General features: G+C 47.8%; 1 long non-coding RNA gene across 3 annotated transcripts; it reads right to left on the bottom strand.

Annotated features, from left to right (window-relative positions):
* Nucleotides 1-30,784: 30,784 nt before the first annotated feature.
* Nucleotides 30,785-62,385, bottom strand: LOC109029165 (uncharacterized). Of its 3 annotated transcripts, none has more exons than XR_010133791.1 (7): nt 61,522-62,385; nt 39,099-39,181; nt 38,485-38,604; nt 33,844-33,896; nt 32,391-32,460; nt 31,394-31,640; nt 30,785-31,140 (listed from the first exon to the last, which is right to left on the bottom strand). It is a non-coding gene; the product is annotated as an uncharacterized lncRNA (long non-coding RNA). The 3 variants fall into 3 exon arrangements; XR_008679694.2 differs by having other exon boundaries at nt 31,394-31,698; nt 61,522-61,709; XR_010133790.1 differs by having other exon boundaries at nt 31,394-31,649; nt 61,522-61,709.
* Between the last annotated feature and the right edge of the window lie 9,704 nt (nt 62,386-72,089).

The raw sequence follows: 72,089 nt of genomic DNA, 5'->3' as shown, positions 1-72,089 counted from the left end.
CTGCCCCACTTAACCCTCACCATCACTGTGGACAGAGTGGAGGCTATAAAAGTACAAATCACCGGAGTGGCTGGGACTATAGGCACGTGCCACCACGCCCGGCTAATTTTCTGTGTTTTTAGTAGAGACAAGGTTTCACCATGTTAGCCAGGATGATCTCGATCTCCTGACCTTGTGATCTGACTGCCTCAGCCTCTCAAAGTCCTGGGATAATAGGCGTGAGCACCGCGTCCGGCCAAGGCAGGAGAATCGCTTGAACCCGGGAGGCGGAGGTTGCAGTGAGCTGAGATCCCACCACTGCACTCCAGCCTGGGAGACAGAGCACGACTCTAATTCAAAAAAAAAAAGAAAGAAAGAAAGAAAAGAAAGAGAAAGAAAGAAAGAGAGAGAGAGAAAGAGAAAGAGAGAGAGAAAGAAAGAAAGAGAGAGAAAAGAAAGAAAGAAAGAAAGAAAGAAAGAAAGAAAGAAAGAAAGAAAGAAAGAAAGAAAAAGTGTTCACCTCTCTGCTCAAAACTTTGCTTCAGAGGAAAAGCCAAAGTTTTTAAACTGCCCCACCAGGCTCTACCATTTGCCCTCCACCCCGTCCTGGCAGCTCCGACCTCCTCACCCACCCCTCTCCTCCTCGCTTCTCTGATCCAGCCACCAGGACACCCTCCCTGCTCCTCAAATGCGCCAGACCTGCTCCCACCTTCCGGTTTTGGCCCCGGCTGGCCCCTCTTCCTGGAACATTCCCCAGATGTCATCTAGTTTAGCCCATCTCCTTCCAAGTCTTTGTTCAAATGTCCCATTCTCCCTTTGGCCATCCTATTAAAACTGAATTTCTCCTCCAGCCCAAGAAAACCTCCTCCTTGACATTCCGCTTTCTATTCCTTCATAGAACTCAACCCTTTCTAATACCCTACATCACTTACTGATTTTGTTCATTCTCTCTCTCTCCCAAATAGACAGTAAGCTCCATGAAAGCACGGATTTTTGCAATTTTTTCCCTTCACTGTTGTATCCCCAGTACTAGAAATAGTGCCAGGAACATAAAAGAGATTCAGTAAATATTTGAAAGAAGAAAGAGGGTGGATAGGAGGCTGGAGGGAAGGAAGGGGGAAAGGAGGAGAGAAAGAGAGCCCGGAAGGAGGGAATGGTTTGGGCAAAGGCAGGGCAGCCTGGGCAAGCATCACGGGGAAGGGAGTACTTGGAAGGACCCTGCCTGCTTGGAGCTTGGGGTGGCCCCAGGGCTGGCATTTGTGAGTGACTCCTTCACCAGTTGGTGCCCAGGCTGAAGGGGCACCAGGTTGGGGATCTCAGATGCAGCAGCCCCACCCCAGCCAACACCCCCACCCCCAAACCCATGGCAGGGAGCACCAGCTCCACCTTAGGCCCCAGCTGGGTGTTGGACGCCAGGGCTGAGGGCGGCCCTGCATGGGTAGGCCCCTGGTAACAGCCACAGTAATTACTGGTTGTATGCGATTAGGGGATAATTATGCTTAATAAGTCCAAAAGTAATTACCACGCAGGCTGCTTGCTGCTTTGGAAAACAGGGGCCCCCAGTGAGCGGGAGCCAGATAATTGAGAAGGGGGAGAGTGGGCATTATGGGCATCGGGGTGCTGGGCCATTTCTCTGGCAGATGCCCGAGTCCTCCCTGCCTCACCCCCACCAGGGGCTTGCTCACCTCCAGTGATGAGGAGCTCACTGTTGCGCAGGCAGCTCCTTGCATCATTGGAAGCCTGTGTATACAATTTTGCATACAATTTAGGCTATTGCTATTCCTGACAATAGCATAACCTCTTCACTTTCTTACTAACATCTTAGCATGTGAATAAATACAGACCTAAAGTATTATTCATAAAAGAAGCAAAGTGTATCCTCGTAGGTATCACCATGGATTGTCTTATTGACTCACCACAACACCGACGTAGTGTTTCTCATTAGTGCCACTGCACAGTGAAGAAACCGAGGCTCCTGGGGCCCAAGGTCACAACAGTGGAGGACAGCAGAGTCAAAACTCACATTGCAGTCTGCGTGATGCTGAAATCCATGTTCCTAACTCTTTAGCTATACTGTTACTCCTTGGGGGCCCCACAGAACCAATCCAATCCACTTTTCCAGAAACGAGTCCGTGTCTCCTTGAATCTTTCTTTCTTTAGACAGAAGCCAGTGGCTGGACACGTTGCACCCTGCCAAGGAGGCCTTGTGGTGCAATGAAAAGGGTGCCCTGATCCTGCTGCCAACTAACCTTATGGCCTTGGGCAAAGTCGCTTGACCCCTTTGGGCCTCCATCTTCCTGTCTGTGCAAAGGGGGCAGGGGCACCCCAGCTTTGCTCCCTCAGGCCAACCCTAAGACCCAAGCAGCCCCAGGCCCATGCTGGCCAAGGGCCCCCATGCTAGAGGCTGGGGGAAACTCAGGGACCTTTTCCAACCCTGGAATGGTTCCCTTTCTTTCTCACTGTGCTGCCCTTTAGAGTTACCTCAGGAAGAGGCCTGAGAAACAGCAGCGATCAACACTCTGATCTGGACATACAACCCTGCCCTTCCATGACCTCAAACATCTGCCTTCAACTTCGTTGTTAGAACTCAATTTCTACTCCACCAGAGTAGTGGAAGTTTGCAGGACTCCAAGAATATCACAATAAAATGTAAATGCTTTTCTAAAGTTTGCCATCATCACTTGGGTAGAGATCCATTTGTATGATTGTAATAAGCTACGATGGTTTATAGGATGACACTTTATATCAATTTTCTTACTTGATCTCTACCTCAACCCTGTTGAGGCATGTGTAGTGCTGTCTGTATTTTACACATTAGGCAACTGAGGCCCAGTAACTGGGAAAGAAAAAGAAAAAAACTTGTCCAAAGTCAGATGGCTAGCAAAAAGCAGAGCCAGGAGTTGAACCCAGGTCCAGTTCCAAATCCTGTGCTCATAACCACGACTGTATACTTCCATCTGGCCTAGAGCTACCTGCTGTAGCATCTGGGATATCAGATAAGAGAATGAGACAGGATGCAATGGTAGAATCCACCCTCCTCCCCAGTATTAGAGCCCAGGGGCCTCGTCACGGGCTAATGAAGCTCTCTGGCCCCATCTCGCCGGCATCTTTCTTGGCAGGATGCCCAATGCAACTGTTTCTCCACCAAGGAGGATTTTCCTGAGGATCCCAGGGGAAAAGAGAAGTGCCTGAAAGAACAAATACCACAACAGAAGCTTCTCATCTCTGCCTGGAGCAGTGCAACATGGAGACAGAGAACACGCGAACATAATTAAGACCATTCCAGCTCTGTAAACCACAAGACCTGCAGGCCAAAAGAAGGAATGGAGAGGGAATAGCCTCATTTAGCTCCTGTGGACTCCAGAGGACCACAAATGTGGATTCACTAGGAATATGCATCCTAAAGCCCCCAGAGTAGAAAAAAATTGCTACTGCCATAAAAATAATAGAACTGTCAACAGGCCATAAAATCTGCTCCATTAATAGGAAAAATATATCATGGAGTTTTCTTTCCTGCAAGAATATCAAAATTACAATTTTTTCAGAAAATCACAAAATAATATCACTGACAAACAATGATCCATGAGAGAGGTGGACCAGGGTTGGGTTACATAAATGCTCCCCAAGGTAGTGGGGTCCCAAATCACCCTCCTCAGGAGATTTTCGAACACATGGAAGGCAGGTGCCCACCCCAGGGGATTCTGATCCAACAGGTGAGATGCGAGACCTTGAAATCACAGAATTAAGTGGAAATCTCCCGTCCACTCCCACAGGCGATTCTGCAGCAGCCCTTCCAGCCAGTGCCAGGGTTGGAGACCACTGTCCAGGTGCCCAGCCATGTTTCAGCACCAGGGACAGGGCACACAAGTCATCTCTCAAAAGGATTCTACTTGGTCACTCTGCCTATGTGGGGAGCTTTTTTAAAAAAAAATGCCTTAGCTCTTTTACTTTTCTTATTCTTTTTCTTTTTTCTTTTTTTTTCTTCTTGTGGGTGGGAAACTGAGGACATCTCGCCTCCTCCCTCTCTCTGATTGGGAGAAAAGCATGTGCTCTGGGGTGAGCACTGCAGCCCAGCTCCCGAAAGGCATGAAAAGCCAACCAGGGAGGGAGCAGATGAGGAGGGACTGTCCCCTAGCAGCAACAACACAAAGACCTCCTGCCTTTATTTGATAATGAGGAAGAGGAGGGAGATGGAAAGATCTAGGTTTGGAAATCCTGTGTAATAATCTTGAGTCTCACCCTAACTGGCTGTGTGGCCTTGGGCAAGCCTTTTCTCCTCTTGGGGACTGCCCACACACTTCCTGGGCCCTGTGCCTGGGGAGGGTAAAGCTGGCATTTGACCCTACATCTTCCTGATGACTCAGATAATGCTTTCTCGTTCTACCTCACTCAACATGGTCTTCAAACAGTGAATAATCCCAAATCAGCAGTTCTCAAACTGTGATCCACTCAAAAAGTGAGAGTGTCCTCAGAGACAGGTGTTTTGTGCATAAAAGAAGAGACTGGGAGTACTATAGTAAAAATAAGTTTGAGGATTACTAAGGTAAACAGAGTCATACAGGTCTTTTGCTGTAGGACTTCTGGACCCTCTAATGTGCTATTGTGTTATTTTCAAGATGGCATCCAAGAAGTATTCAGTGTTTTTCAAACTTCCTTTCATGCAATGCTTCTAGGAATCACTAACACCTATAGAGCACTTATTAAGAGCCAGGCATTGTCCTAAGATCTTTCCATTTTAAGGCCATTAATCTTTACAACAACTTATGAAGCAGGTATTATTATTATTACCATTTGCAGAGAGGGAAACTGCAGCACAGAAGGACTTAAGCCCTTGCCCAAGGTCACATAACTATCATACTGCAGAGCATGGATTTAAACCCAGGCAGATGGGCTTCAGTCTGTGCTTTTAACAGTATCACGGAACCGCCTCTCCCAGCTTGAAGGCTTGGAGTTTATTAAGTCACAGTTTGGGAAATGCTATTGTATATGCATGCCTACTTAGCCTTGGAAATTTTTAACAATAGATTTTAAAACTTTTTCTTTGATTTTGGCTGATGTTTAGATACCCTGAGCAAATAGTGGCAGGCCCAGATGATGGCTGGGAGGCGGCGGGGGGGCCAGTGTGGTTTGTTTTATTTATTTGTTTGTTTATTTATTTATACTTCAGATTGGCTTTTCTGTATGTGAGGCAAAGAAGCTACATTTCTTTTTATTGACATGCAGTAATTTACATATTTCTGGGGTACATGTGATATTTTGATGCATTCATACAATATGCAGTGATCAGATCAGTGTAACTGGAATGCATTTCTAATGCCCTGGTTGGGGACAGGAGAAAGGAGGGAAGAGGGCATAGCTATAGGAAAGAGAGAAGAGAGGAGGTAAAAGAGAAGACAAGAGGGACAGAGAAGGAAGAATGAGGGCAAGAGAGGAAGAAGGAAAGGCCCAGAGGCTGAAAGAGAGGTGAGAGACTGGGCTAGGGAGAAGGAAAGTAGAGAAAGAGAGACAAGACAAGAGAACAGGAAAAGGGCCGAGGAAAGAGGCAAGTGAAGACCGCCCCAGCCTCAGCTTCAGTACTCTCGGGGCTTCTCTCCTGTCCCCTGTTCTCTGCTCTCCCAGACAAGAGCAGCTGCAAGGAGAGGAGGTGAGGTGTCCCCTGTCAGGGCAGTGGCTCTGCAGGCTCCTGGGGGGACAGGTTTGGGGGTTGGTCCTGCCTGGGAGCCCAGGACTGTGTCTTGAGAGTCCTTCCCATCGCCTACATCCCATTCTGGCCCCACCTCCTCTCCAGGCACTTTTCTGTGCTCTTTCCCCAGAACAAATCAGCACCTGTCACCAGCCACCAGGAGCCTCCGCTCTCTTGTTCTCCCCCTGGAACTTCAAAAAGGCTTAACACGGTTTCTCTGCAGCGGTTCCTCCCCTCTTAGGTGGCTCAGTCTGCTCCAGACTCAGCTGTGCCTCTCATCATCCAGTCTTTAAAAGTAAAAAAAAAAAGGTGAAACATGGATCCTGCTTCTCTTTGCACAGGGAACATCAGCACCAAATTGGAGCATTGTTGGTGACAGTCCATGCTCTGGGCCCAGCCCTGGGGCTTCCTTGAGGGCATCAGGGTGATGTCATGGCACTGGCATGAGCTTAGTGGACTCCAGCCCCATTCCGGTCAGCACCCCCATCCCAGCCTCAGAACCCTCATAGCCCAAGCCCTCACTCCTAGCACCTCTAGCAGGAAATTTGGAACCAGTGTTGCCATGGCAACCATGATACCAGCAATTGTTCTTCATTATGCTTGGGGACAGAATTATATGACCTGGAATCAAAACAAAATGCAAGGCATCTAACACAGTGGAGGGAGCCATGAAGCCAGGGAGCCTCCATCTGCTCTTAGCAAAGTTACTCTCAGGCAGATTGAACAAGTTACCTGTCCTTACTGGGACTCAGTCACTGCACCTGTCAAATGGTACAGCTGTGTGCATATGAGGAGGGTTGAATAAGATTATCCCCAAGCTCTCTGAATCTGTGGATGCCTTCAGGAACCCAGTAGCAAGGTGAATGTATGAAAAGCCCCTCAACACACACCCACAGTGCTTATAAGAGGGTAAAGAAACAGTCAGAAGGTCAAAAAGGTATCATTAAAAGTTCTGATGTTGGTCTAACTTAGGCCAGTTAGTCCAAAGGAAGGCAGCCTCCCTCAATGAGCTGGTCTCTCTTAGAAAAAAAAGTACCCTTCTTGGGGGTGACTGCCAGGATTCCTTGGTCCTCTTCCACTCGACCCACTGCCCAAAGCAGCCCTCCCTTTGACCCAATCATTCCCCTTCCAGAAATCTCCTGAATGCTCAGGACTGAAACAGAAAAAGCTTGAACACAAAGAAACACATAGCAGTCTTGCTTATAACAGTGAAACTTTGGAGTCCACCCAAATGTCCAGGTATAGGAGAATGGCTAAGGAAATTAGGGCACGTATCCCCAACCAGAATACTATGACAGCCAGTAAAAATTATACTTGCCAAAAGTTGTATTCTCCAAGGACAATGCTTCTGCTCTAATGTTAACTAGGAATAACAAGAAGCCACATGGTGCCTGCTGTGGTTTTTTTAAGGGCATAGGGGAAAAAATGCTGGGTTTGGGGTAAATTGTTTTCTTCTTTGAACTCTACTTCCCTACATTTCTACAGCTAGCATGTATTATTATATTCTAGAAAAATTAGTAAGCCATTTCTAAAGGGTAGGCCTTGCCAGGAAGGCAACAGGGCTTGGCTGTTCTTGGTTCAGATCAGGACTCTGACATTCTACAGCCATGGGCTTGAGGACTTCTGACTTCTCCAAGCTGTGGTTTCCTCACATGGAGATGACAATGACACCTATGCCAGAAGGCTGCTGTGAGGATGGAATGAAACAAGGCCCCTGGAGCCCCGAGTACATGGTAGAGATCTGGCAAATAGTAGGCGCCCAGAAAAAGTGGCTATTGTCTGGGTTCTTAGTGGCTGTCATCTCAGACTGGAGCTAGCTCGGCTCTGGCAGCCTTTCTGAATCTTGGCCACTGCCTCCCAGCCTGCAGAGTGTTGCCTCTCCTGTGCTCTCTCAGCCTTGTCTCCAGTCCCATCTGGAAAGCCTACCCACTCCCCTACCAGCCCAAGCCCATCCCCAGATACCAGCCTTCCTGGATCGTGCTCAAGGAATTGCCCACGAGGTTGTTCCAGAATTCCAAGTGGAACTGGGGCTCCCCTAGCTCCGGCACAGGCTGAACCACCTCCCAGCCCCTTCCAGCATCCTTAGGGTCTGCCCCACCACATTCAAGCCAAGGGTTCTCTGATCCCAATTGCTCAAAAAGAAATTCTCTAGCTCCAGGGGCTGTGCACTTTTCGAAGCCTGTGCTACATTTTCTGGACCCTCTGGGGAAGACACCGCTGTGACCTTAGGAGAGAAGCAGCCAGGGCTGAGTCAGCCTCTGCAGCGGAGCCTGGGGGACAGGAGTGTCTTTCGATGAATCAGCCCCACCATGCCTGGTGACAGACGTGCTTCACCTCTGATCATTCCACCATTTTGGCACCTAACAAGCAGGGAGAGGCGGAGCAGAGCAGGCAAGAGAACAATGAATATTTTGTGGGAGCCGGAGGCAACTGAGGACCTCTGCGGAGTGACAGGCAGACAGAAGCAGGCAGGACGGGGGGTAAGTAAGTTTCATAGCTGGGACTTGAGACATCAGCATGGCGGGAGGGACCCTAGAAGGACCCACTTCCTTCTCTGCCTTTTCTCTCTCATTTCTTTTCTTTTTATCTTCTGTTCTCCCCCTCCCTTGCTTTCTTCTCTTTTTCCTTTATTTTGTTTTTTTCCTTCCTCCATGCTTTCTTCTTTCCTTTCTCTACTCATTAATTCATTTCTATTTTCTAGTGCTTCTTTTATGTATTCAACTGATATTACTCCTGCTGAGTCCTGTGCTGGAGTCATTGGGACAAAAATGACACAACCCTGGTCCACACACACTGACCATTACAGACCTCACCACTCTAACAGTGTGGAGGCTCAGAGAACCCAGGATAGATCAATGCTCTGAGGGTGTCTGGGAAGGCTTCCTGGAGGCGGTGCCTGCCATGTAGAAGGAAGAGACCTTGGCCCAGCAAGCAAGGCAGCGTGAGCGTCCAGGCAGAGAACAGTGTGTGCAAAGCATGGCAGAGGAACTGGGCAGGAGTGGCCAGAGGTGAAAATGTAGCCAGATGGCAAAGGGCTGATATGCCGCTTGTTGACTTAACTCTGGACCAAGCACTTTGATAAGCATCTCCCTTTTACAGATAGGGAAACTGAGGCTTGGAGAGTAATGTAACTTGCCTAACATCACCCAGCCAGTAAGTTGCATAGCTGGGACTTGAATCCAGACCAAGGTGGCTCTAATAGCCATGATCTTGCCCCTTGACCACGATAAACCTCAGCTCAGGGGTTTGAAGAGGTGCAGACCACTGCCGACAGACAGGTGACCAGTGAAGCAGACTTCTGCAGTCTTCGGACACATGAGGCACTTCTCTGCTACCCACAGAGGCAAGGGGCACCTGTCCTATGGGTAATGCCACTGGGGAAATCTGTGGCATTGTGCTTGGCCTGTCTGGGAAATGAGCCTGAATGATTTGAAGGACAGCACCTCTCTCCCGAAATCCCTGTGTATTGTTCTGACTGGGCACCTCTAGGAGCCAACTGCTGGAGGTGGTGGGTGAACCACACAGCAGCCACTTGCTCCCAGCCCTGCCCTGGGTCTCTGAGAATCAGAGTTGCAGGCAGCGTGCCCCAGGAAGGAGCCTAGAGGCATTACCACCACAGGCCTGAGGGTGGCAGTGCTGAGTGACTTCACCCGCAGCCATCACCTCCTCATCTCTAAAGCACAAAGATTACCCCCAGCTCCTCGTGGCTGGTGTCTCCTCTTTGCTCGACAAAAGGTGGGGGCACCCTGGGGGAGAGGGCTTTGGAGGCAGAGCCTTGAGTCCAGGTCCCAGCTGTGTGACCTCACCTCTGGGAACCTCAGTTTCCTTGTGTGTAGGACCCTGATGATAACATCTCCCTCAATACCTAATGAAAGCAAATATTTATGACACCTACTTGAAATAACACAAATTGAGCACCAACTTATCAAGTTGCACTTATTCATTTATTCAGCAAGCAGGTATCAAGTATCTATATGTGCCAGGCACTCACATGGGGGTAGCAGAGGGACACCCCAGATACCAGAAGGAACAAGGTTCCTGATTTAATGGAGCACCCATGCCGGAAGGGGAATGGAGTGACAAAGAATAAAACTGAGTACTGTAAAGGCAAGTGACTGGGAAGCTACTTGAGGCAGGGTGGTGATGGAGGGCTTCTCTGAAGAGGTGATAGCAAGGAGCCAGTCAGGCAAAGACCACAGGAGGACATTCTGCAGAGGGAACAGCACGTACAAAGGCCCTGAGGCAGGAACAGGCTTGGCGTACATGAGCCTGGTGAGGTTGAAAGATGGCAGGATGGTGTGGGGAGAGTGGCAGGGGCTGAGGTTGGAATGGTGAGTCCGGCCAGCTCAGGACGGGTTCCCAGAAGGCCCAAGAAAGGAGTGTGACACATAGCAGGAGGTTAATGTTAGTAGCTGTGGGTATGATCTCCTGGTCCCACGCCCTCATTTTCTAGCTAGGGAAACTGAGTCTGGCCCATCAGACTTATCTTTTTCCTACAGGTGGGCTCCTTTCTGGCCTGTGCAACTGCCAGTCCCTCTGCTAATGGCCCAGATGCCGAGGGCCCCTGCGCCATCACAGCTCAGGTCTTCAGTTCTGAATGAGATAAGTGGAGCCCCAGCCTCCACTAGGCCTGGCACAACCACCTTTCCCAGCCACCTCCAGCCCTGCCAGTTTCACCTGCTTCAAAACTGTAAGATGGCTGGGTGTGGTGGCTCACACCTGTCATCTCAACACTTTAGGAGGCTGAGGCAGGAGGATCGCTTGAGGCCAGGAGTTTGAGACCAGCCTGGGCAACACAGCAGAAGCCTGTCTCTACAAAAAAAAATACAAAAATTAGCCAAGTGTGGTTGGTGCTCACCTGTAGTCCCAGCTACTTGGGAGGCTGAGATAGGAGGATCACTTGAGCCTGGGTGTTCAAGGCTGCAATGAGCTATGTTGGCACCACCACACTCCAGGCTGGGCAACATATTGAGACTCCATCTTAAACAACAACAACAAACTATAAGATGATTGCTATCAGGAGAATGACCACCTCTCTCAACACCTGCACCACCTGTAAGCTGTGCTCATGTGTGACCCCTCAGGCCCTCTCCAAGAATAGCTGGGACAACTAGGCCCTTTCTGTCAAATGCCTACAATGCTGTTACTCAGGGCTGTCCCCCAAGAACCACCGCATCCCCACGTTCAGCAGCCTCTCCTCTCTCTGTCTCTCGCTGTCTGTTCTCGCCCTCTTTCTCTTCTCACTCCTCGTCTCCATTCTCAATCTCTCCTCCATCTCTTCTATTTTACCTTCTTCCTTGTCTCCACCCCACTCCTCTTCCCTCTCTCTTCTCTAGATTGACTAATTCGTTTGTTGGATGGTTGACTGAATAATTGATTTCTCTCTCTCTCGGTTCCCAACAGATTTCCAGAATGCCTAAAACTCAAGGTCAACTATTGTATTAGTCTGTTTTCATGCTGCAGATAAAGACTACCCAAGACTGGGTAATTTATAAAGAAAAAGAGGTTTAATGGACTCACAGTTCCACGTGGCTTGAGAGGCCTCACAATCACTGTGGAAGGCAAAAGGCACATCTTACATGGTGGCAGGCAGGAGAGAAATGAGAGACAAGCAAAAGGGGCTTCCTCTTATAAGACCATCAGATCTCTTGAGACTTATTCACTACCATGAGAATGGTATAGGGGAAACTGCCCCCATAATTCAATTATCTCCCACCAGGTCCCTCCCACAACATGTGAGAATTATGGGAGCTACAATTCAAGATGAGATTTGAGTAGGAACACAGCCATAGCGACCATATCAACGATGATCCAGTCCAGGTTTTCGGGTGGCCAGGGTCAGCCCGGGAGCTGACGTCCACAACCCCAGAAGAGGAGAGGGCTGCCAGGAAACCAGCACTGGAAAGTCCACCAAGAGAGTTTCTTTCCACAGTGCTGTAGACAAACGTTGAGATGGGGGACAGTGAGCTCAAGGTGTGTCCCCCAGCAAGTGTCTGCAGGGCGGCACCCCACCCCCATGCTGCCCTCCACCCCCATGCTGCCCCCTTACAAGCAGAACCACCAGCTTCCAGGAGTGTCCAGGGGCAACCAGGCAAAGTCAGAATCATCTTGGGAGCTTATTGAAAATACAGATCCCCAGGCCCACCAAGAATTACTAAACTGCATTTTCCAGGGCTGGAGCCCCAGCAATTAGAATTTTAATAGACAGTGGGAACTGGGGAAGCCAAAGCGGGGTGAGGGCTGGAGAGAAGGGAGTTGGCTCCCTACTTTGTCCTTCACCAGATCACTATTGGGCATCTCCTATGTGCCAGGCAGTGTGCTCAGAGCTGGGTATACATGAATGAAGAAAAGAGACACAGTGCCCACCCCTGTGGAGCTCACTCTGCTGGGATCCTGGCCGGAACCATAATGCTCCCAGGCTCCACGTAATCCTGCTCTGTCCATTTCCCCTGCCTGCCACCTGCCCTCTTTCCCCACCCCCCAGCCCCTTGGCCCCTAATGCCAGCTGCACCAGCCTCACCTGCTTCCTTGAGTGTCCTGTGCCCTTCCTACTACCAGGCATTTTCCACACAGCTCTGTGCTTGAAACCCACCCCAACCCCACAGCTGCCCCATCTTTACCTCATTAAACTCACTCATCCACCAGAAGCATTAGGAGTGGAATGGAGAAAGGCTAGATTCTGAAGCCAGAGGGCCTGCGTTCAAACCCTCACCCTGCTGCTTATTAGCTGTATATTATTGGAAAATGTACTCAATCTTTTGGTGCCTCCGTTTCCCAATCTGTAAAATAACAAGAGTTCTTATCTCATAGGGGTAAGGATGAAATGAGTAAATATGTATGAGTGAAGCACTAGGAACAGCGCGTGGCCCTGCGGATAACAGAATATTGAAGAACTAATACCACACAGGTTACAGCCAGCTAACCAAGTTACCAGTGCTGCAGCTGCAGCCCAGCCCACCCAGCACCATTAGCACTCTGTAAGTGTTATCATCGGGATGCCCAAAACCCACTGGCCAGTCCCTGTTCCACATTCTCTCAGCAGCCCTTGCTTCTTTGGGGGTAGAGCTTAAAACTCTGTGTAATTGTTTCCATTCATGTAACTACTGGAGTCACATCTGTCTTCCCTTCTTCCCCATAAGGGCAGAAACCACATCTACTCTGTCCTCACCACTGCCACCCCCCTTCCCAGCACAATGCCTGACACTTCGTGGGAGGCCAAAAACTATTTGTTGAAAGAGCAAATAAATGAAGGAATCAAGTGTAACCCTCTTAGAGCCTGGCCATTTCGCCTCCTCCTTGAAGTCAACCTCAGCATGAGTCACATTCACAGAAACATTCATCTCATACCCAGAGATCATCAAAAGACCAGCTGAAGGCTTTTCTGCAGTCCTTGAGAGAATGCCAAAAGGTGGGGTTGCATTCATCGCTCAGGAAACAGCTCAAAATCCTTCCACTCTCGCTCTTGCCTGCTCCAGCCTCTCGGGAAAAGGGCCAGTCTGCTACTCCAAGAGAACACGCAGACTGAAGTGCTATCCACGCGGTGTTCAGATGGGGCTCTGGAGGCCACGCCATGTGATCCCTCAGTGAGGAAAGGATTCCCTGGCCAGCCATGGGGAATATGAACTCCTGAAGATGAACAAGAGCTCTCAGCCCCCTCCCCCAGGCCCACCCAGCTGTCCTGAGGTCCCCTTGGAAGAGACCAAAAGAGAAGAAGCAACAGGGGGCCAGAGACCCCCAGGCCCCCAACCACCATATACCACATAAACCAACTGATGAGGAAAGAAGGTCCTAATACGGGCACTTCCCCTTTCATTCTTGATAAACTCAGAGTCCAAACAGCCCTCACAGAATGACTGCAATGTCAGGGAACCGAAAAAGAAGAGCTTACTCTCTCCCTTCAATAAGTTTCTTCCCTTCTCTGAGCCTCAGTTTTCTCCATCTGTAAAAGGGCTGCTAAACTTCCTTCCAGCTGGAAACCAGGATGGCGGTCTTGGCAAACCTGGCACAGCAAGAAAAATTGGCCTAGGGCATAGGCAGGAGTTAGAGAGACAGCCAAGTCTTCCTTTGAGTCAGTCAGAAAGACAAGAAGCCTTATTTTTTTTTTTTTTTTTGAGATGGAGTCTTGCTCTGTTGCCCAGGCTGGAGTGCGGTGGCGCAATCTCGGCTCACTGCAACCTCTGCCTCCTGGGTTCAGGTGATTGCCTGCCTCAGCCTCCCGAGTAGCTGGGATTACAGGTGCGCACCACCACACCTGGCTAATTTTTGTATTTTTAGTAGAGACGGGGTTTTGCTACATTGGCCAGGCTGGTCTCAAACTCCTGACCTCTGGTGATCCACCCACCTTGGCCTCCCAAAGTGCTGGGATTACAGGTGTGAGCCACCACACCCGGCCAAGAAGGCTCTTACATGACCAAAAAGCTTAGGACAGATTTTATCAAAATGTTTGTATTATAGGAATGCCTCTAGATCGAGGTCTTAACCAGAAGTGATCTTCTCTCCCATGGCCCTCAGGGTAGTTTACCTTATCTCTCGAAGACACACCTGTAGGCTGTGTTGTATTAATTATATGTCTGATCTCCTTGAGAAAGCTGTAAAGATCCCTGTGGTCAGGAAATACACTCATTTTTGTGTCCCTGGTAATGGGAGGTACCGTATCCTATGTGCTAATGAACACTCATTAAATGTCTGCTGACTTGAGTTAAAAAAAAAAAAAAACACTTGCTGTGTGATGTTGAGCAAGTTTCTTAACCTCTCTGAGCTTCAGTTTTCTCATCTGTAAAACAAGAATTTAAAATGTACCTGCCTCTGGGGTCATTTGAAGGATTAGTAAAGTCACACACATAAGGAGCTTAGTTCTACATCTATCATAGATAAAGCTCTCAATAAATGTTAGTAATTAATAGTATTAATTGTGATTGTAATGAATGTGGTGATGGTGAAAATGATGGTTATGATGATGTGGTAATGTTGAACATGGAGATAATGATGGTGGCTGTGCAGATGGCAGTGGTAATCATGGCAGCGGTAATCATGGCAGCAAAGTTGGTAGTAATGGTGGTGATGGTGGTGGTGACAATGATGTTGATGGGGGTGGTGGAGATAGTGATGGTGGTAATGATGGTGGTGATAGTGGTGATGGTAGTGGTGATGTTGGTGGTGATGGTGATGGTGGTGGGGGTAGTGATGGTGGTAATGATTGTGGTGATGTTGGTGGTGATGGTGGTGGTGGGGTTAGTGATGGTGGTAATGATTGTGGTGATGGTGGTGATGGTAGTGGTGATGATGGTGTTGGTGGTAGTGATAGTGGTGGTTGTGGAGGTAGTGATGGTGGTAATGATTGTAGTGATGGTGGTGATGGTTCTGGTGATGTTGATGATGGTGGTGGTAGTGGTGGTGGTGGGGGTAGTGATGGTGGTAATGATTGTGGTGGTGGTGGCGGTGATGGTGGTGTTGGTGGGGTTAGTGATGGTGGTAATGATTGTGGTGATGGTGGTGATGATGGTGTTGGTGGTAGTGATAGTGGTGGTGGTGGAGGTAGTGATGGTGGTAATGATTGTTGTGATGTTGGTGATGGTGGGGGTAGTGATGGTGGTAATGATTGTGGTGATGGTGGTTCTGGAGATGATGGTGGTAGTGGTGGTGGTGGAGGTAGTGATTGTGGTAATGGTGGTAATGATTGTGGTGATGGTGGTGGTTACAGTGGTGATGATGGTGGTGGTTATAGTCATGATGGTAGTGATGGTGGTGATGACAGTGGTGGTGGTGATGATAGTGGTAGTGGTGATGGTGGCTATGGCCATGTGATGGTGGTAATGCTGGTAATGGTGTCAGTGATGAAGACAGTGATGTGATGTTGATAGCCTTGACTAGGTCAGCTCAGGTTAACCCAGAATCAGGTCCCACACTGGCTCCTTGGGTCCAGCCAATAGTTGGCCACGCAGGCACTTGGAACCCTGACAAGGCCTTCTGGCCTCAGTACTTCTGTTGAGGCGGAAGCAGAAAGCAGACACCCACACTCAATAAGAGGTTGGGATGTTTCACATGGCATGTTCCGCCAACAAAAGGTGAATGTAATAATTTTGAAAGGAATATTTGTGCACTGGAGCTGAGGAACAGCCATTTAATACGGTGCTCGGCAGGGGAGGAGAGGCACGTGGGCAATAATAAATATGTATCCATTACACCCAGGAGGGTGGCGGATGCTCGTGTGGATCAGAGGCTGGATGCTGTTTGTTTGGGAAGGGATTGCCTGCAGAAATAAACCACAAACCTTTATTGGGAACCTACTGTGTGCAGGTCTGCTTCTGTGAAGGGCACGGCTAAGCATGAAACCCAGCTGTAACCTCTGAAAAGCTAAACGCAGGGAAGGGAAGACGAAATACATAGAATAAAAACTCTGGCACCTGTCCATTCATTCAATAAATGCACACTAATTACCTAGTCTGTATCAGCCCTGTGGTAGGCACTGGGAATACTGAAATAAAAGAAAGCCTCCGTCCTCAGGGAGCTCCCAGCCTGGAGGGGAAGACAAATGAGTAAATAAATATGCACCTAAGAGTGGGCTGCATGCCACCTGGGTCCATCACCCGTCCAGGGCTCACAGTCTGCCAGGCATCGTCTCACTCATCTCATTATGTTAGTCTCATAACACATTATGTTAGCCTGTAAAGTTGGTGCCATTATGATAGCCACTTTACAGAGCAGCAAACTGAGACCCAGAGAGGTTAAGTAATTTGCTGCAGATCACTGAGCACCTAAGTGGAAGAGTCAGGATTTGAACCCAGCCCTGGGAGACTCTTAGGCACCCTGCTGGTTCATGAGAGGGAGGGTTCAACTCTGCCCAGAGAATCAGGGGGGAGGGTTCACAGAGGAGACCCCTGAGCTGGTCACAAAGGACAAGAAGGGGTGTGCTGGAGGCTGGGATGTGGAGGGTGGGCAAGGCTTGGGCAGAACAAGACTTTCTAAGAGGGGCAGCAGCAGAAGCAATGGTGTAGAGGTGAGAAAGCCTTTGGCACTCCCACGGGACAGTGAGAAGCCCAAAGTGGCTGCAGCTGAAAGGTGAACGAGGCATTGAAGCTGCTAAATTAGGAGTGGGAGCCAGGTGCAGACAACTGGACTGAGAAAGCTCAGCTCTGAGCTTCCACTAGACCGGCAGTGCATAAACCAAGTAGACTCTCTGCCCTCCAGCTCCCTGGCCCTGAAGAAAGCCAAATCCTTCCTGGGCCCCAGATTAGAACTCCACTTTCAGATAGGACTGGTGTGGTGAAAAGAACATGAGCTTTAGACATAGGCAGGCCTGGGTTAAAATTCCACCCCCGACCCATACTACCTGTGCAATTGGGACAATGTATCTAACCTCTCTGAGCCTCAGTGTTCTCATCTGTAAAACGGGCTCAATAATACATACCTTACTTTTGTGAGAATTAAACAGTGTAATGCTAGTAAAAGAGAAAAGGCTCACCTAAGGTCTGGCATCCAGTAGATGTTCGTTAAAAATAGGTCCCTTTTTCCTTTCTCCTGCCTTCCTTTCTGGTTTTCCCAGTTCCTATACAGCATGCAAATCATAATGCACATTACTCCTGGAACAAGCCTGAGAATCCTTTGTGGGTGCTGTCTTGGAATTCATAAAATACAATTCCCATATAGGGAGGATGCAAGTTTAATACACATAGTAAAGGAAGGTGCTCTTTGCATTCCCCAATGTTCTGCTTACTCTTAGATTAGAAGTAAGTCTAAAACACTAATCTATAGACAGATGAGGCCAGGTGCTTCTGTAAGGATGCAGGGAGCCCCCCTTCCTGTGGCTGGGGGACTGGGGATGGAAGGACACAGCACCCCTATCTGCCTCTTCCCTTCTGCCCAACTACCACTAGGATGCTTGAATGGAAATGCAAATTTAACCATATTCAATTCCTTTCTTCACCCCCAAACCTGGATTCCCCCAGCCCCATGTTCACCACTTCAGTCAATGGCTCATCTTCCCGTCCAGAAGTCTAGCGGTCATTGTCAACACCTCCTCACACCCCTGTCCTCCATCTACCACTAAGCCTTGCTTATGTCACTGCCTGATGATCTCAGGTCACTTTCATGACCCTAACTCAAGCCCTTGCCTTGTGTCACCTGGACAACCCCCACAGCCTCCCGATTGGTGTTCTCATTTCTGCTCCACCCCTTCTCCACACGCTGTTAATGTCACTTCCTCACCTTGTGGTTCCCACTGCTCTCAGAATAGAGGCACCACTGTCTTAAAGACAATCTTCCGTAACGGGCCAGAAAAGTCCTGAGGAGTCGGCCCCACCTTCCTGCGTATTCTCACGTCACACCCTTCTCCACTCAGTCACACTGCCTTCCTCTCCCTCTGCACACTCATCCTGCTCCTTCCCACCCCAGGGCCGTTGCACATACTGTTCCTTCTAAGTGGAAAGCTCTTCTTGGCCCTATTTGTCTATATAACATCTCAGTGGAAGGACGCTTTCTCTAGGAAGTCATCCATGACCTTCCAGACCAATTCTGAGCTTCCATGTAGCACCACATATGTCTCTGGGTAGCACTTATCAAGACCGTAATTGTACATTGATTGATGTGGTCATTTGATTAAAGCCAGTCTCCCTGAAACCCCCAGAGGGCAGGGAACATGGCTAGTTTCACTCCTTCTAGAACCAAGGGCCTGGTACATTGTAAGCACACAATGAATAGAATCAGATGAATGAATAAAGGAGGGAAGGAATGAACGAAGTGATGCTTCTGTACCCTCCTCCCCCGATCTTCAGTAAAACCTAGACTCATACAAAGGCAGACGGAGACACTAAAAGTGACCTTCCCATGTCACACAGCAAGTATAATTGAACTAGACCCAGAGCAATCCAGGCTTCCTTACTGGAATGGCTTTCCCAGACCTGCTGACTTGGGGTCTAAGTTCCACAGTGGGGAGGGGTGCAGGAAGGAGTGAGTTGGAGGAGCATCAAGGGCCAAAGGAGGGAAGAGTTTTATAGCTCCTGGTCTCTGTGCACCTGGGCTTTAATCCAGGCTGCAAAGCACCCTGGCGAGAAAAATGTGTTTTCTGCATGTTATGCTGGGCCCCGCCGACACCATATGCAAATGTATGCAAATTATGTGCAAACACAGTCTCTGGTTTAGATGAGAAAAACCAAAAGCCTGGTACCAGGGGAGCCATCTAAGACTAAATCAAGCTGGCAGGCTCTCCTGGCCCTCAAAGCTCTGACGCAGCCCTGCTGGCTACACAACTAAAATGGAGTGCAGGTGTAAGCAAGTGGGAACAACTCCCCCAGAGAATCCCCCACCTTCTGCCCTCCAGAAACACAGACCATCAACCCCAGGGGACTTGGCTGCTGTGAACTTTGGGCTATTTTTCCTGAAGTGGGCTTACTCCCCAGGCCATCCTCAGCACAGCTGTAAAAGGGTGTGCTCTGGGGGCCACTCTGCAGCCCCCACAGAAATGTCTCCATCAGTAGTGACTTTGTATGACCTCACTCTTTGGTCTGTGTCTGAATCGCCTGGGATGCACACTCAAAAACAGATTCCGTGGTCACCTTCAGAGGTGGAACTTGCAGGTCCGGGAAAGCCTTCCCCTTCTTGGCTGACGAACTCCTGTTCCTCCCTCCTGGAGATGCAGATCTAAATGCCCTGTGAAGCACATCCTCAGGCCCCCTCACTCTCGCCAAGTAGCATGGGCCTCCTGCCTTCCTTGGTGATCCCACAGCCCTGGATACCCCCAGTCAGAACGCTGGGCCTACTGGGGGCAGGAGTTTGTGTAAGGGTTTGTCTCTCCCACTGCACTGGAAAGGCTCGGAGGTACATGACCAATAGGAAGGGTTTTGTGAGTGAATGAATGAATCAGCAAACCAATGAATGAATGTGAGTGAAAGGGAAGCAAGGAGAGAATGCATGTAGCACCAATGATCTCTTCAGGAAAATTCCAGAGGGTCTGAGAGTGCTAGTAAGGCACAGACAGCATGGGCTGGGCAGATCTGGCCTCCTGTTCCCAGGTGCCTCAAGGGCCAGCCCTGCCTTGGCTGACATCTTCCCTAGCTCCTGTTCCCCCTGCCCCCCACCTCCCAGCATCAGCCTAATCGGCTGTCAGCACCGAAAAGAGCTGTTCCTTGAAACCTCACAGCCCATGATTAGATCTATGGCAGCTTCCTAAGCCGCTCAGTGGTTCCCATGGCAACCTGGCTGGTACCAGACTGGCAGCGGGCCACCTGGAGGAGATGGGGGGAGGAGGGGAGGAGGGGCAGACAGGTGTGGGGTGGCTGCCCGAGGCAGGGCTGAGGGGGAGGAGGAAGGGAGAGGCAAAGAGGATAGAGAAACTCAGAGAACCCTGGAGAGAGAAGAACAGGAGTTACAGGGACACTGACATGAGTGGGGGGCTGCAGGGGCTGGGAGAGATGGAGAGAGGTCAGATGGAGGAAATTCAAGGAGACTGGGAACTTGGGAGACGGGGAGAAGGTGGGAACTTGAAATGGGGCAATACGGGGATGATGGGAGTGGAGGGAGGGGTCTAGAGAGCCATGGGAAACTGGGCAAGAGGTAGGGCAGACCAAGACCAAGGGGGATGAGGGCAGAAGGCAGAGAGGGCCTGGTCAGGCTGCAACTGAAGCAGGAAGCCAGAGGCCTGCAAGTTGGGGAAACTAAGGCAGAAAATGGCCTCTGACCCTGCCCCACACGACACACAAATCAGGAAAGGAGGTGGACAGAATCACTGCCCAAGAAGCCTCCAACCTCAGCCCATCTCCAGGCTTGGTGCCTTGGCATCACCATGATAGAGCCTGGCAGAGGACTGTCTTTTTTGACACTCTAAAGGCCAAGGAGCCTCAACAAAAAGCCCCTACATGACTAAGGTGCCTCTGATCATGATGAGATTGGACTCCAGGAGGAAGCTCTGCCACCCCTCCCAAGCAAACAGTGACGCTGACAAAGAAACGAAATGGTACCTTCAATGTGCAGGGTCAGCCTACAGATGCCCGCCCCAGAGAACCGACTGTTGAGGCCTGGGAGATATGGTTTGGGGTTGCCTTGTCGGGAAAAGGCAGCCAATAAGAGGTGACAGACTGGAGATTAGGAATCCCAGCACTGCTTCAATTCACTGATGGCCTTGGACTCACTTGCAGTCACTCCTTTGTTTAAGTCAGATGAGGTACCTGGCAGGAGCTGTCCATGTGCAACTGCCAGGAGCCCAACTCAGAGTGGCTGAAGCCAAAGGGAAAAGAATTTGCTCACGAAATTGACAAGTCCAGCCATGGATCCAGGAGCTCCAAAAATGTCCTCAGGGACCCCTTGCCCCTTGACTTCCTTCTTGGTCATTTTATTCTCAGGCGAGCTTTCCCCCTGAGGAGGCATGCGGTCACCAGCAGCTCCAGGCTTATACCCCACCCCAGTAGAAGGAGCCACTTTGTTCCTAATGGTACCTGGAAAAGTCCTAGGACTGCTCATTGGGCAGGGTTGGGTCTCATACTCATCCCTGCAGAGTGACAGTGACAGTGAGCCCTCCTGCAACAAGTCACGTGCCAGGGACTTCTCTAGGAACATGTATGTCTTAACCCACTTAATCCTTAAAAAGGTCAGGACTACTGCTATTTACATTTCATGGATGAGGAGATTGAAGCACAGAAAGCTTATATAACTTGTCCATAGCTAATGAGTGGTGCAGCTAGAATTCCAACCCAACCCAGATGGTGTGGCTTCATGGTCCAGGCTCTCAAGTACACAAGGGTCACATGGAGGGCTTGTGAAAGCACAGAGTCCTGGGTCCCAGCTCCGAAGCTTCTGATTCTGGAGCTCAGGGGTGGGACCCAGGAATTCGATGCTATCTGCAGACCATGCTTTGAGTGGCACTGAACTACCCTCAGGTGCTTCTCATGAGCAGCTACTTGCTTCAGCTGCTTGCGCCAATCACAGTGACTCTGATTCGCCACACCTGGGTCCCATGGCCAACCAGGTATGGGGGAGGTGGGGAATCAATACCTAAGCCATATGGCCCAAAAATGAGGGCGGGTGGATGTAAAGGAAGAAAACGTGTTCTGTAATCAGAAGGGATGCTTGAGCAACTTGGCACCCTCACTGTGCTTTGATTTCCTTATCTATGATATGAGGATATTAATAGTACTTCCTCATAGGATTGTTGTGAAGATGAAATTACTTGATACTTGTGAAGCACTTACAGTTGTCCCTGGAACATAGTAAGTACCCAATAAAAATTGGATACTCACTTAATGTACATTAGCATGAACACACACATATACAAGAACACAAAGGCACCCAGCCACTCACTTGCAAACACACACGTGAGGACGCAAACATATGCAGGACACACACAACACAACTTTGGGCATGTGGTCATGTGCAAAATCTCAAACACATATAACGACCCACCTGTGAACACACAAATGGTTACACGCTCAAAAGCCTTGGAACACACAGTAAGCTGGTCCGAGTTTGTTCTCCCAGATCCTCTGAGTCCACTGCCACTCTCTGCTCCCCCGAATAAACTCTCTTTGATGAATATCAGGAGGAGGAGCAGGGCTGGAGCAGGGCAGCCTCCTGCCTAAGAGCCAGACCAGACGTTTAAATCAGACAGTTAGGTTTAGGATTGTTTCCACCAATTACTGGTTGACTTTCAGTGTGTTAACTTCTCTGAGCCTGTTTCCACCTTCAAAAAATGAGGATGATGAAGTACCCACTCCTTGTGGTTGTGAGAATTCATAGGGTAAATTCCTTTGTGCCTTGGAGCTATACAAAGTGCTCAGCGAGAGTTAGCTGTGCCTATTGTTTTATTATGACAATCATCTCTGGTTTCTGGAGTGGCCTTCAGATGTGGGCAGGAATCAATGTATGTTTAGAAAAATGGCCAGGATTGGGTCAACCCTCAAAGCTACCACAGAACCAGGTCCCCACCTACCACCGAAGCAGTGGAGGCCGTGGCAGCACTGAGTGACTGCCACCGTACCAGAGCTGCAGCGCGCACAGCGGGCCCAGGAGCTGTTGACAGCTTTCTGCAAGCACTCACCATCTCCCTCTGCAGCTACGAATGGCGGGGTGGTGTTTGTAAATTACAGCAATATGTAATTTTTATTCAGTGATTTGTGTAAACTTATAGGATCCATAGCGGGTGTGGGCAGACATGATTTGCATTGCCAAATGGCCTTCTCTGTGGGCAGGAAACAGGCAGCCTGGCTTGGTAGGTCTGCCTGAAGTCATCAATGACAGCTCCACATTCAAGGACAGTAGGTGTTAGGAACAAGGTGGCATGCAGGACAGCTCTCCAAAGCCCTCCTAAAGCCAGGCTCCAGCTCCTGCAGACCCCTCCTGCCACCCCTTTCTACCCTCCCTGGCACTTGAGCCAAGTGGTTAAGAACCCAGGCTTTGGAACCAAACAGACCAGGATTCAAATCCTAGCTCTACTACCTCCTCCCCTCATGGCCTTGGGTGAGTCACATCAGCTCCTGGGTCCTCAGCGCATCCTTGGGGAAGCAGAGCAAATAAAAGAGCCTGCCTCGGCTGGGTGCAGTGGCTCACACCTGTAATCCCAGCACTTTGGGAGGCCAAGGCAGGTGGATCATGAGGTCAGGAGATCGAGACCATCCTAGCCAACATGGTGAAACCCCATCTCTACTAAAAATACAAAAATTGGCTAGGTGTGGTGGCACACACCTGTAATCCCAGCTACTCCAGAGGCTGAGGCAGGAGAATGGCTTGAACCTGGGAGTTGGAGATTGCAATGAGCCGAGATCACGCCACTGCACTCCAGCCTGGCATCAGAGTGAGACTCTGTCTCAAAAAAAAAAAAAAAAAGAGCCTACCTCATAGGGTGATTGGAGAACAGAGAGATAAACATACACTGTATATGCACGGGCATATACAAGGGCTCAGGATACAGTAGCTAGGATCCTGACCAATCTTGGCTCCTCAGTGGGTACTGCCCTCTCTTTACCCCTTCTTCCCAGAAACAATCACCAAGTCTTGGCCCCAAGACACCATCACCCATTGGCACCTGCAAGCTTCACTTGGCATAGACCTCAGGAAACAACAGCAGCAGTGTATAAACTATGAGAGGTATGACTCACTTTTGTGTTTTTAAAACACTTTGAGCACTAAACTGAGATCCATGAAGACAGAGCATTTGTCCTATCTACTGTTGTACCTTAGCTTCTAGAACAATGCCTGGCACATAGTAGGCACTCAATAAATATTTGTTGATATATTTAACCACTCATTCATTCTATAAACATTACTGAGCATCTCCTATGATCCAGACGCTGTGAGCACAGAGAGAAATCAAGCATGGCAGTGGGAGGGAGGTGCCAGAGGCGAGGCTGAGATGAAAGGTGGAGACTTCTCCAGGAGGCCTGGCCCCCTCACTGCCCCAGGCTTGACTTTAACCCTGAAGAGCTACTTGGAATCTCTACTCAAAGGAAGAGGCATTTGAAAGTCACTGCCTCCCGCATTATGTAGTCATTCAAAAAGTTTTTGTTACCCAGCCCTAAACCCAACAAGGATGCCAGAGAGCCTAACTAGGTACTCTCTTCTTTGGGAACTTTTGGCTTTTGAGTGCAGCCCATTCAGATCATTCCATCTGCTCCCTGCACCTTAGAGTTAGCATAAACTGGGTTAATAAGTACCTAATCTAGGTGTTTTGCTTATGAGAGTAGCTGTGTCCCATCTGTTCCCCAACTCTCTCCAAAACTGGCATGATGGCACTGAGAGGTGACTTCTTGAAGTGCCCAGGCCCCACTTATTCAGCCTGCGTAAGTTCTAGTGAGCTTCCAGCAGGCACTTGGGCTGTTCATGTAAGTTAACCTCCTCTCCTTGGCAGCTGTCACGAAAGATAGTTTTCAGTCTAACATCTTGAGGCTGCCATTCAATGACCACGTACAATCAGGCTCCAACCTCACACGGATGAATGGGATGGACGGATGACTGGATAGGTAGGTGGACGGATAGACAAATAAACTGTTGACTCTATCTCTCCCTCTCCCCTCTCAATGGGTCTGCCCCTCTGGGCATGAAAACCTGCACAATCTGCCCCCACCCCTGAATGGATGGGCAGATGGGTAGATGCATCCATCTACCCATGGGTAGGGATGGGTGGGTGAGTGGATGGATAGATGGGTTGATGGGTCAGTGGATGAACTGTTGACTCCCAGATCTCTTCTTTCTTCTTGGTGAGCCTACCCCTTTGAGCATGAAAACGTATGCACCACTGTCTTGAGGGTTCCCTACAGGTTACTTATCCAGAACCCCAGAAGGGTAAGCCTCCAACATTTCCCCATTCTTGGGGAATGTCCAGTCCATAACAGCTAGTGAAATAAGTGATGTAACACAGAAAAACATTCATTCACTCATTCATTCTTTCTTTCTTTCAACAAACATGTATTGAGGACTTACTATGTGCCAGGCACTCTGTTAGGCATGGAGTGATAAACCAACCACTTAGTGGCTTCAGGAACCTGAACAGGATCAGCAGTAAAAACAAAACGCCTGCATTCCTCCACATTCTCATATACACAGGTTTGGATTTATACATTTATCCAAATGCCTAAACCCCCTTCCCCTTCTCCCATCCCTCTTAGAATTTCCCCCAACCCAACCCCAGGGATGGTATCTCCCTTAGGGTTGTTTATACTATCTCTAGGTGGTGTCACAGGGAAGTCTTCTTCCAGGCCTAAATTAAGCTTGTACACTCATTGCCTCCTATTACTATTATCCCATGTGCACTGGTGGATGTGCTGTGCTGAGCTGCTTTGCTCTTATGGTAATAACCCTAATACCAAGGGCATGCCAACCATAGTATGCTTCTCTAATCAAAACCTTGCAAACAATCAAACATTTACTTTCTTGTTTCATCCTACAGATGCCAAATTATATTCAACTGATCTATCTCTTTTTACTTTCTAACCAAGCCTTGTTTCTCTTGGCTTAGCTCTACTTATTTTGTTAAACACTGTAGAGAACTAAGTTCTCTTGGTACTGAACCAAGAGACGTTCCATAACCATCTGGTTCTGAACCAAGATGGAGTAGATGCATGTCTCCCTATTCCTCATGCTAAGTACAGCTAAAAATCTTGGACATTGTATCTAAAACAAGCAAAGTAGACTCTGAAAGGTGGAGAGAAGAAGGAAGACTGGCTAGGAACTTCTGAAGCTAAGGGATGACACAGTGGTGAGTTCCTTGAGTTCTCTGATTATTTCGTAGATCTCAGGCTGAATGCTGGAGAAGCCAGCAATCTGGAAATGCCACTGGGAGCAGATTTAAAAGCCCCAAGGAAATCTTGTTGTCCCTAGTCAAAGGACCAGAAAGAGCAAGAACCTAGTACATAGAAAACTTCTAAATGATTACCACTCCACCCTAGCCAAACATCAAAGGGAAGTAATGTGGCCCAATCTAAAACCCCTTCAGCAAAGGCCAAGTAGAGAGCCTAGGCCTCTACCCCCACCAAAGTGGTATCAGAGAAGACTCAATGGAGAGCCAGGACTTTCATACCTGCCAGGTAGTAGTACCCCCTCTCTCACCCCAGTCCTGGAGTCAGTGGAGGCCACATTAGGATTGTGGACTTCCACCCCTGCCCATTGGTAATGAGGCACCCCCTACCCTCCCTACTGGTGTGGTATTAGAGGAGACTGAGTGGAAACCATAACCTTTCCTACCATCTCATAGTCATGAAGCCTTCTCCAGCTCCACTCAGTGGAGACTATGTGGGGAGCAATCATGAGGTACCCCTTCCCTCCCAGCTGGGGCTGTGTCAGTGGAGATCTAGTGAAGAGCCTGAAATCCCACCTCTTCCCAACAGTAGCAAGCCATGTCTCTCACTTGGGGTGTCAAATGAGGATGAGCGGGAAACCTGAGCTCTCATTTGCCTGGCAGTAATGAGAAGTCATTTCCCTTCCCCCACGGGCATGGTGTCAGATTTAAACAAGATGTAGAATCTCATAACACCCAAAATATTCAAGATATAACTGAAAATCATTCATCATACCAAAAACCAGGAAGATCTCAATTTGAATGAGAAAAAACAATCAACAGATGCCAACACTGAGAAGACACAGATGTTGGAATTATCTGACAAATTTTAAAGCAGTCATCATTTAAAAAAAAATCATTGAACAAGCAATTCCAAAACATTTGAGACAAGTGAAAAAATAGAAAGTCTCAGGAAACAAAAGATATAAAGAAGAGCCAAATGGAAAATTTTAGAATTGAAAAATATAATAAACAATTTTTTAAAAATACAATGAATGGGCTCAGCAGCAAAATGGAGAATAAAGAAGAAACAAGCAACGAATTTGAAGGTAGAACAATAGAAATTACCTAATCTGAAGAAGAGAGAAGATAGACTGAAAACAAATGAGCCTCATGGACCTATGGGACTATACCAGAAGATCCAACATTCAAGTAATCAGAATCCTACAAAAGGAGAAAGAGGATGGAGCTGAAGAAGTATTCAAAGAAATAATGACTGAAAATTTCCCAAATTTGGCCAAAGACATAAACCTATAGATTAAAGAAGCCAAGTAAAACTCAAATAGGATAAACCTAAAGAAACCCACATTAAGACACATCACAATCAAACTTCAATAAGCTAAAAACAATGAAAAAATATTGACAGCAGTGAGAGAAACAACACCTTATCTATGGGGGGAAGAAATAGCTTGGGCAACAATGGTTTATCAGAAATCATGGAGGCCAGAAGAAAGCAGCACAAAACTTTTCAAGTATTTAAAAAAAAAAAATTGTCAACCCTTAATTCTGTATCTAGTGAGACTATCCTTCAGGAATCAAGAAAAAGTCAAGACAATATCAGACAAAGGAAAAATGAGAGACTTTGTCATCAGCAGACCTACCCTAAAAGAACGGCTAAAAGAAGTTCTTGAAATATTAATGGTAAAGAAATGAATCTTGGAACCTCAGAAAGGAAGAATAACAGAAAGAGCAGAAAAATGGAGAGATATATACATAATAGATTTACCTTCCCTTGTAGAGTTTTCTAAGATAAATATATATATATATATATATATATATTTGAGACAGGGTCTCGTTCTGTCACCCAGGCTAGAGTGCAGTGGCATGATCATGGCTCACTGCAGCCTCAACCTCCCAGGCTCAATCAATTCTCCTGGCTCAGCCTCCCAAGTAGCTAGGACTGCAGGTGCATGCAAACATGCTCAGCTAATTTTTATGTCTTTTGTTTTTGTTTTGTAGAGGTGGGGTTTTGCCATGCTGCCCAGGTTGGTCTAAGTTATATTTGATCATTGAAGCAAAAATAATAAATTGTTAGATGCAGTTCTCAAAATATGTAAAGAAAACAATTAAGACAATTATATTTTAAATGAGGAGGAAAGGGAACTTTAAAGGAGGTAAGGTTTCTATATTTCACTGAAACTGGTAAACTATTAACATCAGTAGACTGTGATAAGTTAGGTAAGTATAATGCAATACCTACTAAAACCACTTTAAAAGATCTATATACAAAGAGATACACTCAAATATACTCAAAATGAATCAAAATAGAATTATTTTAAAAATGCTCCAGTAAACCATAGGAAGGCAAGAAAAATAAAACAGAAATAAACACAGAAGGAACAAACAGCAAAAAGTATAATGACAGACTTAAGCCCTAACGTATTAATTACATTAAATGTAAATCATCTAAATACGTCAATTGAAAGACAGAGATTGGCAGAGTGGATTTTTAAAAACATGATCTAACTATATACTATCTATAAGAAACTTACTTCAAATATAATGATATGGATAAGATGAAAGAAAAGATTAGAAAATGATGTATCATGCAAACAACGATCAAAAGAAAGCAGGAATAGTTACAATAACATCAGAAAAAGCATAGGAGCTTTATTTGTAATAACCAAAAACTGGAAACCACCACAATATCTTTCAATAGGCAAATGATTAAACAAACTGTGGTACATCCATACCACCAAATACCACTCTGCAATAAAAAAGAACTAACTATTGGTACATGTAACAACTTGGATGAACCTCAAGGACATCATACTGAGTAGGGGAGAAACATCTCAAAAGGCCACACACTGTATTACTTCACCTATATAATATTCTCAAAATGATAAAATCATTGAGTCAGGGAACAGATTAGTGGTTGCCAAGGTTTAGGGACAGTAGGGAAGAGGGGCAGGGGTGGGTGTGACTATGTAATAAGGAGTCAGCTCTATTTGTTTACATATTTTTTTATTTGAGACAGAGTCTCACTCTGTCACCCAGGCTAGAGTGCAAAGGGGCCATCTCAGCTCACTGCAACCTCCACCTCCCAGGTTCAAGCAATTCTCCTGCCTCATCCTCCTGAGTAGCTGGGATTACAGGCATGCACTACCACACCCAGCTAATAATTTTAGAAGAGATGGGGTTTCACCATGTTGGTCAGGCTGGTCTCGAACCCCTGACCTCAAGTGTTTGATGTTTGATATCTGACACTAGCCACACCCACCACTCCCCCTTCCCCTTTTGTCCCACATCTAGGCAAGATAATAAAACCTGAGAGCTCCTTCCTTTGGCACTAACAGTAAATTCAAACCACAAAGGCCAGCCCATGCACCAGGAACCATTGAGGTCTACAAAAAACTCATCCCAATTCTTGAGGTCTATTTTTAAAACTCCATAACATCCTTGTGGTCAATCCATCTATAAAAACTGAAATCCAGTCCTCCTTTCCTAGTCTCTCAAGCCATTTTTTACCTGCTTGGGAGCTTTTCTGCTCTTTCTTAAGAGCCTCATTGTGTGAGTAATAAACCTTTAATACCCTTTTAGGGTGTGTGGTGGGTAGGGGAAGCTGCAGGGGATGGGTGGGTGACTGTGTGTGTGATCATTGATCTCTATAAGGATACAGCAGTGTCTGCTCAACACTGTGCCTGGCACATAGTAGGGGCTCAACCTCAGAGTAGAAAGTGAGATATAGACGGGGACAGAATATGAGAAGCTTTGCAGTAAAGGGTGCATACAGAGGGGTTGGACCCATGGGAAAGGGTCAGGGCTGAGGTTCCCCAGGCCCATGCCTGAAATCAGAGAAGGGTATGCAGTGCTTTATTGTCATTTAGCTCAGTTCAGGTCCATACTACAAATGCTCTCTCAAAGCTCTTCTGTGCCCAGTTCCGTGGGATAAAGATGGTCCCCTGCCCTTAGGCGCTCCCAGAACTAATGCCAAAGAAGTGGGAAGGGTCTTGGCTACTCTTAGAGATAAAAATGGGACTGAGGCTTCTCCAGGGCAGGGACTGAGTTCAGGTTATCTCCAGGTCCTCCTGCCCAGCACAATTGTAGCACACAGTAGATGCTCAATACAGATTTGAAGAATGAATGAACCCACTATTCTCTCCTTTGAGCCTCTCACTAAACCTCCCCTTAAAAAGCCAACACAGGGCCAGGCGCAGTCACTCATGCCTGTAATCCCAGCATTTTAGGAGGCTAAGGCGAGTGCATCACTTCAGGCCAGGAGTTCGAGACCAGCCTGGCCAACATGGTGAAACCCCGTCTCTACCAAAAATGCAAAAATATAATAATAATAATAAAATTAGGCAGGCGGCCGGGCATGGCGGCATGTGCCTGTAATCCTAGCTATTCGGGAGGCTAAGGCAGGAGAATCGCTTGAACCCAGGAGGCAGAGGTTGCAGTGAGCCAAAATCATGCCACTGTACTCCAGCCTCGGTGACAGAGTGAGACTCCATCTTTAAAAAAAAAAAAAAAAGCCAACATAGGAGTTGTTATTTCAGCTTCAGAGATGCCAGCGATGCCTCTCCAGAAGGAACGAAGACAAGGAGAAGAAGGGGGCTGGAAATGGATGGGAGTAGGGGTGGAGTTTCTCTGAAGTGGATCCTGTGGACCAGATCCTCAGGCAGGAGACCCAGGTCAGGCCCTGTGAGTCCAGAGTGAGCTGGTTTGTGCCCGAGTGAGCAAGCCAGGGAGGGCCAACGGCCTGGCTTCTGAGCCTACCAGGCTTTATCCAGCTTCCTGGTGTCTTTGTGCCTGTCCCATTTTGTCTCCCTAGATTCTCAGTAAATCTCTCAGTGTTTTTCTGCTGGGCCCAGGGGACTCAGAAAGAGCTAAAAACTCACACTGATCCTTTGTGGGGAGTGTTTGCAGCAGGAGGTGTATCAGGAGAACCCTAAGGGTCCGTGAGCTCGAGAGCCCCAAGCAGCTCGGTATTGCCAAAAGGACTGACCAGGGTTTGAATTGGCTTCCACTGCTTACCAGCTGTGGTTTGATCTTAGCAAGTTACTTCACTGCCGAGGGCCTCAGTTCATCTATCTGTAAAATGGGGATCATTGTAGCAACCCATATGGTGAATGACAGGATTCTCTTTGGGAAGAAAGTGATTTTTTTGTGTGTTTTCATTTTGGGGTGAGAATGAAATGGCACGATGAAAGGAGAGAACATAGCCCAGTTTCTGACAATGGCTGGCACCTCAGACATGCAGAATCTCCAGCAGAGGGGCAGGTAACTGGGAAAGAAAAAGACCCCAGGAATGATAATGAGGATGGCAATGATGATGAAGATGATGTTGGTGATGAAGGTGACAATGATGGGGATGATAGCAAGAGGACAGAAGAAAGCTTTACTAAATACCTACCTTATTGAAGGTTAGGCTCTGTTCTAGAAGTTTCTCGTGCAATATCTTACTGAATTCTCCTACCAGCCATCTTGTTAACCCATTTCACAAATGAGGTACCAGACCCAGAAGTTAAGTGACTTACCCAAGATCACATAGCTCAATTTCAGGTCTGTGCAACTGTGGGACATTAGTTCAATCTCAGTGAGTGGGAGACAGATGGAGCTGTTCTGGAAGCTGAGCCTGGGCCTCACCCAGGCAGAATTTTGCAGATCTATCATCCTCTGCAGCTTTCTGATCCTCTCTCTTGATTCATTCATTCAGCAATAAATGTCCACTGTGCCTGGCCTTGGGGCTGGGAACACTGGAGTGGCTCACATAGTTCCTTGCCTCTGGGGACACTCAGGTAGTCACAGGTGAGAAGGGAGAGAGTGCCAAGAAAACAATTAACTACAAAACAAAGCAATGAGAACCACCCTTAAGGCAATGGGAACACCAAGAGGGAGTGACATTCCACCAGGAGCAGGCTCAGAAGGCTTCACAGAAGAAGTGACTTTGGGGTGGGTTTCAAGGGATGGATAGGAGTTTGAGGACAAGGTGAAAATGGCGGAGGGAACTGTCTGAGCTAAGGCACGGGGAAAGGGAAGAAAATCTGGCCAGGGAGTGCTGTGGAGGGAGAGTCCAAAGTCGCTCTTGCTTGGGTATCAGCCAGAGTAGAGGGCCCATGGAGAGGTGGTAAGGGGGTGGATTACAAAAGGACCCACTGAATGCCAAGTTATGCAGTTTGGATGTTCCCAAGGGCAGTGGAGAGCCATGGAAAGGGGCTGAATTGGGGAGTGAGATGATCAGGTTTGTGTTTTCGAAGGCTGGCACTGGTGGCAGTGGTGCAGGGTATGGAATAGGCAGTGGTGGAAAAGAAGGAATTTGGAGAGGCAATAGGAATGGGTCTGGGCCCCCTTTCCCTGGGAGGAGGCCAGAGAAGGGGACTGACACCCCAGTGACGTCTATCTCAGACATCCTCTCCAATGCCCTTTCTCCTACTACTTGTCTTTCACTGGAGCAACTTGACACCCCGGAGTGGAGGGCGCAGACACTGGCTAAGCATCTGGGCCCTGAAGACAGACCCAGGTTCTGCCACTTACCAGCGGAGTGACCTTGGACATGCCACGGACCCTCTCTGAGCCTCAGTTTCCTCACCTGAGCAATGAGTCACTGCAAAATTGAATAAAATCACATATAAAAGGGATTAGCCCAGGGCTGGCATAAAATCGGTACTTGGCAAATGCTAATGATTATCCCCATTTGATAAATGAAGAAACAAAGGCCCCAGAAAGGGGCTGTGACAAAGCCGTGGAGGGCAGCTCCTCCTACTCCATGCCCTTCACCTTCATCATGTTTCTCCTGTAAATGGCCTCCTGGCCCCTCACTTTCCTGCTCTGCACAATGTATGAGGGACCCTCCTGGAGCCAGGGGTCAGGGCAGGGAAGTTGGCAGATACGTGGAGTATCAGAAGGGAGAAGCAATGGCAGCCGCAGGGGTTTTGTGAATTACTTCACTCCCCAGCCACACCCTCAAACTCCTCTCTCTCCCCTGCCGTCATCCGACCCCCCCGGCTATGAAACTCTCCTCTGGCTCCTTTCCCATGGAGCCATTCATGGGCATGAATGGCTTGTCCTCCTCCTCCTCCCCTGCCTTCCTACAGGGCAGATAAAATTCCCCTACCCAGGAGCAGAGTACCCATGAACAGGACTTCCTGGGGACCAGGATAAATAGTGAGCCCCCAAATTACCCTTGCTTGGGTATCAGGAGCTCTGGGTTCAAGTCCCAGCTCTGCCATTAACTCGCAGTAGAATCTGGATATTTTCCTTCTCAGGACCTCAGCTTCCCCATCTCAAACGGAGTGGGTCAGATTCGATGCTCTCTAAGGACCTCCCACCTCTGTCCTGCAGCTCCTTCTGCCTTCTGTTGGCTTCCTCCCTCCTCTCCTCTCCCGAGCCCTTTCCCGGTCCTCCCTGGTTTTCTCCTTCCAAGCCACAGCCTCAGACCTACCCACGGTTCCCACAAGCTTTGCTCAAGCTGCCTGGGGCTCCCAGGGTCCGAAGGACACAGATCCCACCCCAGCTGTGAGCATCCCCCGGCTGCTGTGGGCACAGTGCCTTCTGACACAGTGATGCCTGGGCCCTCCCACTCAGAGTCAGCGGGGCCCAAAGGAAAACCCCTCAGCTCTGTCTGAGCCAACTGCAGAGGTGGCCAGAGCTGGGTTTAAAAATATGAGAGCCCAAGTACCCTCAGTGCCAACTGCCCACACAGCCTGCAGGCTGTGCTGCCCACTTCCCAGATGTCATCATGGCCACCGTGGGTGGCACAAAGGGAATGTGGTGGGGGTGTGGTGAGCCCAGAGAGGCCCGGGGGTGGCTAGTGAGGGGGACGGACATTCCTCAGAGCCTAGACCACAGAACAGGGCTGTTTACACCATCTGGTCATACCCACTTCTTTGGTCTCTGGAAATAACCAAGCCAATTCTGTTCAGACTCACAGTGTCATAGGAAGTGGAGTCTAACGAGCCTGGAATCGAATCCTGAGTTGGCCACTTACTGGCTGTGTGACTTTGGGCAGGTCACTTGCCCTCTCTGAGCCTCAGCCCCTATCTGTAAAACAGAGATAAGAAAAGTACCTAATTCATAGGGCTCTTATGAGAATTTGATGAGACAATGCTGCAAAGAGGCTTAACACAGGGCCCAACCCGTAGTAAGGACTTGATCAGTGGTAGTTGTCTGGGCTATTACTGTTATCATGATGTGGTATGGCTGGTCTTTGCTAGAACTCCACCAAGGAGCAAAGGAGAGAGTAGGAAATGAGATGTCCTTGTTCCACTCTCTTGTCACATCCAGACCCCCCAAAGTCCAGGCACATCTGGCACCCATGAAGCTGACAATGGGGTTCCTTCTGTTTGTTAGATAAACAGGGATACTGGGGCCCAGAGAGGGACTGTGTCCTGCTCAAGCAAGCTGGCAGCAGGTAAGAGTCAGAAGCTAGAAATTTGTATGACCCTCTCCAAGGTGAGAAAAACATAGCACCCCTGGAACTGGGAGGGCCCCTAAAGATTTCCCCTCCTTTTTCCAGAAAGGGAAACTGAGGCCCAGAGAGGGAAAGGGATTTGTCCAAGTCATGAGAGAGCTAGGACCCAAGCCAGGATTCCCAGCTCCCTGACCAGGGCTCTCTCATTCCGTCCCGCCGCCTCACCCTGCTCACTCCTGCCCCGGCCCTGCCTGCAGTTCTCAGTCCCAGGGTGGGCAGCTGGGCAAGGCGGGAGCAGGAGCCTAGCCCTGCTCTGCTGGGGCTGGGGGCTGCTCTGCTCCCCCAATCCCACTGGAGCCTGCTGCATCCTTATGTAACCCGCTCCTGCTTTCATAACCCACTGCTGCTTCCTTCTGGAGTGGGAGCTCCGGGAGCAGATTGGAACGCAGGGAGACATGAGCTGCCTTCCTATGAAAATAGGGTCATTACCAGCACTTGGGCTCCAGTGCCAGCTAATGGCCTTCTCTCATGGCCTGGGGCCTGCCAGCCTCTCCCCAGGCCCAGGGAAAGAGGAGAGGCCCAGGTTGGACTGGCACCCCATGCCAGGGCAGGGCACAGAGGGAGATCATAATCTTGGGATGCGGATGGATTCTCTACTGCTCTGGCATCCAAGGCAGGGACCAGCTCCCAGACTCCAAAGACCCAGGCAAGTGTATCAGCCCTAAAGAGTTCCCTGGAGAGAGGCCTGCAGGCAGGCACGTTGGGGAGGCCATGGGCTCTCAGGGTTGAGTTGGAGTTGGAGCATCCTGGTCTCTGGCCAAGTAACTATAGACATGTCAGTTCACTTCTCTGTGTCTTCATTTCCTTATCTGGAGAATGGGACTAAATGAGGACCAACCTCATTGGTTGCTGGGAATATTAAATGAAATTCTGACTGGCAGGTGCCTGGCCTAAAATAATGGCTGAGTAGTCAGCATCCCCATTTAGCAGATGAAAAAACTGAGGCTCGGACAGGTGACGTGACTTTAGGAGAACACATCATCTAACAGCAGCAAAGCTATACATAAGACAGCAAACTCATCATGCGCTGGGCACATGCTACACAGACGTGGACTGAGCTTCTCCCCAAAACAGCCCTATGGGGAGGTGCTATTATTATCCCCATCTGACAGATGAAGAACTCATTTTAAAGGGGCTAAGTGACTTTCTTAAGGCACACACTTGGGAAGCGGCCGAGCCAGGATTTGAACCCAGGCATCTGGCTTCAGAGTCTGAGTTCTTTGCCACCCCTACAAAACAACCAGGACCAATAGACTGAGACTGCAGTAAGCAGGAGTTAAGCTAGACGCGAGTCAGGAAGTATGCCCCTTCGGCTTGCCACCATTCTTTAGAATCCCAGTCACCTTCCACCTTACCTCCCTTTGGCTGCCACTGTGCTGTGTGATCTTGGCTGGGCCACTTAACCTCTCTGGGCTCTTATCTCCGCATCTGAAACAAGGAGGCTGATCCCTAGGCTAACAATTACCAGGGTTATTGTGAGGACACATTAAGATAACGAGTTGTAAACTGCTTTTCAGCTGAGAAAGTATCACACAGCTGCGATGGCTCATCACTTCCCTGGCCTCCAACTCCCTCCAACTCAGCAGGAACCCGCTAATGGACACCAGGGGCCTCTCAGCACCTCTGGCTGTTCAAACAAACACCTCTCCCCTCACTGCCCCTCCCCTGGGCTGCCCTTTGGATACAGAGGCAAAGCTCCCAGTCTTCCCTCTAGTGCTGGGGCAGACCAGTCTGGACACTTGAGTCACAGCCTTCCTGCCTTCCCTCAACAGGGCATTCATTTTAGCTGAGCCCCTGCTGTGTGTTTCATGGGCACCCTCACACCTAATCCTCGTGATTACCTCCACGAAGCTGGGCTTCATCTCCCCCATTTTATAGATGAGAAGCTACAGCTCAGAGAGGTGAAGTCACTGGCCTGGAGTCACACAGCTGTCAACCCAGTAGAGCCAGAATTCAAAGTAGGTCTCCATGCCTTTAGTGGCCTCACTAACCCACTTCTCAGGAAATGGGTCTTGTGCCTATTTTGCAGAAGTGACTGATGCTCAGGAAGCTGAAGGCACTTTGTCCGAGAAGCCAGGAAGAGGAATGGCCAGGCTGGCAACTCAGAGCAGCTGCCTGCTACCAGGCCCGTGCTCCTCCCTGCAGTTGGATGTCTTGACCAGGATGCACAGATGAGACCTGTGACATCCATCCCCCCAGAGAAGCCAGGCAGGTGGACACCATCATTGTTGATGGAGAAGCTGAAGCCAGACAGACCTAGAAGTTTGCCCAAGTCCCAGGGCAAGGAGTGCCAGCGTGAGAACTGGACCAAGTCATGTCCCTCTCTGGACCTCAGTCTCCCCAGGTGTATGAGAAGTGCCAGACCCTGGCTTGGTCGAGTAGACCCATTAAGGCCCCTCCAACTCCAGGAGGTTGTGGCCTGGGCAGAAATCCCCAAGCCTGGCTGATCACCAGAATTCCCTGGGAACATGCTTAAACCCCCAATGCTGGGCTGCACCCCCCAGAATGTCTGATTTGGTGGAACTAGGGAGGGAGCTGAAAACCTGCATTGTTTTATCCAGCATGACCTCAGCTCACAGCCCCCAACCCCAAGCTTCTGTGATCAGCCAAGTCAAGATTCCCAATATAGGACAATTTTCCCAGTGCCAGATGGAAACCAGTCCCCTGTCTGCCTTCACAGAGTTCACAGCTGGGATGGGAGGTGGACTCAGGGGCCTGTGGGACTCTGGGGTAGGTCAGAGATGGCATCCAGGGGTCTCTGTTGCAGACCACTGCTCTGTTAGAATTCTAGATTTTGAATTGGGGTGAGACCTTGAGAAGTCTCAGCCTTCTTACTTGAGTAATTCTTCATTTGGCAGATGTTTATCAGCCCCCACTATGTGCCAGGCACTGTTTTCGGTGCCAGGGTGTAGCAGTAATACAATGCTTTTGCTCTCGTGCTGTTTCTGTAATGGCGCAGAAGACAGTCAATAAACAGCCAGAAGCAGCAGGGCCTTCCGCAGCTCCAAACAGCTTTCCCCAGGCATGATCTCTGCAAATCTGCCCTGAATCACAAGCTGGGAGCTTAGACCCCATTTTACAGATGAGTCACTGAGGCTCCAAATGCCATTTCCATACCATGTCTCCTCACACTGGGCAGGCGACACCACCGATGCTTCCCAAGCAACCCTGTGTGTCGGCTGCTGATTAGAACTTTCCTGTTGCCACGGCAACCCCCCTGGGGAGGCCTGCCCTACTTTGCGTCCCTGGCATAGGGCGGGCAGCCTCACCCCGCACCCCTGAGACAGAGAGATGGGATTTATCCCACTTGCTGCAAAACAGGTCCCACTGGAAGAAGAACCGGGCTCCCTCATTCAGATATTCAATCAATGTTTAGCAGCACCAACACTGTCCCAGAGACTGAGCCAGGCCCTGGGACAAGAGGAAAAATAAGCTGTGGTCCCTGCCCTTGCAAAGCACACTGATTCACAGGGGAAGCCGACAGATAGCCACGAGCCTGCCTGTGAGGCTGAGGACCACAGCAATGATGCCAGCAACTCAGGGCCAAGGCAGTTCTGAGCCCTTCCCAAGGATTCACTCATTTGCTTCTCCCATTAACTTTTGGGGTAGGTATCAACAGTATCCCCATATGACAGATGAGGAAACTAAGGCCTCAGAGAGGTTGAGAACCTTGCCCTAGGTCACACAGCTGAGAAGCAGGAGAGCCAGAACCTGGAAGACAGGGAGACTCTGAGCCACTCTGTAGGTGTTTGGTGAAGGGACCCTGACTCCATCAGGGTGGCCCAGGAGGGTTTCCCAGGGAAGGTATCTATCCTCCAAAGTGATCTCAGTAAGAGGAGAGGAGGGTAGAGATGGGAGCATGGTGGAGCGGGGACTCTGAGAGCTTCTGATCACTCAGTGTTGGGGTGAGTGGCCTAGTCCTCCACTCCGTGCCTGGTGAGACTCAGCTAGGCCTTGGGACACACGACTTGGGAAAAGAAAATACAATCCAGGTAGGCAGTGCTGGAGAGGGGCACCGCAGCTACAAGGCATGGGCCTCCTGAAAAGGCTGAAATGCCTCTGGAGGCTTCCAAGGGAGCAGTTTGGGACAGGTGTGCACACACTCCACTCCCTGCCCATCTTCCCACCCTTGGGCAACAACACCCTGTACCTACGCACCTGTGAGGAGGAGAGACTCGGAGTGCGGCCGGGCTTAGTCCTTGCAGTCCCCGCACAAAAATACTTTTATTTCCAGGTGAGTGTAACAGTTACGAGTGTGGACTGTGGCGCTGACTGCCTCTGAAAATGCAGAGAATAATCAGTCCTGTGTATATCATAGTGTTGTTGCAAGGGCTGGACGAACCAACACCTGCAAAGTTCACAGTACTTGGCACAGAGGGTGTGTAACTGTGAGCTGTAATTATCTTTGTAGCACGTGGATGCACATGGATCTGCATTTTTACACAGCTACATGTGTGCAGGTGTACAAGCCCATGCACACAGTGAGTGCACACCCATGAGAGCACCCCCGTATCTCGCCAGTATATGTGTAAAGCTACCTCCTTGAGTGGGCTTGAATGGACACTAGCTACCGGGGGGAGGGGGGGATTAGCAGGGAGGAGCCAGTAAACACAAGCACCCACAGGTGTCTGCAGGGAGGGAGAGCGCGGCATGCCCATCCCCAGCGAATAGGTGCCTGCCTGTGCGTGCACCTGGGCTTGTATATTGGCGGGGGTTGGGCGGCGAAGGGTTGGGGATGAGGATATGTGATTTGAGGTTGAAGCGTTACAGACCTGGGTTTAATTTATGTTGAGATGAGGAAGGATCTGGCTGTGTTTTTCTCCTTGAACCACTGTGATGTAAAGAAATCTCAGCTCTGCAAAACAAAGATCAATCAGCAGGGAAAAAAAAAGTGCTTGAGGCTTAAACTCCTACCACAGGCCCCCAGGGACTGTTAAAGCCACAGTTGAGGAAAGAGAAACATGATTAAGATTGAAGTCAGGAGTCCACAGAGGGGGAGTCACGCCAGCCAAGGGCTTTCCTGTTTTCCCAGAAAGGAGGCTTCCCGGAGGAAGCCATGACCCCTTGGAAAACACTCAAAAGCCTGTCTGGGCCCCAGCCTTCCCCAACCCATTGAGAAGATGAGTCTTCTTGGGAGAAAAACAAACCCTGCTTTCCCCACCATCACCTTGGATCTTACTTGGAGGGAAGGGACTAGAAAGAAAAGACTACTTGGGAGATTGCCCTGAAATAAGACCTCCCCTTTCTCCTTCCCAGGAGGATATCTGTGTCTCAAGCTATCGGCAGTTATACAAGACCACAAACCCAAGTAGCAAGGAGGAAAACAGACCCTGGAATGAGAAGCCCCCTCCTGCTCGTTTAGCACTTAAGAGTTTTCGAAGGCATCACCTGGTGAATCTGCGGCACACACAGCGAGACTCAGTTCCTTGCTTGAGATCACACAACCTTCCATCAGTAAATCTAAGACTCGACCCCTTGTCTGACTCCACTTCTGGTGTCATTTTCTTTACATCACAGCACTGCCCAAATGTAACTGTGGGGACCAGTATATGCCACCCGAAAATATGAAGGATTGTTGAGCTGAAAGCAATAAGAAGCAGCAGGCCAGGCACGATGGCTCAAACCTATAATCCCAGCACTTTGGGAGGCTGAGGCAGGAGGATCAACTGAGCCCAGGAGTTTGAGACCAGTCTGGGCAACATAGGGAGACCCTATCTCTATAAAAAAATAAAAATAAAAATAAAAATATTAATTAGCCAGGCATGCAAGACAAGCCTAAGCAAAAAGAGCAAAGCTGGAGGCATCTCATTACCTGACTTCAAGCTATACTACAAGGCTACAGTAACCAAAACAGCATGGTACCCATACAAGAACAGACATATAGACCAAAGGAACAGAATAGAGAACTCAGAAATAAGACCACACACCTACAACCATCTGATCTTTGACAAACCTGATAAAAACAAGCAATGGGGAAAAGATTCCCTATTTAATAAATGGTGCTGGCAGAACTGGCTAGCCCTATGTAAAAATTGAAACTGGACCCCTTAATTACACTATATACAAAAATTAACTCAAGATGGATTAAAGACTTAAATGTAAAACCCAAAACTATAAAAACCCTAGAAGTAAGTCTAGGCAATACCATTCAGGACATAGGCACAGGCAAAGATTTCATTATGAAAACACCAACAGCAATTGCAACAAAAGCAAAAATAGACAAATGGGAGCTAATTAAACTGAAGAGCTTCTGCACAGCAAAAGAAACCATCATCAGAGCGAACATACAGCCCACAGAATAGGAGAAAATTTTTGCCATCTATCCATCTGACAAAGGTCTAATATCCAGAGTCTACAAGGAATTTAAACAAGTTTACAGGAAAAAAATCAACCTCATTAAAAAGTGGGCAAAGGACATGAACAGACACTTCTCAAAAGAAGACATTCATGCAGCCAAGAAACATTTTTAAAAAGCTCAACATCACTGATCATTAGAGAATGCAAATCGAAACCAAAATGAGATACTGTCTCATGCCAGTCAGAATGGCTATTATTAAAAAGTCAAAAAACAACAGATGCTGGTGAGGTTGCAGAGAAAAAGGAGTATTTTTACACTGTTGGTGGGAGTGTAAATTAGTTCAACCATTGTGGAAGACAGTGTGGAGATTCCTGATAGACCTAAAGCCAAAATACCATTTGACCCAGCAATCCCACTACTGGGTATATACCCAAAGGAATATAAATCATTCTATTATAAAGATACATGCACGTGTACATTCACTGCAGCACTATTCACAATAGGAAAGACATGGAATCAACCTAAATGCCCATCAATGATAGACTGAATAAAGAAAATGTGGTACATATATGCCACGGAATACTATGCAGCCATAAAAAGGAATGAGATCATATCGTTTGCAGGGACATGGATGGAGTTGGTTGGAAGCCATTATCCTCAGCAAACTAATGCAGGGACAGAAAACCAAACACCACATGTTCTCACTTATATGTGGGAGCTGAACAATCAGGTCACATAGCCACAAGGAGGGAAACAACACATACCAGGGCCTGTCGGAGGGTGGAGTGTGGGGAGAGGGAGAACATCAGGAAGAATAGCTAATGGATGCTGGCCTTAATACCTAGGTGATGGGATGATCTGGGCAGCAAACCACCATGGCACACGTTTACCTATGTAACAAACCTGCACATCCTGCACATGTAATACCCCTTAACTTAAAAGTTAAAAACAAAAAAGGGAAAAAGAAATAAGCCAGGCATGATGGTACGCACCTGTGATTTGCAAGGCTGAGATGGGAGGTTTGCTTAAGCAAGGTGGAGGCTGCAGTGAGCTGTGATGATGCCACTGCACTCCAGCCTGAGCAACAGAGTGAGACCCTGTCTTAAAAAAAAAAAAAAAAGAAAAAGAAAAAAAAAAGCAGATACAGGAAAACTCTCGGCAAACTCTCAGCCCTCCCTCTATTGGCCTAAAAGCAGAACATAGATTTACAAAGACAAAAGGTATCCTGACCCCCTTCTACCAGGAAGGACAAAGGTTAACTATTGAAGACAACTATAGATGCCTATCACCTGGAGGTGATACCAGAGGGATGGGGACGAATGAGCTTTACTAACCTTGATCTGCCAGCTGTTACCTTCCCCCAAGTTGCTGCCCCTCGAGACTCAAAGTTCTTTTCCTGTGTCTTGTCACTTCTCCAGAAATTGACTGTTCTTTATTGAAGATATTCTATGAGCTGGAATTCAAACCAGCTCTCCGAGAACTACTCATCCCCTGGCTGTCTCCCATATGGATATGAAATATCCATGTTAATAAACTTTGGTTTGTTTTCTCTTGTTAAGCTGTCTTTTGTAACAGCAGTTCTTTCCAAGTACCTATAAGGGTTGAAGAAAAGCTTCTACAAAATATACCAACAGCGATGCTCATAATAAAATAGCACAGGGTCTGCTCTCAGGGAGTGTACTGGCACAAAACCGAACAGTCAGAAACAGGGGCTGGTTTGTGCGGTTCCTAGTCAAAGAGTCACAGAAAAGGAGGGCTCCCATGGCCTGGGTGGGCAAGAATGCTCCCAGAGGATGGGGAGCTTTTTCTGGGAGGCTTAGAGGATAAGTAGGGTTTGGATAAGTTGTGGGATACAGAGGCATTCTACGCAGGGAGACATTATGAGCAAAAGGGCAGAGACCAGAAGGAACTCGGCGTGCTGGGAGTGGGGTAGGGAGGTGGGCATGAGTAGACTGGATGGGAGATTGTCTGTTTGGCAGAAAAGGAGATAAATGAGGTTGGGTGGAACAGATTGCCTGGACCATAAACAGGAGGCCCAGGAGACACAACTGTGAGCTTCTTACCATGCTTAGGCCCAAGGTGGTGCAGGCCATTCAGCAGGTACTTAACATCTTTCTGGATGGATGGATGGATGGATGGATGGACAGACAGATCTCTAGTCATGTATGAATACATGAATAGAGTGAATGAATACATGAATACATGAATAGAATACATTAATAAATAGTACATGGTGGGAAAAATGAGTATTACAAAAGGGGATCTGTGCTGAGAACCGGGAGTCTGAAGTTCAGGTCCCTGCCCTGCCACTAACCAACCATCGGAGGGACACTTCTGGGCCTCAGTTTCCTCATCTGTAAAGCCCTGGTGATTCTCGAGAGTTCTTCACACTTCTTTGTAGACAGACGCCGGGGCTCAGGCAAGAAAGCCTACGCTAATAAGCAGCCCCAGGGGAAGCCAGCAGCAGGGGCCCTGCCCTTCTGGCTAAGAAAACTGCCACTGGGGAGAAGAGGAGGAGAGCCCAGGCCTAGTTCTGAACGTACCTGATGTCACTTCCCCTCCATGGTCCACAGTTCCAGCAGATTCACTCCAGCATTTTAGGATTCTGTGAGATTTGTCTGAGGGGCCTGATTTATAGGAGAGAGGAGGCCAGCCTTGCCCCTCCCTTACCCCACTTAGGATGGTAAAGCAACTTGGGAAAAGCATTTATTCTCACCTCCTGGAATTACCCTTCACTTTCCTGGCAGATAAATGGGGCAAAACAGAAGATGCAGTTACATTTAAATGGAGCGAGGCAGGTGGAAGTTTATAAGATTTGAATACACTTTTTGGCTGCTTTTGAATATTCATTTGCCCAAGGGAGAATTGGGCAGCCAGAATCTACGGGTCTAAAGGAGGTTATTTAAGGTTGGGGGGAAGGGTTGGCAGGAATCCCTGTTCATCAGACTCTCAGGAGCTAATTGCAATTCTTCACCAGCTAAAATGTCACAGGCTCAGAGTAAATTCTGGGAGTTGATACACCTCATGGTTACTGTTGCCATAGCAACTGCCTCCCTGTAACCATGTGTACCAGCAGATCACAGCTGACAAGACAAGCCCAAGGAGGTGAATGATGGGGAGCCAGCCCAGGACTCCAGCAGGCCCCCAAGAGTTCTAAAATATGTCTCAGAAAGCTAGAATACACTCTGGGCTTCCCAAACATCCTTGAGAATTCTGAAACAAGAGCCCAGAGTGCTGGAACAAGCTGGAATTCCAAAATCTGTCCTCAAATTCCAGAATACTTTCCCCAAGGTCCAGATCACACCCCAGAGATCCAAAGACTCCCCTCCATTCCTGTCAGTCTCTCCAGGCATGCACCTCCAAATCCTAAAGAGTAACCCTGGATAGCTAGAGCAGGCCCTTAAATTCTTCTCTCCCTCTTGAATTGATTCTTCCTGGGAACTGGCTTTCTGTCTGAACTACAAGGATTAAGGAGCATTCAGGGCTTGTGTTGGAGAAGACAGTCGGTGGGGGGACCTGCGGAGTGAGCAGATGAAGGCCTTGTCCTGATCCCTTGGAAACGCAGAGCATCACAGACGTGCCTCATCACATGCCAGGCTTCAGAGTCAAGGGTGGCTCCCCTGGCCCAGGCATCCCTGCTGCACTCCATGCTGTGTCTTATTCTCTGCAGTGGGGATGACTTGCCCCTGACTCATCCCTGCTCTCTGCCAAGGCTCCTGTGTGACCATTAGCACATCGATCCTGGGGCCATTGGGAGGGGGTGAAATTGGAGGACCTCCTGGCCCTCAGAGAAAGCTCCTCTTTACCCAAGCAGCCTAAGGTGGGATGTGGCTGAGTTGGGAAGCCTCACCCTCTCTGCCTGGGGCTGGGGGAGATTCCTGTATGCAAGTTGACCCTTCCCCAATCATCCCTGATGACACAGTCACTCAACAACTCCTGAACAAGGGCACCATCTCCCCAGATGGGTAGGAAACCTCAGCACTATCTTAGACTCTTCTCTCTTCTTTCCCCACCACATTAATTCGCTGCCCAGTTGGCTCCATTCTTTGTTTCTTTCTCGCCTGGATCCCATCCCTCCCACCATCCCCACTGCCTCGGTCCAGGCCTTGTTATTACTTAGCCTCCACTCCTGCCCTCTCCACCTCACTGGCCAAATGCAAGGCCCTGGTGACTTCACTGCTCTGCCCAAAGCATCAGTGCCTGCTCCCATGTGCTGCCCATCAGGTTCAACCATCTCACCAAGAATTCAAGGCCCGCGATATCTGGCTTTGTCCAAAACTCAATTTCTCCCAAATCCTGACGGTTGTGTGAAATAGCCCCAAATTCCTGCCCTCCCAAACCTTTGCTTCTTCTCTCTTCCTCCTCAAGGGCTCTTTGCACCATCTCTAAATCTCCAAACCAGTTTAGGGGCCACCTCCTCGGAGACTACTGAAGCCATTACTGACCTTGCCCTTCTCTGAAACCCCAGAACTTCTTGTCTGTGCCACTGTTTTTAGAGTTAGCTATGGGTTCTCAGAGCTGCAAGGAGTCTTAGAGGTAATTAAGTCCAGTGTTGTTGTTTTTTTCTTAATTTCTACTTTTATTTTAGATTCAAGGGGTACATGTGCAGGTTCATTATATGAGTATATTGTGTGACGCTGAGGTATGGGGTATGATTGATCCCGTCACCCAGATAGTGAGCATGGTTACCCAAAAGGTAGTTTCTCAATCCAGTGGTTTTCAAACTTGGCTTTGTGACACCCTGAGAAGTGTGGGGCCTTAAAGACTGTAGGAGGAGGGTGGTCCTGAGGGGTGGTCCAGTCAGCAGGGACACAGCCCTCTACACCTGCTCCAACTCAGAGCAGCCTCACCTTGATCTGTCTTAGACGGACCATTCATTCATTCATGCATGCATCCATTCATCAGCTGTTTACTGAGCACCTTCACTGTATCAGCTTCTATCAATAAGACAGTGAATAAAGAAACTAAACCTGTAGCCTCATGAAACTTGCAAGCTATTGGGGAAAACAGACAAGAAACATATTAACAAATAAAGACACAAGAAAATGTCAAAAAGTGGTAATTGCTGAGGACACAGTAAGATGGGAGTAAGATCCAGAATGCCGTGGAGTGCTCAGGGTATCATTAGATGGTCTGGCCGGGGAACACTCCCTAAAAAAGTAACATCAGAGCTGACCCCTGGATGGCAAGATGAGGGCCAGTGATGCACAGTGTGTTCTAGGGGAAGGATAATCATGACAAAGAAAAGACCAGTGCAGAAGCCCCAAGGCAGAAACAAGCCTGTCATCTTTAAAATCACAGAGGGCAGAGAGCAGTGGCAGAGCTGTCCAAGATGAGACTTTTGTAGCCAATTCCACTTGGAGAATTGGATTTTTCTGCCACAAAAAATAGATAGACAGATAGACATATAGACAGAACCCACTGACCTAGTCTAATCCTGCCACTTCACAGAGGAAAAACGAAGATCCAATGTGTCCAAGGATTGTCCAAGGTCCAACTAAGAGCTGGTGGCGAGCTGGGACCAGTGCCCAGGTCTCAGGATGCTGCCCCGGGCACCATCTGTCACTCCTTGTGAGTGGGTCACCCAGGGCAGGCCTCCCTGGCCTTTGACTTTCCCAGCCACTTGGCCAGCCCTGCTCTTGATGCCAACCGCACCCTACCCTGCACACAGGTGAGAAGTGTGAATGAGACAATGTCTCCCTGGCCAGCCGAGCTCCAGGGAGCAAGCAAGAGACAAATAAAAGGCTTTATTGGATTTGTTAAACATGCATCCTGTGGCCAAGGGCCTCCTGGCACCAGACGGCATCACAGAGGGAAAAAAGAAAAGCGGATGATGAAATTAAAAGGCATTTCATTTCCAGAGCCAAGGCTGACATGCACAAATCCAGAATGTGTCTCTCCCTGGCTTCTCACCCACCTGTCCTCCTGTGTCCCCAGCCTCTCTCTGATGCAGCCGCTCTGGCCGGGGTCACAGCTCACACCATGACACGGGGCCTCCCGCGCAGCCATCTTGAGGCATCTGACCCAGGAATCAAAGACCCAGAAGGGATTCTGGGGAAAGAGGGAAACGCGAGAAGTGCCTGAGAGGTCATGGAGTCCATCCCCCTGTCCCTGGCATGATCTGAACTTGCTAACCTCTTCCACATAAGAGCGCAGGCCCCAACCCAGGAGAAGGCAGCTCAGGCTAAGGCCAGAGAAGGGGCCAGAGGGGTGAACAGGGAGAAGACAGACAGGCCGGGTCCATGGCCCAGCTCTGCCACTGGCCAGCTCTACAATATTGGCAATTCACTGTACCTCTGTGAGCCTCAGTTATCTCTGTGAGCCTCAGTTGCCTCTGCTGCAAAAGAAGAAATGCCCATGGTGAGGATGAAATGAGGTATTTTGGTGTAAACCTCCTGGCATGTAGAGGGCACCAACAAGTATTGGTTTTAGAGGCATCTGGAGCCCCAGTTTTCTATGTGACCTCCACTGAGGTGGGAGAAAGATCTCTGGTTTTTAACTCCCCCCGATACTCCACCAGACTCACCACAGTTTCCCCAGAGTCTCTGATCAGGGCAAACTATTTGTGTCTAACTACATTAAATTGCATAATATTTTCCCTGCTTTCCCAAGAGACTTACCTGATTTCTCTCTGTTCATTTCTGTGTGTGTGTGCATGTGTGTGTGTGTGTGTATGTGTGTGTGTGCATGCATAGACACATTTTGTTAAATGGATGTTCCTAAGGCCAAGGTTATACTCCTCCTGTCTGTGCTGCCCTCAAGAAAGAACCTATGGGGATTGCCAAGCAACCTAAGGAAATGAGATGGTTTGTAGATTTCTTTAGAGGAAGTCATGTCATGCTGGCCCTTTTCAGTGGTTTTTCCAATAAACATCTTTTGAGCACTTCATGTGTGCAAGGCAATGTATTTATTAATATATTTTGTTCACGAAAGTGAACAAAAGAGCCCCTCTTTCTTTCCTGTTGGAGCCTACATGTCAGGGCTCTGGGACTGGATGATTAAGAAGACCTGTAATCTGTCAAATGACCCAGTTCAAAAGGTGCTGATAAATGAACCCACGTCAGCCTGAGGAGGTCTCTCACAGCATGCCGTGGGATTCTGTCTTTGGGATTTCTCATCAAGTACACAACAGTTGAGGAATCCTGCAGACAAGCAAGTTCAGGGCATTCGTGCACAAATGTTACAGGACACCTGCTCTGTGCCAGGCACTGGGGACATGGCTGTGAACAAGACAAACCAAAATCTCTGTCCTCATGGGGCTTACATTCTAGTTAAGAAAGACAGACAGTCAATCAAGAAATAAGTTAAGTAAAGAAAATGTTCAGAGGCTGGTAAGTGCTATGGAAAAAATAAGGGGTTGGGAGTGCTAGAGAGTACTGGGAGACAAGGGTTAAGATTTTAAAGAAAATGATCAAGGAAGGCTTTGCTGAGAAGACAACATTTCAGTAAAGGCCCAAGGGAGGAGAAATAAACCAATCAAACCACCTGGATGATACAGAACATTCTGAACAAAGGGGAAGCAGGTGCAAAGGCCCTGGGGCAGCAATGCACCTGGCATGTATGCATGTATGTAAACAGCATCTTTTTACATGCAAGTATCTTAGTGGCCTGATTGATCTGAAAGAAATAAACAGAGAGAAATCAGGTGATGCCCTCAGGGAAAGCAGTAAAAATATAATGCAATTTAATGTAATTAGACACAAATTGTTTGCTCTGATCAGCCAGTGTGGCTGGAGCAAAGTGACCAAGGAGAGATGGGCAGGAAATGAGGTCAGAGGGGAGACAAAGAGGGGACCATTGCAGGAATCCAGGTGGACAATGAGAGTGCTTAGCCCAGGGCAGACATACAGTATAGTGGTTAAACATGAGCCCTACAGCCAGGTTGCCTGGGATCAAGATTCACCACCTATATCAACTTGGACAAGTGACTTTGACTTTTCATTCCTCAGTTTCCGCAACTGTGAAATGGGCATGGTAAGAGTATCTTCCTCCCAAGGCGGTTGTCAGGGTTAAATGAGCTAAGGCCTATAATAGGATCTGGTGCATGTTAAGTACTTAAATGTTAGAACTTTAACTTTACAGTGGAGAGAACTGGCAAACACCACCTTCACCAAGCAGTCAAGGTCGACATCACCAGTGATGTCGTGTGACATCGTGCACTTCCAATACCATATGAGATGGCACTTTACCCCTTTGACGCGCTTTCCAACAGCTCATAAGCCCAATCTAGTTAGGAGAAAACATCAGACATCCCCAAACTGAGGGACATCCTACAAAACACCTGGCCCAATACTCCTCAAAACTGTCGAGGTCATGTAAACCAAGGAAAGACTGAAAAACTGTCACAGATTAGGAGACACTAAGGAGATGTGAAGACTAAATGTGATGTGGGATCCTGGGTTGGATCTTGGAGCAGAAAACATTAGTGGAAAACTGGAAAAATCCAAATAATGGAATTTATTTAATGGTGATGTACCAATGTTGGTTTCTTAGTCTGAACAAATGTACTGTGGTCATGTATGATGTTAACAATAGGGGAAACATGGTGGCAGGGATGAGGATGGGAGGTTCCTGTGTATTAAACTCCCCCAAGGCCCAAAATGGTATCTTTATATTATTCATTCAACAAATATGTAAATTCCACTCAATCTACAGGATCCCAAGGGGAGAAACAAGAACCAACCAAGAAAGCAAGGACTGGAAAGGAGGAGGAGTTTTCTTTTTTTCTTTTTCTGAGATGGAGCCTCACTCTGTCACCCGGGCTGGAATGCAGTGGTGCGATCTCAGCTCACTGCAAGCTCCGCCTCCTGGGTTCAAGCCATTCTCCTGCCTCAGCCTCCCAAGTAGCTGGAACTACAGGCACCTGCCACCACACCCAGCTAATTTTTATATTTTCAGTAGAGACAGGGTTTCTCCATGTTTGTCAGACTGGTCTCAAATTCCCAACCTCAAGTGGGAGGTTCGGCCTCCCAAAGTGCTGGGATTACAGGCTTGAGCCACCGTGCCCAGTGAGGAGGAGTTTTCTAATAATGTTATCTATCCCTGAAAATGATGACTTCTCCACTACAGGAAGGGCTCAAACAGGAGCCAGAAGAACACTTTGCCATGGAGACCAGACTCTAGCATTCCAAAAAGAAGGCTGCAAAGAAGCCTCGGCATTCTAGTCTCCACCTTCTCATCTGAATCTCCAGTAGGTCTCCAAGCCTGAGCCCAACCACCACTGGCTTGGCCCAGCTCACACTCTCCCTTCCTGCCCCTGACAAAAGCTGCAGCTGGCAGAAGTGAGCTGTTCAAATATTTTACTGTTGACACAACCACACATCACCACAGGTCATCACTGTCAGTCATTCAGCAAACCCTCACTCAATATGGCAGAGGGTCACAGAGTTCAGAACACAAGCCTTAGAGAGGCCACCTCTCAGCTGTGCCACCTCTAACTATGTGACCGTGACCAGAGCCCTTTACCTCTCTCAGCCTGCTTCTTCATTCAAAAACAGGGATAATAATAGAACCTACCTCAGGGTTGATGTAAGTGCTCACTAAAAGATAACTATTAATATTATCATTATATTTATGCAGCAGGCACTACACTGGATGCAAGCAGGGCACGAAGTTGAATAAATCTAACTCTAACATCCTCTTGGAGGGAAGTCAGGTATTGAACAATTAATTACAATGCAGGAGATAAGTACTATCGAGGTATCTATCAGAGCACCCACTCCAGGCCTCCAGCCCCAAATCTCAAGACTTCAAGGAAGGAACTGAGGGGTCTCCTCCCACCTTGACTTTAGCTGGAGCTGACAATCTGCCAAAGAGGACTGGCATTGGAAATCAATGTGCCTTGATTACAGAAAACTCTTTCTGACTTTCTAAAGACACACCAAACAGACAGACTTCCCTTAAATCCTCAGAGCAGAGCCCCGATCAGCCCTCCTCTTCCCCCGACAGCCCTGCCCCATCACCCCGCCAGCCCTTGCCTTCTGCCGTATCTCTTTCCTGCAGGTACCCCAGGCGCTGCTCTTCACTTGATGCCTACTGCCCCGTGTTTGCACCAAGGAGGCCTCAGTTGCCCCAGTGATGACTGTCCCCAGCTTGGCCAGCAGGCAAGGACACGATGTGTCAAGGCCAGGCTGTTTAGAGGCCAACACTGAGTGCAGATAGGCCAGTCCCTTAATGGCAGAGGACTAAGCTGGTGGACCAGGAACTCATTATCCAGCTGCCCAGGGCAATAGAAGGAAGTCAAACGGAAGCACCCACTGCTGGGGGAGCACAGAGGGAGTGGGCCAGTGCTGGGGAGGCCTGGCTCAGAGTCACAGCCATTTTTGTTGCATGCCTACTCTGCACCCGGCACTGTGCAAATGGTCACACCCATTAACTCATTGTGTCCTCATGGAAAGGGGGACTGTTTTTCTCTCCATTATTTAGATAAGCAAATTGAGACCCACAGCATGGAGGAGCTTCTGCAGGTCCCGCAGCTGGTGGATGGCAGAGCTTGATTCCCCATTCAAGCCCACACACAAGCCACTCCCCTGGCCTGTATCATCTGCTCCTCTAGGGCCTCCTGGGCTGCAGGCCTTGCATGGGCTCTTGGGACACTGAGCTGAACAAGACACAGTCCCTGTCCTGGAAAAGTTCACAGTTAAAGGTGGACAGAGAGCAGCGACCATTTGCAAGAAACCTGATGGAAACCTGATTGACAGAAGTGTCCCTGATGGAAGGACACTCATGACTCTGACACAGCATGCAAGCAGCAGCTGACTGTGCCCTGGTCCTGGGGAACTGCCCTGAGGTGCATCCTGGAGCTGGACCTTGCAGGACTTTCTCAAGGAACTGCCCTTCCAGCAAAGGGAACCTTAGGAGCAAGGGCCACCTGAGGCCAGGTTCTGTTCTAACTTCTGACCCCAAGTCAGGGAACTGGGTCTTATTCCTTGGGCCTTGGAAAGGTCCTTCTTTTAGCATCCTGGGCAGCAGCCAGGGCTTTGGAGTCAGACAAGCCAAGGCCAAATCCCCCCTTTCCCACTTTCTAGCTGTGCAATCTTAATCCTCAAGACAACAATAATAATGCATGGATGGAAACATGGATTAATTAATTAATTAAGGGGAGGGCTGGTAGATCCAGAGCTCCTGGCTGGAACCAGGTCAGTTCCAGAACCTGGACCAAGGTCAAGCAATCATTCATTCATGCCTGCAGGCAACAACATATTTGTTGAGCACCTACTATGTGCATGCCAAGCACTATTCTAGGTGCTGGGGATACCACAGAGAACAAAATATATGTCTAATGCCCATAGTTGCTACAGAGAAAAATGAAGTAGGATAAGGAAGGTAGGGGGGCCCCAGAGTGAGAAAGGCTTTACTTTTAGATGGAAGGGTCAAGGATGCATCACAAGTGTCCTGAAGGAGACGAGGAAGTGAGCCCCAAAGATACCTGGAGGAAGAGTGTCCCATTTAAAGAGGAGAGTGGGGAATCTTGCCTGTGTGCAATGAGGTGGCCAGAAGGCCAGTGTGTCTGGGAAGGTGGTAGAGCTGGATCACACAGGCCTTGGTCTTCACTGGGATTTGCACTCTCATTCAGAGTAAAACGGGAGCCACAGGAGAGCTTTAGGAAGAGGAGTGACAGAGTATGACAGATAGAACATGCTGCTGTGCTAAATACAAAGAGAGAAAGAGGGAGGTCAGTGAGTGAGGAGGCTATTGCGACGTCCAGGTGAGAGACAATGGAGGCTTGGTCCTGAGTGGTCACAGTGGAAGTGGTGAATTCTGAATAGATTTTGAAGGTAGAGCTCACTACATTTGCTGAGCGATTGAATGTGAGGTATAAAAGAAAGAGAAGAGTCAAGGATGGCACCAGAGTTTTGACCTGAGCAACTGGAAGCATGGAGCTGCCATGCTGGGATGGGGAAGTCAGTGAGAAGAGAGGACGTCCATATAAAGATGGCAGCTTGGACACGCACAGCCACTGCAATGCTAAAGTCATCCCTTGGGTGCTCCAATAACAGTGATGAGATTTCTTTAAATGTCTGAGGGAATGAACCCACAGGATGGGAGAACAGGAGAGGGGACAATAACAATGAAATTTCAGGAGCTGGAAAATAAATGAATGATTGAGAAAAATGCATCAGAAAAAAAAGTCCCCCAAAGGCTCAGGGTTTGGCAGCACCAGTTACCTCTGGAAGCTGAGGTGAAGGAGAAGTTACAACAAAGAGGAGCCTTTGAAAGGCTGTTTCAGAAGCTGTCATTGTCCCAGACTAGACATCTCTAGACTGGGGGACACCGGGCTCAGTGCATGCAGTGGCACTCTATTGATGACACAGAGTTTCCATGAAAATGAGCAGTCTGGATGCCAAGACCCCAACCATGACAAACCACTCTGCTCTTGGGACGGCCAGACTTATACCCTCCAGACAGACGATTGGAAGAGTCTCCTCTGGGGAGCATGATGGACCAAGGAGAAAATATTATACCTAAAGAAACCCTAGAGATATCAACATGGAAGTTTCTCCAATTAAACAGCCCAGTCACACCATCCTACAAGGAAGCCCACAGCCCACAAGACCCACTCATGTACTCAGAGCTTCTAATCAGCTCATGCTTTCCTATTTTAAAATACATGCAAGATAACTGAGGTTTACTAGACATCAGAAGAAAGCCTCTAATCTGAAAGATAAAGAACAAAACACAGAGAAAACACCAACTTGAGGATAACAGAAAATAGCAAGGAGAGGGGGGAGAAAACCTCCTTAATATCATCAGAGAGACAACAAAAGACATGCATGAAATTGAAATAGGATTCTCATAAAAAAATAGGAAGAGAACAAAATAAAAGAGCTTTTAAAAATGAAAATACAGTGGCAGAAATTAAAAAGGGAAAGTTGGAAGACAGGGTTAAGCTCTTCTAGAGTGACAGATGCAGAAAATGGAAGAGAAGTGTTTTTAAATTAGGATTTGTCCAGGAGTTTCATCTTCTAAAAAGAATTTTTAAAAAGTAGAGTGGAGGGAATCATCAATAAAATCATTCAAGAAAATTTCACAGACCCAACGAACAGCTTTCTAGATTTCAAGAACTCACAGAGGACCCAGCACAGTAAGTGAAAACAAACACATTATTGTCTATTTTCATTATTAAATAGACACACCAAGGCACATTATTGTGAATTGTCACTACCCTGGAAACTAAGAGAAGATTCTCTACTTCCACATTTAAAAGATTAGGAATACAGAACAGCTTCCTTCTGGTAGCAATACTGAAAGCCAGAAGGTAATAGAGTAAAGCCTTCAAATTCTGAAGGAAAATAATTTCCAGGCCAGAATTCTATACCTAACCTAAAAGCCAATCAAGGACAGGGATAGAAGAAAGACATTTTCAGATGTGCAAAGTCTCAAAAAACCAACATTCCATGTATCTTTTCTCAGGAAGTAATGGAGGATATGCTCCACCAAAACAAGGGAATAAAACAAGAAAGAGGAAGATATGAGATACTGGAAACTGAACATCCAACACAAGAGAGACGGAGGAACCCTCCAGGTTGACAGTAAAGAGAGAGCCTAGGATGACACCTGTGTGCTAGGTGTAAAAAGCAACCAGTCCAGCCTTAAGCAGGTCACAAGGCTCTGGAAGATTTCATCAGGAGGATGAAATTGATAAAAAACCTGATGCATCTAATTGTCTTGAGAGAAAATGTACACTATTGGTCAGGAGTTTGGCATACTTAATTTGTTACAAGTACAAGCAAACAAATATATCTTTTTAAAAAGGCAACTAGTAACTCCAGGGAAAACAAAAACTTGCATAGAGAAAAAAAAAGAAATCATAGCATTACTGGGAGGATAGGAGAATGGAGAGAGCAAGTTAAGGACTGGGAAGGAGAGCAAAGAGAGCTAAATCATCATCTTCCCCAGTGCAAAGTCAAACAGCTAGAGTTCCGCTTCTGTCATGGAAATGTGAGGCTCTCTGCAGATTTGTTCCCTTGTGAAACTGCTGGAAATTATTTTTAAAACACTATTTAAAGCCCCTGGAAATGGTCCTAAGAGCATACAGCAAATAAAGAAATGTTTGTTCAGGAAAACCTATGAAAACTCCATAAGAATAGCAAGAGTCTGTGACATTTGAACCATGATCCACTCTCTCCCTCTCTCATCCCATCACAGCACTATAAAAACTCCACTGCAGATAGGTGCAGCCCGTAACATGGGGCTCCTTCTCCCCTTAACTCCAAGTTGGAAGCCTACAGTATCTTCTCAGGAAGAACAGGACATAAGCATTTCTCATCCTGTCCAAGCTTACTGTTGCAGATGCTAAGTTTTTAGGTGAGTACAGCTGAGAGATAGGGGATCCCTTCTTCTTCCCAGCCCTCACCAGTGAGATGGCCACTCTAACTTGGGTGTGGCAAGCTGACAAATCCTGGGTCCCCAACTACTCTCACCCTGGCTCATTCATAAAGCAGAGGTTCCACACCAGGAGAGGCAAGCTGAGAAGACCAGAGGTTACAGCCAGCCCCCACTCCAGCAAGCACCCAACTCCTAAAGTAAGGGTCTTACTGAGAGAAAAGCATGCCACTGTCCCCATCCCTAGCTCCAGATATTTCACCCATGGGGAGAGACAGACCATGAAACAGAGAGTTCTGAAGCTTGTCTCAAAAGAACTGACTTCATTTGCAACAGCATGTAGGGAAGTTAAAGTCTAAGGGCACTCTCAAAAACAATAGAGGTTGTGGTGAAAACAATTCAGAGGAGACTGGTAGATCCATCCATTTGAGATATAAGCTAGACCACTGACTAGTTTGCCAGAAAGAACTAGAGAATGAGAGAGCTAACAAGAGCCCTCCTGGGGTCAGAGCAGATCTCAAACAATGACCTCAAAAACTACACCTGCAAAGGAGGTCAGAATTGCTACAATATATTATTTTAAGTGTCCAATTTCCAATGAATTAATTATGAGGCATGCATAGAAGCAAGAAAGTTTGACACACATGAAAAAAAAATTAGGCAACAGAAGCTGCCTGTGAGGATGACCACATGTCAGATGTAATAGAGAAAAAATTCAAAGTAGTCATTATAAATATTTTCAAAGAGCTGAAGAAAACCATGCTTAAAGAAGTGAAGGAAGGTATGGTAACAATGCCTCATCAAATAGAGAATACAAATAAAGAGACGAAAATTATTTTTCTGAAATGGAAATTCTGGAGCTGAAAAGTACAATAACTGTAATGAAAAATTCACTGAAAGGGCTCGACAGTAGATTTGAACGGGCAAAAATAAAAATTAGCAAACTTGAAGGTAGATTGACAGAGATTATGTAATCTAAAGAACAGAAACAGAAGAAAAGAATGAAAAAAATGGGCAGAGTCTCAAAGAAGTGTGGAACATCATTAAGTGCATCAACATATGCATAATGGGAGTGCCAGAAAGAGAAGAAACAAAGAAAAGCACGAGGAAAGTTTCAAAGAAATAATGTCAAAGAAACTTTGTGATTTGATTTTTTAAAACTTTAATGTACAGATTTATAAAACTCAAAAAAGCTCCAAGTAGAATTAATGCAAAGTAGTAAAAACGCTGAAAACCAAAAAGAAGAAAAGAATCTCAAAAGCGGCAAGAGAAAAAAAAAAACAACAACAAGAATCATCACTTGCAAAGGAGCCAAATAAGATTAACAGCTGACTTCTTATTAGAAACAATGGAGTCCAGAGGCAGTGAGATAACATATTCAAAGTACTTAAAGATAACTCCCAACCAAGAATACTATATCCTTAAAAACTATTTCACCAAAAGGAAGGAGAAATAAAGACATTTCCAGTATTAATCTCATACCAAATCCAGACAAATATATCACAAAAAACTATATATCTTATGAATATAGATGCAAAATCCTCAACAAAATGCTAGCAAACCAAATCTAGCAACGTATTCAAAGAATTATATACCATGACCAAGTGGGATTTATCCTGGGAATGCAAATTTGGTTTAACATGTGAAAATAAATTGATGTAATATGCCATATCGATAGATTTTTAAAATTACATTATTATCTCAATAAACACAGAAAAAGAATTTGACAGAATCCAACACTCTTTAGTGCTAAAAACACTCAACAAATTAGGAGTATTAGGGAAACTCCTCAACCTAATAATGGGCATCTATGAAAAACCCACAGCTAACATACTCAGTGGTGAAATACTGGATGCTTTTCCCCTAAGATCAGGGACAAGACAAGACTATCCATGCTCATCACGAGCCAGGGAACTTAGGCAAGAAAAAGAAAGGAAGAAGTAAGATATAGTTATCAAAGAATGACATGATCATGTACATAGAAAATCCTAAGGGATCAGAATCCATTAAAACCTATTAAAACTAATGAACAAGTTCAGCAAGAGTAAACGAAAAAGATAATATAGAAAAATCAATTGTACTTCTTTACATTTGCAGTAAACAATTTGAAAATGAAATTAAGAAAACAGTTCCACTGGCATTAGCACCAAAAAGAATAAAACATTTAGGAAAAGGTTAACTAAAGAAGTATGAAACCTATACTTTAAAAAGCACAAAATGTTGTTGACAAAAATTAAATAAGACCTAAATAGACCAGGCACAGTGGTACACACCTGTAATCCCAGCACTTTGGGAGGCAAAGGCAGGTGGAACACTTGAGCCCAGGAGTACAAGACCAGCCTGGGCAACATGGTGAAACCCCATCTCTACGTAAAAAATACAAAAATGTAGCCAACATAGTGGTGCATGCCTGTAGTCTCTGTACTCTGGAAGCTGAGGTAGGAGAATCACTTGAACCTGGGAAGTCAAGGCTGCAGTGAGCTGTGATTGCACCACTGCACTCCAGCCTGGACAACAAAATGAGACCCTGTCTCAAAAAAAAAGGACCTAAATAAGTCAAAAGATGTCCTATGTTCATGGATTACCAAACTCATATTGTTGATATAAGCATACTCCCCACACTGACCTATAGATTCAATGCAATGCCTATCAATGCAATCCCAATGGCATTTTTTGTAGAAATGAAAATTCCAATCCCAAAATTTATATATAATTGCAAGGAACACCAAATAGTCAAAACAATCTTGAAAAAGAAAAACAAAATTTGAGGAATCACATTTCCCAATTTTAAAACTTAATACAAAGCTATAGAAGTCAAAACAGTGTAGTACTGGCATAAGGACAGACACATAGGTCAATGGAATAGAATTAAGGGTCCAGAAATAAAGCCATACAGCTATGGTCATTTGATTTTTGACAAGGATGCCAAGACCATTCAATGGAGAAAGAATAGTCTCATCAATAAATGATGCTGGGGAACTGGATAGCCTCATGAAAAAGAATCACGTTTGACCCTTAACTTACACCATACACAAAAAGTTAACTCAAAATGGATCAAAGATCTAAATGTAAGAGCCAAAATTATAAAGCTCTTAGAAGAAAACAGAGCGATAAATCTTCATGACCTTGGATTTGGCCATGGGTTCTTGTATGTGACACCAAAAGCACAAGCAACAAAAGAAAAAAATAGATAAGTTGAACTTCATCAAAATTTAAAACTTTTATGCTTCCAAAGATACAATCGAGATAGTGAAAAAGAAAACCCACAAAATAGGAGAAAATGTTTGCAAATCATATGTCTGACAGGGGACTTTATAGAAGGAACTCTTACAAGTCATAATAAAAAGCCAAGTAATCCAAATTAAAAATGGGCAAAGGATCTGGATAGACATTTCTCCAAAGAAGATGTACCTATGGCTAAAAATACATGAAAATATAATCAGCATCATTAGCCATCAAATCAAAACCACATTAGATACCATTTCACACTCACTAGGATGGCTATAATCGAAAAGTCAGAATAACTTCACTGTTGGTAAGGATGTGGAGAAACTGGAACCCTCATATATTGCTGGTGGGAATGGAAAATGGTGCAACCATTGTAGAAAATGGCCTGGCAGTTCCTCAAAAGGTTAAACATAAAGTTACCCCATAACCCAGCATACCCAAGAGAAATAAAAGCATATGTCCACACAAAAACTTGCACACAAATGTTCATAGCAGCATCATTCACACTAACCAAAAGGTAGAAACAACCCGAACGTCCATCAACTGATAAATGGATAAACAAGTGGTGGTATATCCAGACAACGGAATATTATTCAGCCATGAAAATGAATAAAGAACTAGTATGTACTATAACTTAGATAAACCTTGAGAAAACTGTGCTAAGTGAAAGCAGCCAGTCACAAAAGACCATGTACTGTATGATCTGTTTACATTCAATGTCCAGAATAGGCAAATCTATAGAGACAGAAAGTAGATTAGCAGGTGCCAAGGGATGGGGACAAAGGCAGGACATAATAGCTAAAGGGCACAGGCTTTCTTTTTGAGGTGATGAAAATGCTCTAAAATTGATGTAGTGATGGTTAAATAACTCTGTGGATATACTAACACCCACTGAATTGTACCTGTTAAATAGGCGAATTGTATGATATGTGAATTATATCTCAATAAAGCTGACACAAAATAAGCTAATTAGCTAACCAAAAAAAAAGAAAATTCAAGAAGTAGTGAAACAAGCATGTCATTTAGAAACATGAATACAAATGTCAATCAGCTAAAAGAAGTCAAAGTGGTTTCCTCTCTTGGGGGGGGGGGAAATGAGAGTGAGTTAATTTTATAATAAACCTCGTAGAACTGTGTTATTATTTAAACCGTGTGTGTATGACTTTTTGATAAAAATTAAAACTTTTGGATTTATAAATAAAACCTTTAGTCTTAGGTTCTGAGCCACCCCATTGCAGAGCTTGGAGGCTGTATGGAGGGTAGCTGGCCAGGTACCTTAAATTTGCTCTTGCAGAACTGAAAGCTTATACATTTGGCCAAGGGCCAGCCAGGTTCTGGCCCCAAAGAGAGGGAACAGGTGGGGCTATGGGGTTATTCCAAGGCTGTAGATCTTGCCTGATCCTACCCACTGCCTTGAAAATCTGGGCCTCTGTCTTAAAGGAGAATTATTCAGAGCACACAGTGGTCTAGAGGAAACAGGCCCACTGCTGGGGAAACTGTCAACTGATCTAAAATCCACTGGCCTACAATGAACACCTACTGTGTACCAGGCACCTCCATAGACATCCTCTTGTAATCATCTCAAGGACCCTGGGAGGCAGGTGTATTGATCCCCATGCTACAGATGAGGAAACTGAGGCTCGGGGAGGTTTAGCAGCTTGCCTGGAGCCACAAAGCTAAAAAAATCCAGGTTAAGATCCCAAGTCTGGCCGTCCCCCAGTCCAGCACTCTATTCACTACAGAGCTTTCCAGTGCAGAGAAGGAGGCAGGGAAGGAACTTGAGAAAGGGGAGCCCCTTCTCTGAGCAATAGAAACCATGTTTGAGCTCAGCTCATTCCAGGATGTGAGTCATAGTGAGAAGCCCAAGTTAATCACGAGACAATGAAGGCTCTAACTTGGAGAAATGACTCCACAGGCTCCATGGGAGCTGCAAGCAGTGGCTCAAAACAGGCAGGTCCGGCCCCACAGCGTTCCGCATCACTAGAGGATATTGTCCGTCACTGCTCCTCTGCGTTTGGGGCCATTCAGATGTAGAACCAGACTTCAAGACTACCCTTGGACCTCTGATGCCAGTTAGGGCCGCCCCACACCAAACTCCAGGTGAGAGTCAGCAGTGACTTTTTAATCTGGAAGGGACCTTAGCCACCATCTAGTCCACTATTCTTGTCACACAGATGGGAGATGAAAACCTCAAACAGAAAAGAGTTGCTCGGGGTCACACAGCGAGCGAATTCGCCACCAAGCCAGCTCTCCAACCAAAGTGTTCTGCACGCCGCCTTCCCTGCCTCCTCCTCCTGTTAGTGCCAGTGCCCTCCTGCTTCTCACTGCCACACCCCCAACCTGGACGCCCCCTGTTCTCTTCGTAGTCACACATGTCACATCATTACTTTCTCCTTATACACCCAAGCCCAGCACCAGGAAAACTACAAATTAGCACTAAAGAGTGACAGCTGGTGGCTCATGCCTGTAATCCCAGCACTTTGGGAGGTCGAGGCGGGTGGATCACTTGAGGTCAGTAGTTTGAGACCAGCCTGGCCAACATGGTGAAACCCCGCCTCTACTAAAAATACAAAAAATTAGCCGGGCGTGGTGGCACACCCCTGTAATCCCAGCTACTCAAGAGGTTGTGGCAGGAGAATCGCTTGAACCTGGAAGGTAGAGGTTGCAGTGAGCCGAGATCACACCACTGCACTCCACCCTGGGCGACAGAGTGAGACTCTGTCTCAAAAAAAAAAAAAAAAAAATTAGCCAAGCGCAGTGGTGGGCACCTGTAATCCCAGCTACTCAGGGGGGCTGAGGCAGGAGAATCGCTTGAACCCAGAAGGTGGAGCTTGCAGTGAGCCGAGATCACGCCACTGCACTCCAGCCTGGGCAACAGAGCAAGACTCCGTCTCAAAAAAAAAAAAGAGTGACTGCTGGGCCCTCACTTCCCCAGAATCTTTATATTTTAAAAGAATCTTAGAATCCCTCTTCCTCTCCCTCTCCCACTCTCTTTCCACAACACACAGGTACCTCGATGACCCCTGGGAAAGGCAATCATGAGTTCACATATATCATTAGGTTTGGATTCAGATAGGCAGACTTGGGGTCTATCTAATTCTACATCTGACATTTAGTAACTACATGACCTTGGGACAGTCACTCAACTTTTCTGAACCTCAGTTTTTTCATCTGTAAAGTGGGGACAAGAATACTCCCCTTCCAGGCTGGGCCCAGTGGCTCACACCTATAATCCCAGCACTTTGGGAGGCTGAGATGGGAATTTGAGATCAGCCTGGCCAACACAGCAAGACCCTGTCTCTATAAAAATAAAGAAAAATAAATATATATTTTAAAATACTCACCTTTCAAAGATGCAGCAAGGATGAAGGGAAGTTGATGGCTGTGGAGTCCTTTACACAGTACCCAGAGCAGAGTGAACCCCAGAAATGCTGAGGTAGACAGAGAGAAGGAGGGAGGAAGGGAGACCTACAGGCTTTTCTTTTCTCTACAACAGTCGTAATTATTTCATGCACGAATCTTGTCTCTCCACTAGAGCTCCCTGATGCTGAAAACACAACTTCTGCTTCTGAACCCCTACCCCACCCAGCACAGGGTTTACATCATAGTGGGGACCCCAAAATCCTTTGTCTCACTGCCTATTACAGAAAGACCAGCTTGATAGGGAAACCCACAGACCTGGATTGTGGCACCGGCAAACCTCCTCTCTGGCAAGGAGTTCAGAGCGGCTTTTCACAGGGTCCCTGGGAGGTAGTCAGGACCAGCTCCCCCTCATTTCACAGATGGGCAGACTGAGGGCCACAGCCCAGGCAGCAGTGCCAAAGACCCAGAGTCCTGACCATCAGCCCTCCCCCACCACCAGTGCTGCGAGGCCAGCTCAGCCTCCGGGTCCACTTAGGTCCTCCTCCTGTCCACATTCGAGCCCTGTGTTGTGATGGCACTGCTGGGATGCTCTCTTGATGCCTGCTTTATTTTTAGATGCTCTAAGACTGTTGGGGAAGAAGAAGAGACCCACTTTCCTGTTCAGAAACATTGTCATCACTTTGAAAACGCCTCCTCCGTCTGTCACAAAAAGGCAGCTGGGCCTTCCACTTTGCAGTGCCACAGCCCCAGAGCCATACACGCTCCCATATCCTCCAGGCAGCCTGGCCCCTGCCCGAGTACTCCCCAGTTTATCTCACACCCTGTTCCTTCACTCTCAACCCTCCACCAAACCCCTGGGGCCTGGGATCCATCCTGTTCTCCCTCCCTCCACCCTGGCTTTGCATCTGCCCTTCCTTCAGCCTGGAAGCCCTTCCCTCTTGCCTCTCTCGTGGGAAAGAAGGAACCTATTCACCCTTCAGCTGCAGCTTAAATATCAGACCAAGACAGTCCCCTGGTCTGCACCCAGAACTTCTCTTCTGTAACACAGTCCACATATTAGCAACTACTTAAGAATTTACAGGCTAGGCAAAGGGGCTCATGTCTATAATCTCAATACTTTGGGAGGCCAAGGTGGGAGGACTGCTTAAGCTCAGGAGTTCAAGACCAGTCTAGGCAACATAGTGAGACCCCATCTCTACCAAACATAGAAAATTAGCTGGACATGGTGGTGTGAGCCTGTCATCTCAGCTACTCGGGGGGCTGAGGTGGGAGGATCGCTTCAGCCTGGGAGGTCGAGGTTGCAGGGAGCCGTGATGATGCCACTGCACTCTAGCTTGGGCGACACAGCAAGACCCCATCTCAAAAACAAGAATTTGCTACTAATTTCTAAATTATTTTTCTCTTTTATATAATAATTTCATCCCTGTTAGGTTGAAAGATCCATGATGCTAAGCCCTGCTCCACCTTGATCCCCGCCATCCCCAGTGCCTAGCAGAGCCCCTAGCACATTGGAGGTGCCCAATGAACATTTGTTGACTGACTGATTCACTTCTAAGGCCAAGGAATGCTCCCCCTTGAGCGTTGCGATCAGTTCCTGTACGTGATTCCATCCAGTCCTCACAACAGCCTCTGAGCAGGGAGTGGTTACCCTCCTTTCACAAAAGAGAAGACAAGCTTGGAGAGGTGAGGTGACCTGCTCAAGGTCACACTAGGTGTGAGGGTTGGGATGCAAATTCAGGTCCCACAGAAGCCCCCTCCCCATCAAATCCCCTTCCCCTGAAGGCTGTTAGGAGAAGGTCATCGTGCCATCCATCCTCAGTCCTTGGGGACAGCCCAGACCTGCCCCAGGCTCCAAACAGGCTAGAATCAGCCCCGCTCTGCAGACGACGCAGTTGCTATAGGGCCTCCTCCTTCTGCCCACCCACCCCCGGTGAGGTGCCCATGGAGGGTCTTAGGCTGCTAAATCCCTCCCAGGGAGACCGTGGCGCCCCAGCGCCCTCTAGTGGTAGCAGGAAGAGTCTGTGGGGAGGGCAAGGAAGGGGAAAGGGAATAGGTTGCGGGAGGGAGGAGGTGAGGAAGGGGAGAGAGGATAAGAGATGGGAAGAGAAAGGTGGAGCTGAGAAAGGGAGGGGGAGATGAGCAAGAGGAGGCAAGTGGGGCACTTTGTCCTGGGCCCTGGAGTCCCTTCTCCTCTCTGGTGCTCCCTCTGACAGCTGCCACCCTGGGTTTCTGCCCTTCAGCTGGCCTAGCCCTGGGGGCCTGAGAGGGACATCCCTGCTCCAGGGAATTGCTGATTCGGAAGGTCCATCTCCTGGTCAAAGCCCTCTCCCAGCTGAAAAGGGGCTGGGAAGAACTCCATCCGTCTCCTCTCCACCTCCTCTCACCCATCAGAGTCAGTAGGGGATTCCAGATGCCCCCCGCCCCACAACCACAAGGACACACACCACCCGGCTCTGCCCTAGCCTTTCCCTTCTCCCTCCCTGCCCAGCCACCCCAAAATCCCAGCAGCTGCAGTTGCCATAGAAACAGCACCCCCACCCCACCCCCACCCCTTTCACACAAATAAACTGCAACCTGGGGAACAGGGAGCCGCTGGAAGAGGCCGAATGTGCAGAGCCAGCTCATTTCCCGCTCCTCTCACTTCAGGATAATTAGTGCAAATTAAATTTCACACCCCTTCTCCCGAGCAGTTAGAGCTCCCTGGGAATGGATACTCACGATTCATGGGGGGAACATGCTCAGATGTCTCTTTGCAATGTGCAAATACAAGAGAACATTTCTCAGCTTCGAATTCTCAACAATTCCCCAAAGTTGGCACTAAGGTAGGCGTGTAGGGCCAGGAAGTAAGTGTGCATGTCCGAGTGAGGTGGGGACAGGGCCCCCCAGAGACGGGAGACTTGAGTCCAACACTCAGCTCTGGCACCCTTCCCCTAGGTTTTCTCACCTGTAAAGCCATAAAGAGGGGCCAAGTCACCGAAGAAAAGAAACCTTCTGGTCACCAAGGCCTCCAGCTCAGAAGGGTCCCTTCTTGGTTTAAGACTCTGCTTTCTAATTTTTGAACAAGAAGCCCACATTTTCATTTTGCAATGGATCCTGCAAATTTTCCAACTGGTCCTCCTTGCACGAGTTTATTTATGCATATTAAGTATCTGGGTGAGCAAACATGCACAACACTCCCAGATGCAAATAATAATAATAGCACCCGCTGTGGGCCGGATGCTGCTCTGAGTGCTCTATGTGCCTTCATCCTCACAGCAAGCCCGTGAGTGGTTTAACACAGGGCTTCTCAAATGTTAAGGTGCCTGGGCCTGGGGATCGTGCTGGAGCACAGGGTCTAAATCAGCAGATCTTGGGGAAGGCCTGTGACTCTGCATTTCTTTCTTTCTTTTTTTTTTTTTCTTTTTGAGACAGAGTCTCTCTCTGTCGGCCAGGCTAGAGTGCTGTGGTGCAATCTCGGCTCACTGCAACCTCTGTCTCCAGGGCTCAAGCAATTCTGCCTCCGCCTCCTGAATAGCTGAGATTACAGGTGTGTGCCACCATGCCCAGCTAATTTTTGTATTTTTAGTAGAGATGGCGTTTCACCATGTTGCCAGGCTGGTCTCAAACTCCTGACCTCAGGTAATCTGCCCAGCTCGGCCTCCCAAAGTGCTAGGATTACTGGCGTGAGCCACCGCCCCGACTGACATTTCTAACAAGCTCCCAGGGGAGACTGATACTGCCGTCCCTGAGAACTCATTTGATAAGCAAGGGCAGCAAAAGCGTGGCCTAGTAAAGGCCTTGGTGCTCCCATCCCCTTCTCTGGAAATGCCTAGGAGATACTTCTTCCTCCAGGTGAGGGCTAGGAACACACGGCCAATTAATGGCTGGCAAGGGCTGGCCTCCTCCTCTTATGGTGGCCACCTCTGCTAAGCTTTTTATGATTCAGAGCTCCCCATGGGATCAGGCTGAGACTAGACACCATCTGACCCCACATCTCAGCTTTGAGCTTTTCCTCCAGTTCTATCCTGTTTCCCACACTGGCTTGCAGTTTCTCCCACAATAAATTGCTTGAGTAAGAATGCTTGTCTCGGGCCCTGCTTCCCAGCAACCCAACCTAAGGCAGGGAGATACTACCATTTTCCTTATTTTAATGATGAAGAAACTGACCAAGAGGTTAGCTTGCCCAGAACATATAAGTGATAGAGGCAAAAGTTGAACAGGCAGACTCATTCCACTACCTCTATATACTTGGATATACAATGCAAATCCGTTTTTGGACTCGCATACATACACTCACATCAATGCACCTGTTTACATGCATGTCTATATACACAGCATATTTTTGTGTGCAAAACGACACTCATATGCACACAAGTAGATATCAGTTCACTCAAACACCTACTTCCACACATGCACACACCCCTGACATCTACATCCCCAAAGATGCAAATGTGCATATTCATTCATTCATTCAATTCATAAATGAATTGTCACATACGTGCTTGGACATCTTTTCACCAAGTCTCAGTGCAGACTTCGCCCCCTCCTGGAGCTTTCCCTGCCTCCCTGAGTGATATGGTTTGCATCTGTGTCCCCACCCAAATCTCATGTTCGATTATAATTCCCAGTGTTGGAGGTAGAGCCTGGTGGGAGGTGACTGATCATGGGGGTGGGTCCTTCTTGAATGGTGTAGCACCATCCCTTTGGTGCTGTTCTGGTGATAGAGTTCTCACAAGATCTGGTCGTTTAAATGTGTGTGGCACAGTCGGCCGGACACAGTGGCTTATGCCTGTAATCCCAGCACTTTGGGAGGCCGAGGCAGGCAGATCACCTGAGGTCAGGAGTTGGTGACCAGCCTGACCAACATGGAGAAACCCCATCTCTACTAAAAATACAAAAATTAGCTGGGTGTGGTGGCACATGCCTGTAATCCCAGCTACTCAGGAGGCTGAGACAGGAGAATCACTTGAACCCGGGAGGCAGAAGTTGCAGTGAGCCGAGATCGCACCATTGCACTCTAGCCTGGGCAACAAGAGCGAAATTCCATCAGAAAGAAAAGAAAGAAAGAAAGAGAGAGAGAGAGAGGGAGGGAGGGAGGAAGGAAGGAAGGAAGGAAGGAAGGAAGGAAGGAAGGAAGGAAGGAAGGAAGGAAGGAAGGAGTGTGCAGCACCTCCCCTCTCTCTCTCTTCCTCCTGCTCCAACCATAAGAAATGCCTGCTTCACCTTCTCCTTCCACCATGATTGTAAGTTTCCTGAGGCCTCCCCAGAGGCAGAAGCTGCTGTGCTTCCTGTACAGACTGCAGAACCTCTTTTCTTTATAAATTACCCAGTCTCAGGCATTTCTTTATAGCAGTGTAAAAATGGACCAATACACTGAGATTAGGTCCAGAGTCCCTCAGGCCCCGTCCTCACCCCTTTTTCCAGTCTGTCTCCTCTGCCAGTCTGAGAGCTCCTCTGGGACAGGGTACTTGGTCTGATATGCCATTGTAACCACAGGGTCTGGTACAGGGCCTGGCCCATAGTAAGTGTGCCATACACATTTGTCGAGCGGAATTTAATCCAGCTCTGCCATTTACTAGCCATGTGACTTTGGAAGAGTCTCTTCCTTCTCTGCATCTCAGCTTCCTCATTTCCTCAACTCCCAGGGAGGTGGTGCTGTCGGGTAGCGGGTGACCCAGTCCAGTCTTTTTTTTTTTTTTTTTTTTTGAGGTGGAGTCTCACTCTGATGCCCAGGCTGGAGTGCAGTGGCACAATCTCGGCTCACTGCAAGCTCCGCCTCCCGGGTTCACACCATTCTCCCACCTCAGCCTCCTGAGTAGCTGGGACTACAGCGCCCGCCGCCACGCCCGGCTAATTTTTTGTATTTTTAGTAGAGACGGGGTTTCACCGTGTTAGCCAGGATGGTCTCAATCTCCTGACCTTGTGATCCGCCCGCCTCGGCCTGCCAAAGTGCTGGGATTACAGGCGTGAGCCACCGCGCCCAGCTGACCCAGTCCAGTCTTAAGGAAGGTACTAGAAAACATTTCTTAAAGGACAGGAAGGGGCATTGAGCTGAAATTTGAAGGCATGTCGGAATTCAGCCAGGTGAAGAGGGAAAAGAAGAGTTCCAGGCAGATGGAATAGCATATGATGTGCAAAGGCTCAGAGGTAAGAAGGAGCTGAAAGGAGAAATCTGCGTGCTTGGAGTGCGGTAGGGAGATTGCCCATAGAGAGGTGCTGAGGAGCCACAGTTTGCATTTTATCTTGAAGGCAATAGAGAGCCGTTGAACATTTTAGTGAGGACACAGCTGATGTGGGTTTTTAAAAGAGCACCCAAGCCAGGCGCGGCAACTCACGCCTGTAATCCCAGCACTTTGGGAGGCCTAGGTGGGCGGATCACCTAAGGTCAGGAGTTTGAGACCAGCTTGGCCAAAATGGTGAAACCCCATCTCTACTAAAAGTACAAAAAATTAGCCAGGGGTGGTGGCGCGCGCCTAGGTTGAGGCAGGAGAATTGCTTGAACCCAGGAGGCGGAGACTCCAGTGAGCAGAGATCACACCACTGCACTCCAGCCTGGGCAACAGAGTGAGACTCCATCTCAAAAAAAAAAAAAAAAGAATATGTTGTCTCCAATGCCTCCATGACCCAAAGGAGGTTTATAAATGCTGGCAGCGATGAAAACTCAGTACCAAGAAAATGTTAGGGTGAGGAACTTAAGGTTTTGTATGAAAGGGTAGGGGGATTCAGACTGAGTGGATGAATGTGTTCAAGCCTCCCTGAATACTTTACATTCACTGAGCTGAGATGGTTTTGATTTCCTGGCAGATAAGGACTCAGTCTCTGATGAATTGCAGTGATATCATTTAATAGCTGTGTGTCCTCAGGCAAATTACTCAACCTCTCTGCACCTAAGCTTCCTCATCTTGAAAATGCCCCCCAGAGGTCTGACCTCAGAGAGGGAGGATTAAATGAAATCAGGTAGGCAAAGTTCTTAGTCCAGAGTTGGACAAAAAATAAACTTTAAATAAAGGTTAGCTTGCACCGTGATAGCACAGTGAAAACCAATCACAAAGAATGGTCCCTCAATGATAGGAACAGCAATGATCTTCTACAGAGTTTCCCTAAGTAATAATGGGGAGCCCCACCCTCCATTTCCATCTCCCTCCCACCTCCTGCCCACCAAGACCTTTGCAGGCTCCTCACCCCTGCAGGGTCCCCAAGATGCCTGTCAGTTCTCCTTACCCTGGGACAGAGTCGAGGCTGATTTGGACATCCAGGCTTCCGTTCTGACGCTCACAGCCCTTCTGGGTTTGTGCCCTGGAACTGGGAGTTCATAATTCTTACAGTCTATCTTAAGCAGCCGATGGTCCTCACCTCCTGGTATCCACGGCCCTGTGTACTGGTCTCCCCATCAGGGTGCACTGGACCTACAAACTTGCTTCTAAGGAATAGAATACAACAAACATGTTGAGATACCATTTAAAAATTGGGTTCCTAAAGCCTCTGGCTTCCTTATTGCTCACCAGCCCTCTCGTGTTCCTTCTCTGCCTGCTCTGCTGGAAGCCACTGCCGTGGTATGAGCTGCCCTATTTGGAGGCCCATGTGGCAAGGAAATGAAGGCGGCTTTTGGCCAGCAGAGAGCAAAAAGTTGAGGACTTCAATCCAACAATCCGTGAGGAACTGAATTTTGCCAACAGAAGGGATCGTGGAAGCAGATCCTTTCCCAGGCAAACCTTGAGACATTGCAGCCTCAGCTGGCACTTTCATTGCCATCTCATGGGGGAACCCGGGCCAGAGGACCCAGTTAAGCCACACCTGGATTCTCACCCACAGAAACTGTGAGATAATAAATGCTATTGTTTAAAACCATTCAATTTGGGGATAAGTTGTTACACAGTAATAGATAACTAATACACATTGCAAAAAAGAAGGGGGTTGATTTTGGGGGACTCACTGACCTGGAAAGTCCAGGAGTAGAGCTTGTTTTGGGTATGGTTGGATCCATCAAATGTCAACAGGCATCATTCTGTCTCAGTCTGGGTTTATGTGAGAGCAGGGCCTGAGACAAGGGGATGCTTGCAGGTGGTTTATTTGAGGGGTGATTGCAGGAATGAAGGTGGGAGGAGATTGAGATAAGCACGCTGCCTCCCAGAAGTGTCTTTCTGAAAAACAGGAGCCAGGGGCACTTACCCACCAGCTCTGCACTGCACTGGTTGAGGGTGGTCCCAAGGGTATTAATTCCTCTGGACTTCAGAGCTGCACCCATGCTCAGGCTAGCGGGCTCCTCAGCTCAGGAAACTCTTGAGGTGGATCCTGCCAGTGTGTACAGGGCTATTCACTGCAGCTGTATCTGAGCTCAGGCACAAGGAGCTAATGCAGGATGCCAAAAACATCTGCACTCTCTCCGGCATCCCTCAACTCCCCTCCTCTGAGATGCTTGCAACATCAGGCAGCTTCTTCCAGAGGCTGGCAACAGTACCATGGACAGCCCCAGGCTTTCTTCCTGCAGCCTAGCAACCCCACGAGAAAGAGCTTCTTCTTGGTAGTTCCAGCAAAAGTCTCAGGATTGCATGTCATTGGATGACAAGGATCATATGATCATCCCTGAACCAATCACTGCTTCAGTGGACCGGGCCTAAGGTTTGACCCATCCCTGTAGCCATGGACTAAGGGTAGTTTCCCTAGGGAAAATTTGAGAAGTTGAAGAAGAAGAAGCTATAAACGCTGGCCAGAAAACAGATAAACATGCATCAGTTACATCCACATGAGTCATGACTCATATTAGTGGATTATAAGGTCAATTTATTAGGTGATAACCAGCATTTTAAAAATTAGCATTTTTGAAATTAAAGTAAAACAGTGGCTATCAAACTTTAGCTGCTTCAGAATCACCCAGAAGGCTTCTTAAAACAGCCTTCTGTTTTAAGGCTGGGCCCTACACCAGAGTTTCTGATTGAAAGAGTCTGGGATGGGGCCCAATAAACTGGATTTCTAACAAGTTCTCAGTTGATGTTGATGTTGCTGGTTCAGGGACTCCACTTTGAGAACTATGGAAATACAAAATATCAGACTATACTGCAGGTAATATGGCTGTTTTATTCCATGAAACTTGTTTCAATTACATATGCATGTGGACACTGGGTAGCCACGTGAAAGGAATTTCTTTCTTTTTTTTTTTTTTTTTTTTTTTGAGACTGAGTCTCACTCTGTCACCCAAGCCGCAGTGCAGTGGCACAATCTCTGCTCACTGCAACCTCCACCTCCTGGGCTCAAGCGATTCTTCTGCCTCAGCCTCCAGAGTAGCTGGGACTACAGGTGCATGCCACCACATCCAGCTAATTTTTGTATTTTTAGTAGAGTCGGGGTTTCACCATGTTGGCTAGGCTGGTCTCGAACTCCTGACCTCAAGTGATCTGCCCATCTCAGCCTCCCAAAGTGCTAGGATTACAGGCATGAACCACCGTGCCTGGCCAAAAGGCATTTCTCATTGAAATCACCCTACTGCAGTGAGATTAAGTAATTTGTCCAGAATCACACATCTACTAACTGAAGGGACAGGAATTTGAAGGCAGGTCTAACAGGCTTTTAACTGCAGTGCTCTACTGATCATGGCACTGGCTGCGCTAACTACAAGTAATTCATCACAGGATCTAGGCTAGTTGTCAAATCTTGTGTTTGTCACATGAAGAAGTTACAATACAAAATAATAGACCCCAAAATATATTGGCTTAAACAAGATAAAAGTTCACTTCTCTCTCATATGACAATCCAGAGGTCCATGGTCCAGGGCTGGCAGGGCAGTGCTGCCAGCCTCCACTTGTGGCTTCCCTCCTGGGGTCCAAGGGGTCTGCTCCAGCAGCGGGAAGTGAGGAAGAGGAGGGTAAAACACACTCACTTTAAAGAGCACAGCCCAAAGTCGCATGTGCCACTTTTGCTCATATCCCATTGGCTGGACCCCAGTCACATGGTCAGACTGGCTGCAAGGGAGGCTGGGAAATGTAGTCTTGAGCTGGAAGGCTGTGAATACTAGGGGACAACTGGTATACTCTGCAACACCAGGTAGTGTGGCCTCACATGCCTCACTGAGGTGCCCATCGAGGGGGAGGACAGCCCTGGAAAGACACCCAGGTGGTCTCCCAGTGGCAGTTTCCCCCACAGAGCACAGAATGATGGCAATACTACCAAAGACAGGGTCCAGCCACCTCTCCCCAACCCCCAGCTGTGGATCTAATACTAAATCCCTACCCAGACCATTCTTGGCTTAACATTTTCTAACAGCTTTCTATGGACAGCATATTTTCCAGTTTATTCTATTGTGTCAAGTGGAGCTTTCAATTTTAAGCTTCAAAGTTTATTTACTTAGAAAATGTTTGCTTTATCAAAAAAGGATGCTGCGTGGATACTAATAAAGCCTTGTACCTCCAGCCAACAAAATAATCACCTCCGGCTGAATGGAAGTGAGACCACATTAGACTTTACTCCAGGGCTCATTTGTACTGGCCCCGCCACCGAACTTCACCTCCCTGTCTTATTTCCAAACTGCAGATGCCTCGTTTTCTAATTTTCCCCATAAAGCAGTGACTCATAAACA

This window comes from Gorilla gorilla, chromosome 1 (assembly GCF_029281585.2).
Source record: "Gorilla gorilla gorilla isolate KB3781 chromosome 1, NHGRI_mGorGor1-v2.1_pri, whole genome shotgun sequence".
NCBI lineage: Eukaryota > Metazoa > Chordata > Mammalia > Primates > Hominidae > Gorilla > Gorilla gorilla.
The sequence above is the reverse complement of the archived record's forward strand: the minus strand, read 5'-3'. Positions and strand labels throughout refer to the sequence as shown.